At 35.5% G+C, this 72,089-nt stretch overlaps 2 pseudogenes; both read left to right on the top strand.

Annotated features, from left to right (window-relative positions):
• The first annotated feature begins 38,890 nt into the window (after window positions 1-38,890).
• LOC149220447 (cullin-1 pseudogene) lies at window positions 38,891-45,909 on the top strand (annotated as a pseudogene).
• A 434-nt stretch (window positions 45,910-46,343) lies between these two features.
• Window positions 46,344-46,814, top strand: LOC149220446 (putative cullin-like protein 1 pseudogene; annotated as a pseudogene).
• The last annotated feature ends 25,275 nt before the right edge of the window (window positions 46,815-72,089 follow it).

Raw genomic sequence — 72,089 nt, 5'->3', positions numbered from 1 at the left:
ACTATAAGTATTTCTTTCATGCAAGGAAATCTAGTACTTGATCAACGAAGGCTATAGGGAAATGTCTTTCTTGGTAGTCTTATTTAACAACCTTTTATTCTACAAAGAAAAACCCTCCATTTTCTATTTCTCTTAGCAATGGTAACTAAGGGTGAGATCCAATACTTTTAGAGACAGGATAGATTAATTATGAGTAAAAAAAGCTTTAAGGTTCAAGCGAGTGATAATTTTTATGGTTTTGGATGGACATATTTCTACTATTTTCACTATTTTTTGGTCAATTTGTATTGTGCGTAATTTTCTCCATGTTGGTATCCTAAATTGCCCTATTTTCTATCCCATTTCCATCAATATTAACCTTTGTTTTATCTTAATAAAAGACCCTTCTTTCTTGCACTAGTACAAGATGGTTACCATTTTCCTACACATGCTCATATTTTATACTAAGTTTTACAACACTTTATTAATCTTTTTATATAGATTTCGTGCCTATTTACATATTTCTTGTAACTTCTATTGATTTACTAAAGTAATCATGGAACTTAGTATTAATGGTGAATGACTTGACTAGTGCAGGTAGATTCCTGCACTGCTACTATTCGAGATTTCCAAGAAGTTATCTTCCACGAGGATGGATCTCAATCTTCGACTCCGATTCTAACTATTGATAAACTAAAGTAGGATAATAGGTGGCACAAATTTAGGGATTTTTCTCCAAAGTTAGATTATGCCCAAGCAAAGTTATAACCACTGGCCAAAGTTGTAATTTCAATTTTCTAAGTTTGTTCGGCTGAAAGGCTTGAACAAGAATTATCTGTAACTGGTGTAAATGGCCTAGAGCCAAAAATATATATATGATGTAGGTTGTAGATAGGAAGCTAGCGAACCATTGACTATCATTTTGGTTTATGTAATCTGCTTATCGCCTTACTCTGCGACTGGATTGCTCTGTAATGTAATTTGACAAATTGAGTAATACAAGGAACCGTTATGATTTGCATGTGCAGTGTTTAAATTCAAATTTAATGTATCTTTGAAGTGTTGATCTCATTGAGGAACGAGGTGGTTGGCTATGGCCTAGCCAACCCAGCTCGTTTACCCCTCTCGCTTTCATTATTCAGAAAGACGATGTGGTTATTTCTTTTGCAGCTATGTGATGTAATGGTTTAATCGTTAATCTTTAAATTTTGAATTAAAATATCTTCTATTGCCTATGTGTGAAATGGATCCGTGGTTTGAAGAGTAGTTGTGCTTGTTTTACTTATGAAATATCTTTCTTGGATTTCCTTTACTCTTGTTTTTTGTTTTAATTCACTTTCAAACGGATTGAGCAAGGAACTCCTTCCTGCACCAGTGCAGGCTGTTACCTGCACCTTGTTTTAGTCATTTGTTGCAGCAAACATTAAAGAACTTACATGAATTTTAATTTCAATTATTTCGCAAGCGAATGAATCATTAATTGTGTAACTGTTTTGGTATTAAAATTTCACCTCTAAACGACTTGGAAGTAGTTACCACATTATACCTGCAAAGAATGTCATCATTGTGGGAAAAGTACCAACGTTCATTAACACATGCAAAGTACCTAGGCTATTATTCAATTATTTTCAAGTGCTTTTATTTCATGAAGTTCATTTCCTCTGCAAACTTCAATGAGTTGAAGCATTTCCTTTTTCACAGATAGTTTACTTCAGAATTTCATTTATAGTTGTAACTCTTTTCCAGTACATATTTTAGCTTTCGAAAGTAATTGGGGAACTAAGTAAAAGGAAATCTGTTTCGATGTAGGAGCAAGTCTCTTGACATAGAAATAGAGTGCTCTAAGCCTTGAAGCTTAGAGCACCTTCACTCAAACATAAATCTTCAGTAAGGATGGTAAAATATACTCTTACATAGAAATACTGTACCTGCAAGCAGATTGCAACGATGCAAGGACAGGTTGTTTGTGTGAGAGGAACATCAGAAGGAAGATAGGATTCTGCAAGGGCCCACTTGTTAGACTAATTACCATCCATCTGAAGATGAACATAGCATTTCATTCTAGCATTTAATATTGTCTCCGTCGTGTGGGGTTTCTTTACTTGATTTACTTGCAAATTGTCTTTTACATTCCAGCACTAGAGTTGCCTTGGTGTTAATTGCCTTTTCAATTATTTTCTATATGATCCTACAAATAATTTCCTTTAAGATGTATGATTAGAAATAGGAAAAGTTCATACCATTTATGGCATTACCTGTGCTTCATCTCTAAGTTTACGAAACCCCCGGGTTGACAATTAAGTGTTGAGGAGTTTTCTCTAGCACAATTCCTGCACCCAAAATTTTGGCACCGTTGTCAGGGAGATGATTTGAATTGGTAATAATTTTCCATTTTTTGCAATAGGGGTAAGTTTGATATTATCTTTTTTTGCAGGGTGCTTCTATTGATTGAACGAATTTATAGGTGCCAATTTAATTTTTAACTTGCAACTTTTATTTGAATTTCATTTTGTCATTTTTTGAAATGAATGCCTAAAAGAGGTAGGGGTCCGAAGCCCACTAGGGGCCAAAGAAAAATTGACAAATATGAAACCAAAACTCATATTGGGCCTTCTTTTGCAGGTAGAAAGTCCAAACAACTTCAGACTCGTCACGCAGGAATAGTCCACCTAATATCTAGTAGTAGCAGTTCCGGTGTGACACAACCCATAAAGGGGAATAAGGAGATTGTTGTAATCCATAGTCAGCCTTCTCAGCCTGTTAAGAGCAGTTCATGTGGAAGAACAACAATGGTAGATATGGAATACCATGCAGAAGGAAGTGGTGAAAATCAGGTAAATGAGGAACAATCTACTTTTGGATTCCCGATTGTGAATCCTAACATACAAGTGCAAATGAAAAATATTCCACCATCATCTCTTCCTCATTTCTATGGTAAGGTACATGAAGATCCAGACTCTTTCCTATTCAAGTTTGATATTTTGTGTAGAAGTTATGATTACTCATCTTATGCCCAAAAGTTAAAGTTGTTTCATGTAATTCTCAACGACGCAACACTCCGCTAGTTCATGGGACTAGGAGGAAACACTATAAATACTTGGGAGCAAATGAAGAGAGTGTTTTTATCAAAATATCAGGAATATTGTAAAACTAGGGATATTCAAGATGAAATCTTTACTATTGTGCAAAATGATGATGAGATGCTAGAAGACTAATTGGAGAGATTCCTGTACATCCTCCAAAGGTAAAAACACAAATTTGATCTAAGTACTATTAGAACATTGTTCTTATGTGGGCTTGTTGATGATGCTACGAATAATTTAAATCTATTGGGACAAGGGGATATTGCTCAAAAACCTTTTGATCAAATCTGTGACTCGTGCAAGAAATTCTCGAGCAACCAATATAGATATGGTAAAGGAATTCGGAATAAAAATAGGAAAACTGAATCTACTGATGCTATGATTATCAGATTAGAAAACAAAATGGATAATATGAAAACTGAAATATTGAATAATGTTAGTAAAAAAATAAACTCTTTGAAGTTTCAGCAAAAACTTGTAGAAGAGAAAGACATATTATCTATTTTTTGTCCTAAATGTAGAATAAATCATCCTTTAAGAGAATGTCCTCTAGATATTAAAGAAACTAATAAATGTGAAATTTGTGCAGATAACCATGCTACAGACAAATGTCCCTCCATACCTAGGCTGAAAGTTGTACACGAAGGGGGACAACCTAAAGATTAATCATTGCATGCTATGGGAGCATGAAGGAATTGGCCTCAAGTAAGTGCAGGTATGGTTCCTGAACCTCCACCACATTTTTATTGTTATAATCCACATTGGTTTTCGTATCCCAACTTTGGTCACTCTCAAGATTGGAAACATGGGAATGAATATCAATATGGACAACCCTCCCAATCTTGGCGACAAGGATGGAGAGGACCAAACCATTCACATCATTTACATAATTCCTAGCATGCACCTATTCAATCATATCCTCCTACATATGCACCTTACCCAATGCCTCAACTATAATTACCTAAGCTGAGTCAACCTATGCCACCATTACATTTACGTCCACTATTTTGAGCTTCTCAGCTGCATGTTCAACCTTTACCCAACCCCAATAATAAAGCAGTACAAATTATCCGTTTTATGACCCCGCTTTCTTCATCTAGATTTCAGACTATGCCAGTTGGAGTTAATGAACTTAATTGAGATAAAGGAAAGTGGTAAATTGATAAAATCAAAAGTAGCCCATGGTGATTATCGATGAGAAAGGAGAGGAGGAAACTCCTGACCATTCTGAAAAAGATGACACCATTCAACCTATCCTCGTACATTCTGAGCCCTTATGATATTTTCCCAACCAACCTCCCTATCTAGAGAGGTTAGTTGTGGAAAAGAAAGACCACATTCCTGAGTCTAGCATGGCTTCTACACTTAGAAACCTTTTCATAAGGGTACCTTTGCTCCAAGCTATTAATGAGATCCCCATTTATACAAAAATCATTAGGGAAATCTATCTCAAGAAGCCAGGAAGGAGAACATTGGAACCCCAAACCATTCAATTTGTTGGTAGAGCAACAACGTTGATGATAGGATGTATGCACCTGGAAAAATATACTAACCCAAGAAACCCTGTTGTCTCTGTTCAGATAGGTGATGTCCTTGTCTCCAATGTACTTATAGGCCTAGCGGCAGCCATTAATGTTATGACCAAGCAAACCATGGATCAACCTGGATTGGTCCATATTTGTCCTACTCCCATTGTGCTTGAATTGACAGATAGATCCAAAATCAAGCCGGAAGGAGTATTGGATGATGTGGTCATTTCCCTAAATTCTTCGGAATATCCTACATATTTCATTGTTCTTTAGCCAAAGAATCCTGTGGGAGGTCATCCCTTGATCTTGGGGAAACCATGGGTTGCTACGGCCGATGCTTATATCATATGTCGTTCTGGTGATATGTATATTTTCCATAGAGATTCCAAAAAGAAAGACACCTTATGTCCACCTGCTAGATCCATTCAGGAGCTGCAAGACACTTTATGGTTAGACTATAGTAGTGATGAGGAGACCTAGCATTTTTCCTTGATACATCAGAATGTTGAGTCCTCAGAGGAGGGTGAGATTCAAGACTTCCTAAATAATCTAGAAACCATGCCCAATTTTGAATCATTGAGTCATATTTTTAGTCTAGATTTTCAGGAAGGATATGACTATCTACCTCCATCATCACCATCTCTAGCGACACCTTTGTGTGCTCTTGAACCTGACACTACACTTGTTGAGATTAGTCTAGGTAAATCCTTGTATATCAGTTTATAGTTGGATCCTTCTCAAAGAGAGTAGCTTGTGAATTTGTTGCGGAACCATCTTGATGCCTTTGCATGGGGTTATGAATATATGAATGGCATCCCTCCTGAAACTTGTACACACCAAATCTATATTCAGGATGGAGCATGACCTATTTGACAAACCCAAAGGCGAGTGAACCCAACTCTAAGAGATATTTTAAAGGAAGAATTGCAAAAACTCTTAGACGTTGATTTTATCTATCCCATTTCTGACAGCGAGTGGGTCTCTCAATTAGTGTTAGTCCCAAAGAAATATGGGAGATGGCACATTTGTATTGATTATAGAGAATTGAATAAATCCACTCTCAAAGATTACTTCCCCCTTCCTTTCATCGACCAGGTACTCGATACCCTTGCTGATAAGAAGTACTTTTCTTTTCTAGATCGCTTTAGCGGATACAACCAGATAAAGATAACACCCAAGGATCAAGACAAAACTACTTCTACATGTACATGGGGTACATTTTCTTATCGATTGCTTCCATTTGGGCTATGTAATGCCCCATATACCTTCCAAAGGGAAGTCTTGGCTATCTTTGCTGACCTTGAATGCGTAGAAATCTATATGGATGATTTCTCTGTTTTTGTTATTCATTTCAGGAAGCCCTCAAGAATATAGAAAAAGTGCTTCTGAGCTACCAAGAAGCCCATCTTGCCTTGAGTGACAATAAATGTAGATTAATTTGCATGGCGGGAGTAATTCTTGGACATCTTATTTCTAAAAAAGGTATCCATGTTGACCTTGCAAAAATAGAAGTCATTTCGAGTCTTCCTATACCCAAAACTGAAAGGGAAGTGAGAGGTTTTCTAGGACATGTGGGCTAGTATAGGAGATTCGTTGAGAATTATCAAGGATAGGTACCCCCATTTTCCAACTTTTGGCTAAAGATAGTGAGTTTTCTTGGTCTATAGCTTGCCAACAGTCGTTTGAGGCATGGAAGGAAAAGTTAGCTCAGGCACTAGTTTTGAGATGATCAAGGTGGTCCCTGCCATTCCATATTTCCTCAGATGCCTCATATACTTTTATTGGTGTAGCTTTTGGACAAAAAGAAGACAAACAATCTTATGCTATTTATTTCATTAGCAAAAACTTGTCACCTGTTGAACTCAATTATACTATTACTGGGAAATAGTTTTTAGCTATAATTTTTCTATTCATAAATTCAGGCATTATATTATAGGATATGAAGTTTTTGTACATACTGACCAATCTACTATAAGATATTTAATGAATAAACCATTAACTAGTAGTAGGGTAACTAGGTTGGTACTATTATTATAGGAATTTAACATTACTATTGTTGATAGACCATGGAAATCCAATGTAGTAGAAAATTATCTTTCAAGATTAAATAATCCTAGTGAAGCAATTCCTGTTGATGATGATTTTCTTGACGAACATCTTTTTGCTGTGTCAACAAAATCTCCGTGGTTTTCTAACATAGCTAACTATTTAGTCATTGGAAAATTACCACTGCACTTATCCGCTCGTGAAAAGCGGAATATCATTCAGAGAATTGCTGCATATTCTTCGATCCAAGGGCACCTCTTTTACATCAGAGAAGATCTCATTATCCGTAGATGTGTAATAGAGGAAGAGGTGTTTGTTATCTTAAAATTTGCCCATGATGAACCTTGTGGAGTTCACTTCCTCGATAAGAAGACTGCATACAAAGTGTTATGAGTTGGCTATTTTTGGCCTTCCTTGTTCAAGGATGCCAAACAATATGTCAAGTGGTGTGATAGCTGTCAGTGAATTGGCCAGCTTAATCAAACCAATGAAATTCCTTTATGCGTGGGTTATGATTAAGCCTTTTGAAAAATGGGTTATTGATTTTGTAGGACCAATAAATTCCTCATCATCAAATAAAAAGCATATTTGGTTTGTACAAATTTTGTTACAAATTGGGTAGAAGCTAAAGATGTTCCTTTTGCTACTGAAAGAATGGTTGTTGATTTTCTTTTTGCTGAAATCTTTACTAGATTTGGTGTGCCTAGAGAAATTGTCTCTAACAATGGATCAAATTTTATTTCTAATATGGTACAGGGTGTGATGGGGCAGTATAAAATACGGCATAGAAGATCTACACCATATTACCTACAAGCCCATGGTTAGTTGGAGTCCACAAACAAGGTAATTGAGTCCATCCTCACAAAGACATTAAACATGTATAGAAAGGATTGGGCTGACAAATTACCAGAAGGATTGTGGGCTTATAGAACCACTTGGATAAATAGCACAGGACACACACCATATGAGCTGATGTATGGGAAACAAGTTCTCTTACTGATAGAATTCCAAATCAATACTTTTAGGATTGCAGTCCAATTGGGGCTAGATCTCTCTGAAGCACACAAAAACTCCTTCTATAATTAAACGAGTTAGATGAAATCTGAAGGGATGTTGTCCAGCATAACATCTTGGTTCAACAACAGAATAAGAAGTGGCATGACAAGTCCATTCAGAAAAATCAGTTCAAACTAGGTGATTGGGTACTCCTTTACGATTCAAGATTCAAACATTTTAAAGGAAAATTCCATACACGCTAGATGGGACCCTATGAGGTGGTCAAAGTGTTTGAAAATGGAGCAGTAGAAATCAAAACTATTGATGAATGGAATTCTATGTTCCTGGTAAATGCGCATAGATTGAAGGTATATTTTCAGCCACTTACTAAAGGAGACTTTATGAAGCAAGTCCAACAACCATTTGAAAAGGAGTTGGTAGGTGATAATACCGACCTGTTGAACAATTGATTCCTTCTTGTCCTTATTGAAAGAAATTAATGAAAGAAAAATAAAAAGAAAAAAATTACAAAAATAAAAATTATAAAAAAAGTAAAAATTCCTATAATTGTGAAAATCAGTTGATTGACATGATTGCAGAAGAATCAACCTAAAAACCAACATGCTGGTAGAAAGATCAAAATTCTAATCAAAAGGGAATTATTACTTGATTTTTATATATGCTGGCTGCCACCAAGAAGAAGCAAGTTCACGAACCCAAGCACTTACCCAAGTTTGGGGTAACTAACATGGACATTTTTATCCAAGTAAACGCTTACTTCCCGTTGCAGTTATTTTTTTCTTGCACCAGTGCGGGTAGATTTCAAGGTAAAAATATTGTCTTTCTTGTATTTTCCATTTCAAAAATTCCCACTAAGTTTCTTTTCTAAATTCCCTATGAATTACCTTCCTTTTCTTCCAAGAAACTACCCTTATCTGATTTCGTAGAATCCCTCTTTTCCCTTGATTTTTTTCCCACATCCTATTTTGTTTATCCCTCTTGGTGATATTGTTTCTGAAGTCCCTGCTATAATATTCCTTGTCATTCTAAAACTTTTACCCCCTCTACCACTTCTTTATTCCCTCATAAGTTAATTGCAGAATTTGATGCAGTCATTCAGAAGGCATGTCAACAAGCACGAAGGGATGGAAAATATTTGTTTCTTGTATAATGAGGAATTTTTTTTAAAAGAATGTCCAGCTACAGAAGTATGTCCTATCATATTCTTGTTTGGTAAAATTCTTTGGTGCAAGCACAACAATGCAAGCAGGTCTGATGCAGAAATTTAGTTGACTGTGAAAGGAATTTACATAGTCCTGAAATGGTTTATCAAAGATTTATGGGCCTATATTTTTTTTTTGCACATGTGTTGATATGTTATCTCATTCCATGTTGATGCTTTGTTTCACTAATTACTAATCTATGAAAAAATATTTAAAGTGCAAGATGTATAAGGTTGAAATCTAATCTTTTTTTAATAAATGTTGAAATATGTCTGATTGAATTATGATGCTGACTACAGAAGGGCACTACTGTCCGATAAACTGCACTCACCCTCCTTGCAATTATTTCGCATTACCTGACCATCATTAACCTACCCGTAATCCGATCATTCTAGTCATTGCATTACTACCACCTATACCGCCATTGCATCTAATCATCATGATTCACCTATAACAAGATGACATGAATCTACAACCAATGTGGAGAGGATTATTCCATCATAGCCGGGTGAGTGGGTCTAAAAATACGGAGGGTGAGGAACCTCCAACATAAAATTCTCGGTGAACGTTGGAGTTACCCTGAAATTATTTCAAGGGTGTGATCAGTGAAGTGGAGGAGGTTCAAAATGGCACCTGTGAGCAGTGAACTTGAACAAACCGCTGAGTACAGGAACAATCTTGCACTATTGCAAGAATTGGGGTTCCTGCCATTCCTTCAAAAATTTGACGGGTTCAACATGGCCATAGAGCTAGAATTTGCAAGGACGTTCAAAGAAGGCCGAGACAAGGTTGAGTCCTTAAAGTTTAAAGTTATTGAAGAGTTCATTTCATAAGACACAGGCCGACCACTTACAGGGGAGTGTTGGTTTAAAAAGGAGTGGTTGGCGATGAAGCATCGGCACTGGTTTTTGGTCGATAAGAAGATTAGGGTAGACTAGAAAAGATGACTTCCACAAACTGCCATGGTTAGGAAATGGCGATATTTATTGTTTATATTACAGAATTTTGTCACAGGAGAATGATGCTATACCATAGCATTCTTATACCACCTTCGATTGCTGTCACATCTCGAGGCAGGGAAACTGATTAATTTCCTTCACTTCTTTCTCAAGAGCCTTGAAAAGATGGCGAAAAATGTGTAGAGAGGAAGTGCAAGCCAGGTTGCAAAAAACCTCTGCCATCATGGATTCATTACAATGCTAGTCAAGAAGAAATTAGAGAAGAAGGGAATAACGTGTGAGGCATTTCTGAAAGAATTTTGAGCAAGGGGTGTAGAAGAGCCTGCTAGCACAAGTACAAGTAAGAAGAGAAAGGTGGAGACATTGTCTCCTAGCAAGTGGCAAAGTAAAGGTTCACTAGTGCAAGAAGAGAAGAGGGCCATTGAAAACAATCCACCTGCAACAAAGAAAAGGAAAACTAGGACGTCAGTGAGGAGGAAAATTGTCAGCCAAGGATCAAACCAATTGAGTTCTCCCATTGTAATTGACGAGTTGCACCAAGTCTCCCCCACAATTCATAATCTCTCGGTGCTCACAGACATACTGGCACACACTGTGGAGGATGAGGAGAATGTAGAAGATGGCATTTCGTTGTCAACATTTATCAACAAGCTAGGGAGCAAAAAGACAACGTTAACACCGAACACTGACGAAGTCCAATCAGAGGAGGATGAAGAGGAACAACATGAAGATCCTCTTGACAATTTCAGCGAACTAGATGTGGAGACCCTCAATGATTTCGAGGAGCAGAGCACTGAATACCTTGATATTTTTGAAGAGCAAGGTACTGAAGACCTTGCGGTTTTTGAAGGTCAGGGCATTGAAGACCCTATGATTTCTAAAGATTCGAACATCGAAGACCCTGTGGTTTTAAAATGGAAAGATATTAAATACCTTGTGATGTTCAAAGGGCAGGGTGCTAAAGTCCCGACAATGGTAGAAGAACAGGGAACTGAAACCCCTATTTATTTGGAAGGATAGGGCGTTGAATCCCCTGAGAAACTAGGAAAACAAGGTGTTAAGAGCCCAAAGAAATTAGGTGCATAGGGTACTGAAACCCCTTGCACAGAGATTGGTGAGGGCATCCAAACCCTCAATGACAACAAAACCTCGAGCATAGAAACCCCCGACAACGTCATAAGGGAGACTTTTGATAGCCTTGACCTTGATGAAAAATTCATGGCATAAAAGGCGTTCACACCCAAAGACCTTAGCATGACATCGTCCACTCTCTTCCTCAATAACAAAATAGTGGACCTGAAACAACAAGTCCATAACCTAGAAGCTTTGAACCAGGTCATGAAAGAGCAGAGTTGGAAGAAACAGAGTGAGGTGGAGTTACTGGTAGAAGTAAAAAGGCAGAAGCAGCGGGTAAAGGTATGGAAAAACTGGGCTTCCAGATGCTATAGACGCCTGAAGAAGGTGACTAAGTAGTTGCAAAAAGCCCGAGACAAGAAGCCAAGGATATTAAAGACATGAATAAACATTCAAGTGTAGAACTAAAGAGCTGGCCATTCATTTTTGAAGATTTTTTGAAGAGGTAAAATGTTGTGTGAGGACACACAACAAATAAGGGATGGGAGGATGTTGGTATCCTAAATTGCCCTATTTTATATCCCATTTCCATCAATATCAACCTCTATTTTGTCTTAATAAAAGACCCTTCTTTCTTGAACTAGTACAAGATGGTTACGCTTTCCCTGCACATGCTCATATTTTATATTAAGATTTATTACATCACTTTATTAATATTTTTATATAGATTTTGTGCCTATCTACATATTTCTTGTAACTCATATTGATTTCCTAGAGTAGCCATGGAACTTAGTATTAATGATGAATGAGTTGACTAGTGCAGGTAGATTCCTACACCACAACTATCTGAGATTTCCGAGAAGTTATCTTCCACAAGGATGGATCTCAATCTTCGACTTCGTGTCTAACAACTGATGAATTCAAGTAGGATAATAGGTGGTGCACATTTAGGGATTTTTCTCTAAAGTTAGGTTACGATCAAGCATATTTATAACCACTGGCCAAAGTTGTAATTTCGGTTTTCTAAGCCTGTTCAGCCAAGAGACCTGAACTACAATTATATGTAATTAGTGTAAATGGCCTGGAGACAAAAGGATATATATGGTGTAGATCATAGATAGGAAGCTAGTGAACCATTGACTACATTTTTGTTTATGTAATCTGTTTATCACCTCGCTCTGGGGCTGGACTGCTCTGTAATTCAATTTCGAAATCGAGTAATACAAGGAACCATTATGATTTGCATGCGCAACATTTATATTCATTTTTGATGTATTTTTGAAGTGTTGATCACTTTCGTTCCTTAGAAGGGGAACGAGGTGGTTGGCTAGGGCCCAACCAACCCAGCTTGTTTACCTTTCTCGCTTTCGTTATTCAGAAAGAAAGTGTGGTTATTTCTTTTGCAGTTGTGTGATGTAATAGTTTAATTGTTAATCTTTAAGTTCTGAATTAAACTATCTTCTGTTGCCTATGTGTGAAACAGATCCATGGTTTGAAGAGTAGTTGTTCTTGTTTTAATTATGAAATATCTTTCTTTCATTTCCTTTACTCTTGTTTTTTGTTGTAATTCACATTCAAATGGATTGTGCAAGGAACTCCTTCCTGCACCACTGCAAGCTATTACTTGCACCCTAGTTTAGTCATTCGTTGAAGCAAACTTACTTTCATTTTACTTTAAGTTATTTCACAAGAAATGAGCCATTAATTGTGTAACTATTTTTGGTATTAAAATTTCATCTCTAAAAGATCTGGAAGTAGTTACCACATTATACTTGCAAAGAATATCATCATTGTGGGAAAAGTACCAACATTGATTAACACATGCAAAGTACTTAAGCTACTATTCAATTCTTTTAAAGCGCTTTTATTTCATGAAGTTTATTTCCTCTGCAATGTTCAATGAGTTGAAGCATTTCCTTTTTAATAGATAGTTTACTTCAAAATTTCGTTTACAATTACAACTATTTTCCATCACATCTTTCATCTTTCAAAAGCAATTTTGGAACTGAGTAAAGGGAACTCTGTTTCGGTGTAAGAGAAAGTACCTTGACACAGAAACAGTGTGCTCTAAGGCTTGAAGCTTAGAGCACCTTCACTCAGAGATAAGTCTTCAGTAAGGAAGGTCAAATATACTCTTACACAGAAATACTGTACCTGCACTAGTGAAATCAGATCGCAACAGTGCACAGGTTGTTTGTGTGAGATGAAGATCAGATGGAAGACAAGATTCTACAAGGGCCCACTTTTCAAACTATTTACAATCCATTTGAAGATTAACAAAGAATTTCATTCTAGCATTTCAGATTGTTTCCATCGTGTGGGATTTCTTTACTTGATTTACTTGCAAATTGTCTTTTCCATTCCAGCACTAGAGTTGTGTTATGAAACCAGCTCACAAAAATATAGAAAAGATAGATCAACACCTTAGAAATAATCCTCTTCGAGGGGGAAACCTCCTTTACATTACACAAATGAAATGATAAGACCTCGTTTCTATATATAGGAGTCTAAGGGGTCGTAATATAATCAGAGTCGACATAACAATAATAAAGTAAGGGCACAATAATAACAATAGTGGGCTTCTATGGGGCATAATAATAACAATATGGCGACTAAATGGGTACAACAATATAATAAGGGGGTTGTAATAATAACAATAAGGGGTTACACTAGTAGTATAGGGGCCTAACATGCCCCTCTCCTTCAAAAACTATTGTCCTCAATACTTGAGTAGTTCTTGATGCTTCTGTATAAAATTCTTGTCCTCCCATGTGGAATATTCAGTGGGTAAGTTCTTCCACTTGATGAGATATTCTAAAATTGATCGATTTCATCACTATCAGGTTCTTGTTTCTATGACTGCTCCATGTTCCAATATGATTTTTCCTTTCTCTTCAATTTTTGGCATTATTGTTTGAATTGGGATATTCTGCAACTTTTGAATGAGTGGCCTCACTCCTTTTTCATTCTTACATTCATCCCTTGCTTTTTTTATCCAATCTGGTTGGATAATAGAAATATCACAAAATAGTGCTTCCACATCCTCATCGTTTCTTGACAGTGCATTTGCAACAAAAAATTTCTTCCCTTTTCTATAGATGATGTCAAAGTCATAATCCAACATATTTGTGACCCATTTTTTCTATTCTTCTAAAGATAATATTCGTTCTAAAATGTATTTAAGACTATCACGATCCCTTTTTACCTTGAAGTGTCTTCCCATTGGGTAAGGTCACCATTTCTTAAGTGCATGTAGTATTGCCAACATTTCCTTCTCATAAATAACTTGCTTGAGATGAAGCCGTAAAAATACCCAACCACTTACATCAAAACTTTTTTCACTGCGATGTTGATATACATGTTATTTCATTCAATTCTGCACCAAAGTGGCATTATCCTTTAAAAGTTGGAGAACTTGTTGTTGATGCTCTATGTGATATTTCACTGCTTGAACCTTTTTCTTCTTGATATGTCCTTTTATCTTGAGAATTTGAGGAGTGGTAGTTTCCTCCAATGCTTTACAAGATATGGTCGAATTCATTTCTTGATACTCGATGTGATCTTTCACTTCTTGAATATTTTTCTTCTTGATATGTATGTCTATCTTGATAGTTTGAGGAGTGGTAATTCCAGCCAATGCATTACAAGATATGGTTGGATTCATTTCTTCTTTCTCGATGTGATATTTCACTTCTTAAACCTTTTTATTCTTGATATTTCCTTCTACCTTAAGAGTTTGAGGAGTGGTAATTCTTGCCAATGCTTTACAAGATATGGTCGGATTCATTTCTTCTTTCTCTAGGGTTGGGTCCTAGAGTATATCCTCTTCTTTTAATGTTTCTTGATCCTTTTCTTCCTCCTCTTCATACTCTATGTAAAATAATTTCTTCTCAACACACTTATGACCTTTAGTGCATTTGCTATCGCAATTGTAACAAAGCCTTTTTTCTCTTTTTTCTTCCAATTGTCGTCGTGTAAACCTTGTAGGTTGTGGAAGGCTAGGAGAAGAAACACTTCCATAATTATAGTCGTGAGTGGTGGGATTCCTTATTTCCATAATTTCACTTTCAATTTTTCTTGCCCACTTGAATGCCTTCTCTAATGAATCAGTTTCCCAAAGACAAACCTCATGTTGAATGTTATCCTTTAACGTACCTATGAAGGCATCAATCCTTTGGTTCTCTAGAATATCATTTACCCTTATATTCAATTTTTGAAAGTCATCAATGTGCTCTTCCATTGAACACTTTTGTTTGAGATTTATCAATTGGCTAAAGAAGGTGTTTCTTTTGTATCCTCATAATGTGCTATCATTTCCTCCATGAAAATTGACCACATAACAAGTGGTTTATGAGAACAAAGCCCTTTATACCATAAAAATTGATCCGGTTCTAAATATGGAGATGCAATACATACCTTTGTAATAGTTGTACCTCATGTAGATCAAAATATTACTCCATCTGTAATATCTAATTTACCGGATCCTTGCCATCAACTTCCTCATATCACCTTTTCTTGATTTTAGTAGCTCGATCTTGAAATGACTATAACTTTGCAATTTCAGCTCTTCCAGTTCTGAAATTGCAACCTACAGTAGCTCTCTGTGTCCTCTTTCTAATGCCACCAATCTGATCAAAATTGGATTCTCCAAGAAAGTGTTATGCACACTCTCCCAAGCTGACCTGATTATCTACCTTTTCAGAATAACGAACTTGTATGAAGTTCCACGTGTCACTGTTTTCACCTCTGGTTTTGAAAATATAAACAAGAAACTACACTCTGTCCTCCTTTTGTAACTCCTTATGAAATTGCAATCTGATGCTCAGAGAGATAGTTATGATGATCTTCCCAAGGTTACCTATTTGGAAGGTAATTTGGGGGCTGCAAAAACCCTAACTTCCTCAGACTATATCTCTGAAACTATAGTGAGATAGGATCTAAAATTCAAAGCCGAGCTTTAGAAGGATTTCTTCTCAAATGAGTTTTTGTTTTAGATTTTTCAAATTTGTAGCGAAAGAGTTATAGTGAAAATCCCACGATGACCTATTTTAGTTGAAATTCTGGAGCTTGCAAAAACCCTAACTTCCTCAGATCATATATCCAAAAATATAGTGAGAAAATATCTGAAAATCGAACTCTAGATTCAACGTGAGTTCATCTCAAATGGGTTTTTTTCGCTTCTGAAACATCGTAGAAAAGACGTTATAGTGAAAATTCCACGATGACCGTTTTGTAGCAGGAAAACCCTAGAATCCAAAGCTCTCATAAAAAATGTTATGAATCCATCTCACAAAAAGATAGAAAATATAGACCAATGCCTTAGAAATAAGCCTCTTCGAGGGGCAAACTCCTTTACATTACACAAATGAACAATTCATGGATGATACAAATGACAAGACCTCCTTTCTATGTATAGGAGTCTAAGGGGTCATAATATAATTAGAGCCGATATAACAATAATAATGTAAGGGAAAAATAATAACAATAGTGGGCTTCTATGGGGCACAATAATAACAATATGGTGACTACATTGGTAGAAAAATATAATAAGGGGGTTGTACTAATAACAATATGGGGTTACACTAGTAGTATAGGGGTTTAACAAGTTGCCTTGGTGTTAATTGCCTTTTCAATCACTTTCTATCTGATTCTACAAAGAATTTCCTTAAAGAAGTAGTATTAGAAATTAGAAAAGTTCATACCATTTTTGGAATTACCTGTGCTTCGTCTCTAAGTTTACGAAACCCCCGGGTTGATAATTAAGTGTTGAGGAGTTTGCTCCACTGCAATTCCTCCACCCAACACTCCATAAACCCCTTTCTTCATTAGAAAGATATCCTAACTAAGGTAGCTATTCAAATTAAAAAAACCTAAAGTTTTATTATATAAGGATACATGTATTGTACAAAACTGGAAACAAAGGTGTATTCAATATACCTTTTTCTAGCCAAAATTGTCTTAATACTAGCGAGAGGATAAATAAATGTCTCTATTGACTCTTATTCATATTCCACTTATATGGGTAATTTTCCCATAATTGATTGCTAATTATGGGGATATACGAAAAAATATTTTTAGTATTGACCATTGGTAATGGTCACACTTCCTACTCCACATCTAATGTGTATTAATTAATTATTTCCAACCATGGTATTTCCTAGGACAAGAGGGTACCCATTCATTTTATATGTGGGTTCTAAGACAATGAAATCAACAGTATATTTATAGGAATCAAAAGATATTTACACATACTCCAATACTCCCTTAATATTCATTATTGATCTATATACAAATAAGACTATAGTGGATTTATCTTTCATCAATCGTGAGAGTCATAATCTAACCATGGTATTCTTGGTCAAGATACAATGGATTCCCCTATGTTTATCAGTGCATTATAGACCATAATTTTTATGATCTATACATTTACTACATTGTTCCTAGATCCAAATACCTTGGGATAAAAAACTTGCCAAGCGTATGGTTTGCAATTTTTCCTATTATGTTGACTACATGGGAGTTTCTCTTCATCCTTTCATACCTCTTTAGGCATTCTTCCTTGATGAACTACTTATAAATGGAATTATCCTTGATTTCTCATACCTCTTTAGGTATTCTTCCTTGATGAACTACTTATAAATGGAAATATCCTTGATTTCCCATAGGATAGGTATCTTGACACATAGCCACTACAAGTTCATTTTCCATAGAGGTGTAACATTTATTAAGGTTTATTCTTTCGAGATATGATGAGTTTGGTTGACAAATTGTTTTTTGTGGGATGGTATCTTCCATTTTAGAAAATGAATGTTATATTGGATTGGTAGCAATAACCCAATTCATGTGCTAAGGATGGTTTCTTGAAGATATATGGAATTAGATTCATATGTTGGTTAATTCTTATATGCTAGTTGCACTTGCATACCATTCAAATTAGGGGCTCATTGTGTATATAGTTATGGTTGACTTCGAGAATATCATATAATGCCTATATGGGTTTTCTGGTGGAGGAGGAGGAAGTAATGTTTGTTTTTGTTGGTTTGGAGATATCTACAATCTTGGAGGATTGGTATATTGAGGATTTTACACAAAAGGAATGTTTTGGAGTGTTGGATGAGCGAGGTTGATAGGTTGACTTGGATATTTCCACTAACCTTGCCTAGTTGAAATAAGTGGACAAGATTGGTAGGAAGATTGAGAAGATAATTTTATGTTATAAAAACCAAATACTAAGGAGGATTGTAGTTCATATCCTTCTAAAATGATCTAGGTGCTCTTGGTTTCCTTTAATATATGAATCAGAGTGAGTCCACATTCTCCTAAGCTCCTTGATACGCTTCCTTCAATCTTAGAAAAGAAGGAAATTTCTTAGTTTTATTTGATTCATGAAACATTACAAAATTATATACAACATTTTTTCAATAAATTTCTTGGAATCCTCATGGTACACTTGGGGTAAAATATAGCCAAGGCTCTCTCTACTTAAGGTTTCTTCCTTAGCTACAAGGTGTCCATGTACATGGCTAGTCAGCGTAGAATATTGATTTTTATATCTTATAATAATCCTTCTAACACTGGTTCAATAAGGTTTGTAGGTATGGTCAATGAATTATGGTTTAAATTATGTCACATTAAATTATCAATCTTGTAAAGTTATGACCTATACGACAAACTATAGGCTATGATTTTAGCTTCTAATTCTATTGGAAGTAAATCAACATGAAATAAATATCACTCTATGAAAGAAATAGACATATTAGTCTAAGAAGATAAGTTCTTATTCTAATAGATCATTAAAATATATCTAGGAAAGAAGATAAATATATTCTATGAAAGCATATAAATCTTATCTATGAAAGGATGGAAATTTAATCTAAGAAAGCATATAAGTCTATTCTAAGAAATCATGTAAAATTAATCTATGAAATCATGCACTCTTAATCTAGGAAATTATTCAAAATTCATATATGAAAACATTCAAATTTACTCTAAGAAAGAAGGTAAATTTAGTTTATGAAAGTGTTGAGATGTACCTTTTGTGAAAGCATTCAAACTTATTCTATAAATTCTTTGTAAATTTTATCTTGAAAATCATGTGGATGAGCATGAAATGAGATCTAATTTTAGTGAATGATTATGAAAATCTAAATTTTTCAATGAATCAATAGAGATGATCTAAATTTGATTTTTTTTGTTTTTTAATTTTTTTTTCAAGGACTTGTTTATGGTCTACAAAGAAACTGAGCAACAATTGCAAAAAAAGGCAATCAAAACAAAGCTTGAAACATAGTACTTAGTGTGAAAATAGAGAATCAAAATTTATATGGAAATGAATGAATTACGAGACAATAAGAAATTTATACTACAAAGTAGTTGTTAGGTCCCTATACTACTAGTGTAACCCTTACTGTTATTAGTACAACCCCCTTATTATGTTTTTGTGCCTATGTAGCCCCCATATTGTTATTATTGTGCCCTTACATTATTAGTGTTATGTTGGCTCTGATTATATTATGACCCCTTAGGCTCCTATATATAGAAAGGAGATCTTCTCATTTGTATCATCAAAGAATTGTTCATTTGTGTAATGTAAAGGAGGTTTCCCCCTCAAAGAGGCTTATTTCTAAGGCGCTTATCTATCTTTTCTATCTTTTTGTGAGCTGGTTTCATAACATTTGGTATGAGAGCTTTGAATTCTAGGGTTTCGCTGCTCCAAACAAGTCATTGTGGAATTTTTGGTATAATGTTTTGTCTACGACATTTCAGAAGCTAGAAAAAACCCCATTTGTGACGAAATCATGTTGAACCTCAAGTCCTAATTTCATATCTTGTCTCGCTATATTTTCGGATTTATGATCTGAGGAAGTTAGCATTTTTGCAAGCTCTAGAATTTCATCTAAAATAGGTCATCGTGGAAGTTTCATTATAACGCTTTGGCTACGAATTTTTAGAAGCCAAAACAAAAACCAATTTGAGAAGAAATCGGTTTGAACCTTGGGTCTAAATTCTAGATCTCGTCTCACATTTTTTCAGATATATGATCTGAGGAAGTTAGGGTTTTTGTAGACTCTCAAATTACATCCTAAACAGGTGACCTTGGGAAAATCGTCATAACTTTCTCTCTGTGCATCAGATTGCAATTTAGTAAAAATTTACAGAAAGAGGATGGATTGTATTGTGTTTGGGTATAATTTTTAGAACCTAAGGTTGAAACTGTGACACGTGGAATGTCTTACAAGTTCACTCTACTGAACTAGTCTATAATTAGGTCATCACAGGAGATTGGGAATAAATATTTCTTCGGGAACCCAATTAGGATCAAACTTGTGGAGTTAGAAAGAGGACTCAGAGGGATATTTTAGGCCAAACCTTCAAAACTTAAAGATCCAAAATTACAGAGTTACAATCTTTTCAATATAGATATACTAAAATCAAGAAAAGGCGAGATGAGGAAGTTTTTTGGCAAGGATCCGGTAAATTGGATACTATAGATGGAGAAATATTTTGATCTACATGGTGTACCACTGTTACAAAAGGTATGTATTGCATCTAATTATTTAGAACTGAATCAATTTTTATGGTATAAAGGGCTTTGTTCTCGTAAACCACTTGTTACATGGTCAATTTTCATAGAGAAAATGTTAGCACATTATGAAGATACAAAGAGCAACACCTTCTTTAGCCAATTGCTAAATATCAAACAAAATTGTTCAATGACAGAGCACATTGAGGACTTTGAAAAATTGAATATAAGGAAAAATGATATTCCAGAGAAGTAGAGGATTGTTGTTTCTATAGGGACTTTAAAGGATAACATTCAACATGAGGTTCATCTTTGGGAACCTGATTCATTGGAAAAGGCATTCAGGTTGGAAAGAAAAGTGGAAAGCAAAATTATGGAAACAAGGAAGTCTACCCGTCACAACTATAAAGATGGAAGTGTTGTTTCTCCTAGCCTTCCACAACCTACAAGGTTGACACCACAACAATTGGAAGAAAAAGGAGCAAAAGGGGCTTTGTTATAATTGTGATAGCAAATACACTAAAGATCATAAGTGTGCTAAGAAGAAATTATTTTACATAGATTATGAATAGGAGGAAGAAAATGATCAAGAAACATCAAAAGAAGAGGATATACACTAGGAACCAACCCCAATGAAATAAGAAATGAATCCGACTATATCTTGTAAAGCATTGGCAAGAATTACCACTCCTAAAACTCGCAAGATAGATGGACATATCAAGAAGAAAAACGTTCAAGAAGTGAAAGATCACATCGAGAAAGAAGTAATGAATCCAACAATATCTTGTAGTGCATTGGCCGGAATTACGGCTCCTCAAACTATCAAAATAGAAGGACATGTCAAGAAGAAAAATGTTCAAGAAGTGAAAGATCACATCGAACATCAAGAAATGAATCCAACCATATCTTGCAATGCATTGGAAGGAATTACAACTCCTCAAACACTCAATATAGAAGGACATATCAAGAAGAAAAAGATTCATGCAGTGAAAGATCACATTGAGCATCGACAACAAGTTCTCAAACTTTTAAAGGATAACACTACTTTGGTACAGAATTGAATGAAACAACAGGGAAATCAACATCATAGTGAAAGAAGTTTTGATATAAGCGATTGGGTATTTTTACGGCTACATCTCAAGAAAGCTATTTATGAGAAGGAAATGTTGGCAATACTACATGCAGTTAAGGAATGGTGACCTTACCTAATGGGAAGATACTTCAAGGTAAAAATGGATCATGATAGTCCTAAATAATTTTTAGAACAAAGATTATCCTTAGAAGAATAGAAAAAATGGGTCATAAATATGTTGGGTTATGACTTTGAAATGATCTACAAAAAAGGGAAGCAAAATGTTGTTGTAGATGCACTCTCAAGAGAGGATGAGGATGTGGAAGCATTGTGTTGTGCTATTTATATTATCCAACTAGATTGGATAAACGAAGCAAGGGATGAATGGAAGAAGGACGAAGAAGTGTGGCCACTCATTCAAAAGTTGCAGAAGATCCTAGTTCAAACAATATTGCCAGAACCTGACAAGGAAGGAAAAATCATATGGGAGCCTGGAGCAGTCACAAAAACAAGAACCCAACGTCTAAAAAATCGATCATTAGAGTATCTCATCAACTGGAAGGACTTACTAGCTGAAGATTCCACATGGGAGGACAAGAATTTTATACAAAAGCATCAAGAACTACCCAAGCATTGTGGACAACACTTTTTGAAGGAGAGGGGCATGTTAGGTCCCTATACTACTAGTGTAACCCTTATTGTTATTAGTACAATCCCCTTATTATATCGTTGTGCCTATGTAGTCCCCACATTGTTATTATTGTGCCCCATAGAAGCCCACTATTGTTATTATTGTGCCCTTACATTATTATTGTTATGCCGGCTCTGATTATATTATGACCCCTTAGACTCCTACATATAGAAAGGAGATGTTGTCATTTGTATCATCCAAGAATTGTTCATTTGTGTAATGTAAAGGAGGTTCCCCATTGAAGAGGCTTATTTCTAAGGCGTTTATCTATCTTTTCTATCTTTTCGTGAGCTGGTTTCATAACAGTAGCATTGTGCATCCAAAAATGGGGGTCTCTAGATGATCTCCTAAGCCTTAAGAAAACATAGGAACCTACTCTCTTAACTACCTCAATTACTCATGAATGCACAATGGAAGAAAATGATCAACTATCTGAGATTATATTGAAGAAAATAGTTTATATATTAATTGAAAACTAATGTATATATGTGTCCCCTACTCTTCCCAGTGAGACCCAAATATAGTGATTTTTAAATAACATCTTTTAGAATTAATGCTACAAATTAGAAGAAAGATGATGACTAAGTGTTCTACTACTAATTTTCAGTACATTTCAGATTTAATTCCTATGCCTCGCTTATGAATTATTGAGTAAATATGAACATGTAACCTATTGATGTGTTATTATTCAAGACTATTTGATTCTATGAAAATTTCACGCTCACCTAATCCTAGTTGTTCTGCCATGTAATAGTGTTGATATACTCTATCTTTGCGCTTAGTCACACAATAAGTTGATCTTGACTTTGACATTGGCATAGTGATGACTTAGTTACTTCTTTGATGATATAGATAGGTGATTCACCATGCTTTCCACTTTTTCCACCCACATATATGACTCGTTTGATTTCGTTGACCCAGAATATGTGCTGACCATTGAATTTGCTACAATTTTAAAAGAGAGGTACAAAATCTGTTAATTTATGCAATGTTCACAGATTAACCTGTTTTTACAAAGAAAATCACACAAAATTGTAGAAAAATGGAATCATTGCCTATGTTTAACCTTTTGTAGCTCAAATGGAAAATGTACATATGGAATGTGATAAAATTATGTAGAAAGGATGATTATGAAGGTTCATATAACATAAATATAGTAAAAAAATAAAGTAGCGAGTTGGCAAAAATATGTTAGTTCCTCGGCCCATCAGTAGGATGTGAGGATCATATTGTAATTTCATTACCACTTATATCTTTATTCTAGTGTATCTAGAGTGTTTTTTAATATTTCCATAATTTCCATTAATATAATTGGAAGATATCGCCATTTCAAAGGAGTTTGAGTATGTCCATGAGTTCTCTTATTCCCCTTAGTAAGACATATCTGACTAAGTTTCCATGCACAGTGTAGTTGTGTTGTCTCTTCTAGTAATATTAAACATTTTGTCATATTATTCCATGGAATTATTGATCTTTGATTGGGCCATTTAGAAGGCATCTTTTATTCCTCTTACTTTGAAACAATATTTGTACTTGTGGAAGAATGTTCATTTCATCCCAACTAGTGATGTTATTTTATTTTATGCTCATCAATCATCTGAATTTTATTTCCTTTAATGTGGAATGGAATAGCTTGAGCTTCTACTTATCTCAAGTGTAATCATAGGTCATGCACATGACTAAAAACTCAAACAAGAAAATGTTGTTATTCTCTATAGTTAGGACATGGAAGTGAGGGAGTGAAAATGGATTGATGTTTCTCATTTTTGTATATCCATTAATTTCTTGGATAGGGAACTCAAAGACCTCTATTTCGTCCCAATAATAAAATATTGTATAGTGATATGGGGCTCCTTATTTCTCTAACATATTCTCAAAACAGATTGCTTCTCTTTATGAGAAGTACTCAAAAGTTTTTTCCCTTCCTGAAGAGCAAGGTTCACAAACATTTTTTTTGTTATTTATTGGAAAGTATTGGTTTGTAGTTACAGGTTTTGGGTGAAAATTTTGTTTATTTGTCCCTAATTTAACATATATATGCTTAAGAAACTTCAAACATTTGCAATCTATTCTAAATTCTCTTTAGACCTATATTTTTTTTTTCTTCTTCTTGTGTTCTACTAAAATGTTAAATATGAAAAAATGATATGCAATATTTAACACCTCCTAGGAAATGACACTAAATTGTGGTGGTGGGATTTAAAATGGTAGTAATAATGCTTACACTCGCTAGCTATCTACCTTAAATGTCAAACTAGGCTTTGTAAAAACATAAAAGCCATTGTGTAGTATATATGTCAACTACACACAAGCACTTATTTATAGTAGATATTGAGAGTCCTATATATTCTATGACCACCTTATATTACTCAATGAGGGAGAGTGATACTCAACTAATCATAGAAAATATAAAATCTAAGTTCTACTAAATTTGTAAATTGATTAAAGAAAATAAGAACCAAAGAAAATCTTATAGGGACAAAAGGAAATGATGTTGTAAATTTAGTTGCAACTATATTTGTAAGATATAGAAAATAAATATTATTTATATGGAAAAAAATCCCTTACGAAGAAAATATGAAGTAGCTCATGGTCCAACGCACTCCTTATAATGCCCACTAATGTTTACAAGTGCAATAAAATAAAGTTGGAAACAATGTTATAGCAATTGTGCATTGTTTTAGGAAATCCTACAAGAAATAGAGAGTGTTATAGGAAAACATATAGGGAATTACAAAATTCTATAGAAAAATGAAGAATTCCATCATAGCCACGCAACACAAGTGAAATCTATTAGAGCAAGCTAGATGTGAAATTTTTTTCCATAAAAGAAGTAACTATGCCATGAAAATGTTTTTTCATGGATGGTACGATGAACAAATAGCTAGCTATGTATTATTTCTTACAAATAATCATTAGAATGACTACAATAACATAAACACAAGCATATTCCATAATTTTTGGGTGTCATGGTGTGGGTCGTACCTAATGTCCTCACAACAAACCTAAGAACAACTAATAATAACAAGTTGAGAAATAACACTTCACCATGAACATATCATTGAAACTAAGTTACAAAAGTTGAGAAAAAAATTTCTCTAAGAATCAACATTAATTAACCACTTATAATCATTCAAGAATTAATTGCAACAACAATACTTAGTATTGTTTAGGTAAAAATGATGAGTTTTCTAAGCACAAAGAGAGATCAACCCTATTTTTGGATGGGCCTTATAATATACATTATGGGGGCCCATAAACAAATTCATAAGAGAACGGGGAAAGGAGGGATAAAGCTACAAAAGTTCTAACAAATTTCCAATATATCCACACAATTCTTGTACCAGCTCTAGTGATAATTCTCAACATGGTTACCTATATGACAATTAGACAAGAAGAAACTTCCTCATGCCCTTATAACATCACAAATGGAATTTAGTATGAATTTATCTCTAACCTATGATTTTAAGCTACTTAGTTTGGCAAAAAAAAACTCAACATGCATAACAAATCCATGAACACAGGGTTGTCTTTTTTTAGTGATGGAGGGTGGGGGAAAGGGTGAAAGTGTAGATCCATATTAAATAAAATGTATTTATAGGAATAGATTATATACCTTGATATATGTCGCAATACTCCTAGTGTTAGGATCTAGACCCCTTGTCCTTAGCCTCAATATCTTCTTGTTAAGGAAGTATGACCTACCATTTTATCATGGTAAGGAAGCAATTCTAGCTCTTACCTAGAATCTAATTACACCAATGTTGATGTTTTACACTCAACAATATGTAGCAAAATCTAAGCCAAATATTTTGTCCCTCCAATTCACTTGCATATGGATGTTTTGATCTCGTGCTTATTTATAGCTTGGATCCTTCTTATTGAATGTTTGAGGATCTTGATGATAAGATTCATGGCATGTGAACTACAGAATTATAAGTTGTAGAAAATCCTATAGATTCACAAGCTCATGCAATTTACTAAAGTACAAGTTGAGAATTTACTCCTACTTTCAACCAGTGGAAGCCAATAGATTGATGAATACAACATGAATAAGAAGAAGATAAATCAATGGAACATGACACAAGATGTATTTGGGAAAATACACTACTCAAAAGCTCTCTATCTATTTGCATATATCATAAATATGAGTGCAGATACAAAGCTTGTTCTCACTAGAATAATTCTGCACAAGTATGCTCAACTCTCTCAACTCAAAATCTAGCTCAAGACAAATCCTTAGCCTATTCAGTAGCTCTCCAAGCACTTAATCACTTGCATAATTCGTAGGATGAATAGCCTGTATTTAAAGGGTATTCATGCTTCCAAAATTGCACAATCCAAACACAGGTTCTTCTCTAATTACATGCATGATCTATATAACTCAGTAAATCACACAACTAATACTACATTGTCCCTGCACTCTAGTCTAAATTGGGTCTTTCTCAGAATCGACATGCATGAGTTTCTGATGATGGAATCTTCAGTTAACTAGAGTGACACTTATGGTTGCACTAGCGCACCAACTAATTGTTAACTCCCTATTAGTTCCACAAACAATTTGGAACTAATTTAACTAAACATAACTTGTTAAACTCAGTTATCTAATTTACAATACAATTTAAACTCATTCTGGACCCCCAAAACTTAGGGATAACACATACATGACTCCACAAAGAATTCCAACTTGAAATTCGTAAGCTAATTAAGTTAATTAAACTTAATTAACCATTGAAAAGTTTTTATGAGAATAGAATATGATTTTAATTCTCAGTTCAATTCAAGTACAAATTAAATTGGAATTTCTTGTTTCCATTTCTCAACATTCCTTCTCAACAAGAAAAGGATTATCAGCTAACCGATCCTATCTCTGTGAAACTTGAATTTACATATTGACAATGCCTTTGTCAAAATATTAGCATATTTCTTATTCGTGGGAATGTACTCTAAAAACATAATCCACCTCAATACACAATCTCTGAGATGATGATATCAGATATCAATATGCATGGACCAATCATAGCAAATTATATTTTTAGGAAGTTTGATACAACTCTAATTATCACAATAAATCACAATTGGATCCATCTTCTCACCAAATAAACCATCCAGGATCTTCCTCATCAAGATGGATTCACATGCTGCCTAACTCGCACCCATGTACTATTCCTCTACCGAATTGACTGCAACCGATCTTTGTTTCTTGTTGTACCAAGAGATTTTCGCTGACCCAATACTGAATATCCCTCTTAATGTGCTCTTCAGGTCCGATGGAATCCTTGCCCAATATACATCGGTGAAGCCTTGAAACCTCACTCCCTCTATCCATTTGTACCATAATTCATACTGAGAAGTGACCCTGTGGTATCACTTCGTATAAATTTGACCTTATTTCCTGACTCTTTCTCCACCAATTCTTTAAACTCACAAAACATTGTGAAAGTTTTATCCTTTTTCTGCATGAAAAATATCGAGCATTTTCGAGAAAATTCATCAAAAAATATAACATAATACCTGTGTTTGGTCGTGGATGTTGCTGAGAATGGTCCACACACATCTTAATGGACTCGCTCTAGAATATCCTCTGCTCGACTGTCTCTATTTCTCGTACAAAGTATTTCTCGTACAGAGATTGAATGTATGGGCATTCACCGTATATCTCACCTTGCAAAAGAAGGATGAATCCAGAGGCTACCTGACCCAATTACAAACTCTGCCTGAAGAAATAAAATGTAATCACTTTCTGAATAATAGATCTGATGACCAATCCTCGCTTTGATATCATGTAGAACTTTTTCTACAAATCAAAGATCTCAGATACCATGTAGAAATTTTGAATAATAAACATTTATTCACATAGATTATCATGATTATACACTATTGCAGAATACATGCATAATACATAACCTCCTCTACGTTGATCATCAATTTAGCAGCATTAAAACAATGAAACATCAATCTCATGCACACATTAACACAATATGTAACCCGAGGAAAGCATACAGCCGAGAACCCCACACTATCTGTATATTATAATGATTGAGAACATGTAACAATACATAGTACAACACTCCTCACAAGTACTGAGTATTATCTCCACCTGTTACAAACAAAACTAGCTCAGACGCGAACAAGTCACAGGTTCAAATCTTCTTCGCTGTCTGCCTGCCTCCACTGCACAATCCTGCAAGAGAATCACGTGAGCACAAGCTACAATTGCCTTGATATTGGCCCACATTGCGCAATCCTCATTGGCATAACTCAATCCATGCATGTGCAAAATATCATGCACAACTATAGTCACATCTATAGTCACAACTGATAGCAATCTCAACCTCTAACACCTATCTCTGTTGAACTGTCCATGCACTGAGTTAACTGATGTATTCTTTAGTTTCTTTATGAGTTAATAATTAGTGAATTAATTAACAATCAATTCACACAACTCATCACTAGTGTATTCTTTAGTTAGACTAAATACAACTAGTTCAACTAAGTCAAACTGAACACAACTCCACAGAACTCACATGCATGAGTTCTAACTAAAGTCCTCCATGCAATAGCTCAACTAACACATAAGAAACCATGTGATTCCTTTTTTCAGCTGCATGTGCCACATCCATAGCTCGAACTAAAGTGCTCCAAGAGAATAAGATAATGTTTAGAGTCCAAATATTACTAAGGGCTAATAATATTTGACTGTTTCTATTTTTATCCTAGCAGTCTAAAAATAGACTCTGATCACTCCACTGTGAACCAAAAATAGAAGTCCATCTATTTTTCTCAACATGACCAATCATCCATAAACAACATACTGCAACTCATAGACCATGATCCATATGTCTAAAAATAGACATAGTCTAAAAATAGACTTTGCGCCAAAAATAGCCTGCGGGCCCACTTAGTGAAGGTGACTCCTTTCCACTAAGCTCCATCATCTTCTTGCATTTTCAACAACACTCTCAAGAGAGGATGAGGATGTGGAAGCATTGTTTTTTGCTATTTATATTATCCAGCTAGATTGGATAAATAAAGTAAGGGATGAATGGAAGAAGGACGAAGAAGTGTGGCCACTCATTCAGAAGTTGTAGAAGATCCCAGTTCAAACAATATTGCCAGAACCTGACAAGGAAGGAAAAATCATATGGGATCCTGGAGAAGTCACAAAAACAAGAACCCAACATCTACAAAATCGATCATTAGAGTATCTCATCAAGTGGAAGGACTTACCGGCTAAAGATTCCACATGGGAGGACAAGAATTTTATACAAAAGCATCAAGAACTATCCAAGCGTTGAGGAAAACACTTTTTGAAGGAGAGGGGCATGTTAGGTCCCTATACGACTAGTGTAACCCTTATTGTTATTAGTACAACCCCATTATTATATCGTTGTGCCTATGTAGTCCCCATATTGTTATTATTGTGCCCCATAGAAGGCCACTATTGTTATTATTGTGCCCTTACATTATTATTGTTATGTCGGCTCTGATTATATTATGACCCCTTAGACTCCTATATATAGAAAGGAGATATTGTCATTTGTATCATCCAAGAATTGTCCATTTGTGTAATGTAAAGGAGGTTTCCCCCTTGAAGAGGTTTATTTCTAAGGCATTTATCTATCTTTTCTATCTTTTTGTGAGCTGGTTTCATAACAGTAGCATTCGCATCCAAAAATGGGGGTCTCTAGATGATCTCCCAAGCCTTAAGAAAACACAGGAACCTACTCTCTTAACTACCTCAATTACTCATAAATGCACAATGGAAGAAAAGGATCAATTATCTGAGATTATATTGAAGAAAATAGTTTATATATTAATTGAAAACTCATGTATATATGTGTCCCCTACTCTTCCCAGTGAGACCCAAATATAGTGATTGTTAAATAACATCTTTTAGAATTAATGCTACAAATTAGAGGAAAGATGATGACTAAGTGTTCTACTACTAATTTTCAGTACATTTCAGATTTAATTCCTATGCCTTTCTTATGACTTACTGAGTACATATGAACATGTAACCTATTGATGTGTTATTATTCAAGACTATTTGATTCTATGAAAATTTCATGCTCACCTAATCCTAGTTGTTCTGCCATGTAATAGTGTTGATATACTCTATCTTTGCGCTCGGTCACACAATAAGTTGATCTTGACTTTGACATTGGCATAGTGATGACTTAGTTACTTCTTTGATGAGCCAGATAGGTGATTCACCATGCTTTCCACTTTTTCCACCCACATATACGACTCGTTTGATTTCGTTGACCCAGAATATGTGTTGACGATTGAATCTGCTACAGTTTGAAAAGTGAGGTACAAAATTTGTCAATTTATGCAATGTTCATAGACTAACCTGTTTTTACAAAGAAAATCACACACAATTGTAGAACAATGGAATCATTGCCTATGTTTAACCTTTTGTAGCTCAAATGGAAAATGTACATATGGAATGTGATAAAATTATGTAGAAAGGATGATTATGAAGGTTCATATAAGATAAATATAGTAAAAAATAAAGTAGCGAGTTGACAAAACTATGTTAGTTCCTAGGCCCATCAGTAGGATGTGAGGATTATATTGTAATTTCATTACCACTTATATCTTTATTCAAGTGTATCTAGAGTGTTTTTTAATATTTCCATAATTTCCATTAATATAATTGGAAGATATCTCCATTTCATAGGAGTTTGAGTATCTCCATGAGTTCTCTTATTCCCCTTAGTAAGACATGTCTAAATAAGTTTCCATGCACAATGTAGTTGTGTTGTCTCTTCTAGTAATATTAAACATTTCGTCATATTATTCCATGGAATTATTGATCTCTGCTTGGGCCATTTAGAAGGCATCTCTTATTCCTCTTACTTTGAAACAATATTTGTACTTGTGGAAGAATGTTAATTTCATCCCAACTGGTGATGTTATTTTATTTTAAGCTCATCAATCATCTGAATTATATTTCCTTTAATGTGGGAATAGCTTGAGCTTCTACTTATCTCAAGTGTAATCATAGGTCATGCATATGACTAAAACCTCAAACAAGAAAATGTTGTTATTCTCTATAGTTAGGACATGGAAGTGAGGGAGTGAAAATGGATTGGTGTTTCTCATTTTTGTATCTCCATTAATTTCTTGGATAGGGAACTCAAAGACCTCTATTTGGTCCTGATAATAAAATATTGTATATTGATATGGGGCTCCTTATTTCTCTAACATATTCTCAAAACAGATTGCTTCTCTTTATGAGAAGTACTCAAAAGTTTTTTCCCTTCCTCAAGAGAAAGGTTCACAAACATTTTTGTTGTTATTTATTGGAAAGTATTGGTTCGTAGTTAGTGGTTTTGGGTGAAAATTTTGTTTATTTGTCCCTAATTTAACATATATATGCTTAAGAAACTTCAAAAAATTGCAATCTATTCTAAATTCTCTTTAGAGCTATATTTTTTTTGTATTTTTCTTGTGTTCCACTAAAATGTTAAATATGAAAAAATAATATGCAATATTTAACACCTCCTAGGAAATGACACTAAATTGTGGTGGTGGGATTTAAAATGGTAGTAATAATGCTTACACTCACTAGCTATCTACCTTAAATGTCAAACTAGGCTTTGTAAAAACATAAAAGCCATTGTGTAGTATATATGTCAACTACACACAAGCACTTATTTATAGTAGATATTGAGAGTCCTAAATATTTTATGACCACCTTATATTACTCAATGAGGGAGAGTGATACTCAACTAATCATAGAAAATATAAAATCTAAGTTCTACTAAATTTGTAAATTGATTAAAGAAAATAAGAACCAAAGCAAATCTTATAGGGCCAAAAGGAAATGATGTTGTAAATTTAGTTGCAACTATATTTTTAAGATATGGAAAATAAATATTATTTATATTGAAAAAAATCCCTTATGAAGAAAATATGAAGTAGCTCATGGTCCAACACACTCCCTATAATGCCCACTAATGTTTACAAGTGCAATAAAATAAAGTCGGAAACAATGTTATAGCAATTGTGCATTGTTTTAGGAAATGCTACAAGAAATAGAAAGTGTTATAGGAAAACATATAGGGAATTACAAAATGCTATAAAAAAATGAAGAATTCCATCGTAGCCATGCAACACAAGTGAAATCTATTAGAGCAAGCTAGATGTGAATTTTTTTTGCCATAAAAGAAGTAACTATGCCATGAAAATGTTTTTGCATGGATGGTACGATGAACAAATAGCAAGCTATGTATTATTTCTTAAAAATAATCATTAGAATGACTACAATAACATAAACACAAGCATATTCCATACTTTTAGGGTGTCATTGTGTGGGTCGTACATAATGTCCTCACAACAAACCTAAGAACAACTAATACTAACAAGTTGAGAAATAACACTTCACTATGAATATATCATTGAAACTAAGTTACAAAAGTTGAGAAAAAAAATTCTCTAAGAATCAACATTAATTAACCACTTATAATCATTCAAGAATTAATTGCAACAACAATACTTAGTATTGTTTAGGTAAAAATGATGAGTTTTCTAAGCAGAAAGAGAGACCAACCTTAGTTTTGGATGGGCTTTATAATATACATTATGGGGGCCCATAAACAAATTCATAAGAGAACAGGGAAAGGAGGAATAAAACTACAAAAGTTCTAACAAATTTCCAATATATCCACACAATTCTTGTACTAGCTCTAGTGATAATTCTCAACATGGTTACCTACATGACAATTAGAGAAGAAGCAACTTCCTCATGCCTTTATAACATCACAAATGGAATTTAGTATGACTTTATCTCTAACCTACGATTTTAAGCTACTTAGTTTGGCAAAACAAAACTCAACATGCATAACAAATCCATGAACACAGGGTTGCCTTTTTCTTTAGTGATGGAGGGTGGGGGGAAGGGTGAAAGTGTAGATCTATATTAAATAAAATATATTTATAGGAATAGATTATATACCTTGATATATGTTGCAATACTCCTAGTTTTAGGATCTAGACCCCTTGTCCTTAGCCCCAATATCTTCTTGTTGAGCAAGTATGACCTACCATTTTATCATGGTAAGGAAGCAATTCTAGCTCTTACTTAGAATCTAATTACACCAATGTTGATGTTTTACACTCAACAATATGTAGAGAAATCTAAGCCAAATATTTTGTCCCTCCAATTCACTTGCATATGGATGTTTTGATCTCGTGCTTATTTATAGCTTGGATCCTTCTTATTGAATGTTTGAGGATCTTGATGATAAGATTCATGGCATGTGAACTACATAATTATAAGTTGTAGGAAATCCTATAGATTCACAAGCTCATGCAATTTACTAAAGCACAGGTTGAGAATTTACTCCTACTTTCAACCAGTGGAAGCCAATATATTGATGAATACAATATGAATAAGAAGAAGATAAATCAATGGAACATGAAACAAGATGTATTTGGGAAAATCCACTACTCAGAAGCTCTCTATCTGTTTGCATATATCAGAAATATGAGTGCAGATACAAAGCTTGTTCTCACTAGAATAATTCTGCACAAGTATGCTCAACTCTCTCAACTCAAAATCTAGCTCAAGACAAATCCTTAGCCTATTCAGTAGCTCTCCAAGCACTTAATCACTTGCATAATTCGTGGGATGAATAACCTGTATTTAAAGGGTATTCATGCTTCCAAAACTGCACAATCCAGACATAGGTTCTTATCTAATTACATGCATGATCTATATAACTCAGTAAATCACACGACTAATACTACATTGTCCCTGCACTCTAGTCTCAATTGGGTCTTTCTCAGAATCGACATGCATGAGTTTCTGACGATGGAATCTTCAGTTAACTAGAGTGACACTTATGGTTGCACTAGTGCACCAAATAATTGTTAACTCCCTATTAGTTCCACAAACAATTTGGAACTAATTTAACTAAACATAACTTGTTAAACTCAGTTATCTAATTTACAATACAATTTAAACTCATTCTGGACCCCCAAAACTTAGGGATAACACATACATGACTCCAGAAAGACTTCCAACTTGAAATTCATAAGCTAATTAAGTTAATTAAACTTAATTAACTATTTACAAGTTGCTATGAGAATAGAATTTGATTTTAATTCTCAGTTCAATTCAAATACAAATTAAATTGGAATTTCTTGTTTCCATTTCTCAACATTCCTTCTCAACAAGAAAAGGATTATCAGCTACCCGATCCTATCTCTGTGAAACTTGAATTTACATATTGACAATGCCTTTGTCAAAATATTAGCATATTTCTTATTCGTGGGAATGTACTCTAAAAACATAATCCACCTCAATACACAATCTCTGAGATGATGATATCAGATATCAATATGCATGGACCAATCATAGCAAACTATATTTTTAGGAAGTTTGATACAACTCTAATTATCACAATAAATCACAATTGGATCCATCTTCTCACCAAATAAACCATCCGGGATCTTCCTCATCAAGATGGCCTCACATGCTGCCTAACTCGCACCCATGTACTCTTCCTCTGCCAAATTGACTGCAACCGATCTTTGTTTCTTGTTGTACCAAGAGATTGTCGCTGACCCAATACTAAATATCCCTCTTAATGTGCTCTTCAGGTCCGATGGAATCCTTGCCCAATATACATCGGTGAAGCCTTGAAACCTCACTCCCTCTATCCATTTGTACCATAATTCATACTGAGAAGTGCCCCTATGGTATCACTTCATATAAATTTGACCTTATTTCCTAACTCTTTCTCCACCAATTCTTTAAACTCACAAAACATTGTTAAAGTTTGATCCTTTTTCTGCATGAAAAATATCGAGCATTTTCGAGAAAATTCGTCAACAAATATAACATAATACCTGTGTTTGGTCGTGGATGTTGCTGAGAATGGTCCACACACATCTTAATGGACTCGCTCTAGGATATCCTCTGCTCGACTGTCTCTGTAATTAAAGGAAGACTTGGTGTATTTTCCCAAAGTAAACCCCTTGCATATATCAACTAGCTCAAGTGTACCTTTGGGAAGACTGATAGAGATATGTTGTAATATATTCAAAGCCCCATGATGCAGGTGGCCTAATTGCCTGTGCCAAAACTCGCCAACGTCTCGGCTCTCCACCCTATCTGCTTTTGTTCTCAAAGAAGCACTCTCCTTTACCTCCAACTTATAAATATTCTTCATCTCAATCCCTATTTTCTTTACTTGACCCGAGACTATGTGTTGAATGAACAACTTTCCTTTCGAGAAGATCACATGAAAGCCTCTATCCTCAAGGATGGAAATAGATACCAAGTTCTTCTTCTGCCCGAGCACATACATAACATTATTCAAGGTGAGTGGAGCCCCATGACTCCTCTGAAAAGTAATCGTTCCCAACTCAGTAACAATATACTTCCCATCATCACCCATCTCGATATGCATCTTGAGATATTTCTCCTCCACGTCATTAAATAACTCCATTTCACCAGTCATGTGGAATGAAGCTCCACTGTATAAGTAACATACACTCTGCATATTTTTTGATACCATGCATGCAATGAGGGAAAACTCTAATTCGAATTGAGACACCAAAGCCTCACCCATTGCTCCTCCTTAGGACTTCTTCTTGGACTTCTTGAGTCGACAAGTTGCATCAAAATGGCCCAGCTTGTGACAATGAAACCACTTAAATTTCATCATGTATTTCATCTTACCTCCATGATAAAAATCCAATTTTGAATGAAAAGCTTTCCTTTTCCCCTTCTTCGACTTAACCGTTAAGGCATGATTCTCTTCATCATCCATCTTTGTTGAAGAGCCATGTATAGTGTTCCGCGTGATCTCCTCCTACATCAAATCCCACCACAGTCGTTCCTAATCTAACATCTTCTCTCAACCATTGACAGAGTCCTGACAATTATTCCAACTCTTTGGGAGCCCTAGAAGAGTAAGAATCACTAGATCATCCTCGACAACCATGATTCCAACACTTCCGAGTTCATCACGACATTGAGTGAACTTGGTCAAGTATTTTTGAATAGTGTCTCCTTTCTCCATTTTGATTTTTCGCAGTTTGTCCTTCAATGCCAATTTCCTTTGGTCATGGTTGTCCTAATACAAGGCCATCAATGTTTTCCACATAACGTATGGAGTTTCCTTGCCATCCAGACTCAAGATAATGTGGTCTCAAACTCCCTCAAGGATTATCTGCCTCGCTTTCCGCACACACTTCTTCCATTCGGCCAAATTCTATGCATCTAATGTTCTTGGCTTAGGAATTTCTTGATCAACAAATCATTTCAATCCATTATCCTCTAGCACAGCCTCTATCGTGTCCCTCCAGGCTATAAAATTCAAGTTTCCTTCCAAGACATACTCGAGCCACAAACTGTAGAAGGCCATGAGCCGATCTAGAAGTATGTATTGAAAATTCAAATTTCACCTGTAACCCAAAAATAAAAACTTCGAAATCTCATCTAGCATATTATTCTTAGCTCTGATATCATGTAGAAAATCCTATAGATTCACAAGATCATGCAATTTACTGAAGAACAGGACAAGAATCTACTTCTACTTTCAACTAGCGAAAGCCAATAGATCGATGAAAAGAATATGAACAAGAAGAAGACACAACATGTATCTAGGGAAAGCCAATGCTCAAAACCCCTCTATCTGTCTTGCATATCAGAAATATGAGTGAAAATACAAAGCTTGTTTTCACCAAAGCAATTCCATACAAGTATGCTCAACTCTCTCAGCTCAAAAGCTAGCTCAAGCCAAATCCTTAGCCTATTTAGCAGCTCTCAAAGCCTCGAATCTCTTGCATAATTCCTAGGATGAATAGCCTGTATTTAAAGGGAATTCATCCTTCCAAAACCGTGTAATCTAAAGATATGTTCTTCTCTAATTACATGCATGATCTATACAACTCAGTAAATCACACAACTCATAGTATATTGTCCTTGCACTCTAGTCTCAACTCGGTCTTTCTAAGAATTGACATGCATGAATTTCTGATGAGGGAATCTTCAGTTAACTACAGTGACACTTGTGGATGCACTAGTTCACCAATTGACTGTTAACTCTTTATTAGTTCCACAAACAATTTGGAACTAATTTAACTGAACATAACTCAGTACTCTCAGTTATCTAATTTACAACTCAATTTAGACTCATATTGGACCCCTAAAACTTACAGATAACACATACATGCCTCCAGAAAGAATTCCAACTCGAAATTCTTATGCTAATTAAGTTAATTAAACTTAATTAAGTATTTACAAGTTGCTATGAGAATAGAATTCGATTTTAATTCTCAGTTTAATTCAAGGACAAACTAAATTGCAATTTCTTGTTGCCATTTCTCAACATAAGTTGTGTATGAGGTCAATGCTATTATGAATTTTTGACAACACATTATGAGATTTTTCTCAAGTTCCATGCTTAATAGTGAGCTTTTGGCAATGCATTATGAGTTTTTTGCTTAATTATGTAATTTTATCCCAATAACATCTCATAAAAAACTTGCAAAGTGTATCTTTGAAAATACAAACATACCACATACTCATCATGTATCCAATCAACCATTATGTTACAAGGAGAGGCCATATCCTTGTGGGTGCCTTCATTTTCATCAAATCATGCCCAATATGTTAGTGGGAAGCACCACTTCCTTGCGGATGCCCACTATGTTAGTGGGAGGCATCACTCCTTTTTGGATGCCCCTTATTGCAAATCAATAAATCAATTATTGTTTTAATATAATGATTCACTCCCTTACAAATACCCCATTTCAATAACTATAGAGATCTAGGTGGAGGTGGAGTAAGCAACCATTATAACATATGAATAACCAACCATTATATTAGTAAGAGAAAATCTCACTCCATTATGGATTCATGCATTTTATTGACCATAAACATCATGCCATATTATAGCTAGAACAAACACATAATTCCTTGTCAATCCCCACTATTTATGAGCACCATTGTAGATGCCCTTTAATAAGGTGTGACTTTCCATTATATATACTCCCATTTATATAAACATAAAAATCATGGTATATTGGAGAAAAAGGCCCTACTAATCTGCGGAGACTCTAATTTACAAAAAAAGATAATATATTAAAAATAGAACAAACGCATATTCTCAAGATAATATGAAAAATTACTTAAAATAATCTTTAAAAAAATAAAATATATATATATATATATAGAGTTTAAAAATAGCACCATATGGTTTACTTCTCTATTATTATTATTATTGTAATTTTAAATTTTATTTTTAATGGGCATAATCAAATGAAATTAAAATAAATATCATGAACACGCGAGGGAACCTGCCGACGGGACGGGACATTCACATGCCGGGCCCACATAACCCAGCCTTAACGATATTATAAATACAAAGTTGCAATCACTCGTTTACCACAAACAGATTCTCAACCTTCTCAGCCTTCTCTAGAGTGGAGCGCGTACTCTGCTATCATACCTTCTGATAACCAAGTATTCTCTCCCTGAGAAAACAGTGTCAGTTAGCTTTGGTTTCGAAATGACGAGGAGCAGTGGAAGTATCATAAACGTGCAGGAAGGATGGGCTATTGTCAACAGGGCCGTGAAAGACAAGAGGTTTCATCTGGAAGAAGGTTGGGCTTTTATTTACAAAGCTATCCTACAGCTGAGTAGCCGGTTGGAATAAGATGTCAACTTTGAGGTGCCTGTGGACGACAAAATGGCTATTTACACTGTCGTTTACTATATTCGCGAGAAACCGGAACTCTATAATAGATACAGGGATTCCATTAAAGAGTACATAACCTTAACGGTTTCACCGGCTTTGAGGGAACAGACTGATGACCAATTGTTGCCGAGAGAACTTATCAAACGCTGGAAAATTTTCAAGGCCATGCTCCGTTCCATGTTCACTTTCTTCCAACATTTGGATGTCTGGTATCCCTCCCTTCTTTCAGTCAGAGAAGTTGGAATCGAGTACTTCCGAGACCTTGTTTTTCGGGAAATCCGAATTAATGTGAAGAATGCGGCGATTGTTCTTATTGATGAAGAGCGCGAAGGAGAGCCAAGAGATGAGACCCTTTTGAAAGATATTGTCGCCATTTTTCTGGAGGTTGACATGGATTTCTATACAAATGATTTTGAAGTGGCCATGTTGGAACATACTGCAGATTTCTACTCTCGGAAGGCTTCTTCATGGATTTTAGAAGATTCCTATACGGAGTATATGTCAAGGGTGGATGAAGCTTTCATACTCGAGAAGGACAGAGTTGCAAGATATTTGCATAAGAGCAGCGAGCAAAAGGTATTAGAGAATGTAACGAATGTATTGTTTTCCCATTTGATGGCATATCTTCTTGAGGATGAACATTCAAGATGCGCTTCCTTGCTAAGGGAACATAGATATAAAGATATTTTGAGGATGGGGAGGCTATTTGATAGTGTACCTAATGGATGGGAATCAATTGAAAATATTTTTAAGTAGCATGTTATTAGTGAAGTAACATCACCTGTTAAACAAGCTGAAGATGCTGTGCTAAAGCAGAATGCAGGCAGAAGGGATAAAAGTTTATTGTTGCGGGAAGTGTTTGCGTTTGTGAGGAAGGTTATAGAATTACGGGACGAGTATACGAAATATGATGATGATGTCTTTCAGGGGAATAATATTTTTTCCAGGGTTTTGAAACAAGTATTTGAGGTGTTCTGTAATAAAGGAATCGCAGGAAGTAGCAGTGCTGAGTGGCTGGCTACACTTTGTGATACTGTACTTGAAGAGGATAGCAGCAATGAAACGTTGAGCAGAGACGATATAATTGAAAATGTGGTGGAATTTGTAGAGTATATCTGGGATAAAGATTGGTTTGTTGAATCCTACGGAGAAAAACTAACTTGTAGAATTCTGCTCGGCAAACGTACAAATTGTTGGAAATTTGTGAAAATTCCATAATAGACAGACAAAAAAAATGCTCTGTTCCTATACTCTGTTTTAACACAGAAAACCCAGAAAATCACTTGCTGGAAACAGTGTTTCAGCAACACAGTTTTTTTTAGTTGTTGTAACTGGTGTTTCAGCAATGCTGATCGTGGTGTTTCAGCAACGTAAATTTTGACGTCAGGTATTTTTTTTTGTTACGGTGTAACAGCAACAGGAAAAATTAACTTGTATTCATAAACAGTAAACCAACTGATACAAATTCGCCTTCCTCACATAGAGGGATTTCTACAAGGCTACTTTAAAGACAATTCAAAAAACATAAAAAAAACTTCATGCTGTAAACAGAAAATACATTACTGTGTCTGCACTGCTGTACATTACAGAAAACCAAAATACTCTGTCTCCTCACAAAAATCAACAGGCTGTTTTTCACTGCTGTGTCTGCACTCTGCATTGTTGTGACTGCACTCATGTGCATATACAAAACATGTTGCTGTAACACTCTGTTTCAGCTCAGAACGTTGCTGTAACACATTGCTGTAACACGCTGCTGCGTACAAAAAAAACTTCTGCACTGCTGTGCATTACAAAGAGAGCTCTGTCTCTGTTCCTCAAAAACTTACACACTGCTGTGTCTACTTTTCTGCACTGATGTGCCTTCGTTGTTGCTTCTACTCTTCTCTGCAGCACACAATCACATTCAAGCGCTGTTGCGCTTCTCTCTTACATTTCATTTACAGTCCCTGCACTGCTGTGCATGAAAGCTTCATTCATCTGAGCTCGTGCTGCTGCACATTCTTTTTCAAAACACAGAAATTACATTCGAGCGCTGCTGCGCTGTATTGCTTAGAGATTAACACTACTGTCGCTCTGCTTCTATGCTGCTTAAAATTATTATGAGAAGACTGGAAATTAAGACAAGCTATGGAGCAGCAGACAAATAAATCTAATTCCTGAGATTTCTGGATGTTGCGGTACATTCTCCATGTTTGCAATAAAACCTGTTGTTTACCATTTTTACCAACTCTGTCAACCGCATTAAATTTCATTTATCGCTTGACTGATAAATCTGGTTGTCAATGAAGATTTAACTTCACGTCAAATTCATTACTGCAGGCCCTGTACATTCAATCGGACATCTTCCCATCCATATCGCACGGCTCTATCTGCTCCAGGGAAAATTGCTTTGGCAAAACTGCTGTCTAGATGTCTGTTGTTTTAATTTGTGCTGGGAAGCGTACTGGTTTTCTGGAAACAGTACGCAGCAGGGGAAATTAATATTTCAACACTCCCCTTTAATTTCAACTACTGGGCATTCTATCGTACCCAAACACTTCCTCACATAGAGGAATTCACCAACTGCTTCTGATGCAGTTCCACAACCAATTAAAATTGTCTTCCTCTTAATAGAGGGGTTTACCTGAGACTGTGCTTAAGAGCACCTTCCTCATGACAGAGGGATTCACCATAACAATGTGCTGAAGAGCACCTTCCTCTTGAGAGAGGGATTCACCTGTGACTATGCTGAAAAGCATCTTCCTCTCAACAGAGGGATTCACCAAGGAACGCTTCTGTTCCACACAAATAACATCTACCTCTTAACAGAGGGATTCCAACATGCCTGCTTCAGAGGCACTTCAATCTGTCCAAATTGACACTACTGTGTCTGCCTGATATTTTACACTGCTGTGTGTGAAAATATCTTCATTTGCATTGCTCTTCACAATGGCACTCAGGCTGCAATATGGCCTACACTGCTATTCATTACAGACTCTGTCTTCTCCTGAAAAACATTACACTGCTATGTGTAAAATTTTCAATACATTTATGCTGCTGCATATTCCATTACAAAACTTTATCTCAGCAACTCTATCTCAGCACTGCTATTTCAACACTCTATCTCAGCACTCTGTTTCAGCACTGCTGTTTCAGCACTGTTGTTTCAGCACTGTTTTTCAGCACTGCTGTTTCAGCACTGTTTTTCAGCACTGTTGTTTCAGCACTCTATTTCAGCACTCTGTTTCAGCACTGTTGTGCATAAAATAACTTCTCAAATTGTTCTTGCGTTGCTGCGCATTCCTTTCACATTTAACAACAAAAATACGCACTGCGTGCTCCCCTTCATTGATTACACTCGCACTGCTCCTGTGCCATTACCTTTCATTTCTTCAACAAAAAATTTCATGCTGCTGCATTTTCTTATTTGCATTGCTGTGTAAAAACACATTTCTTCATTCTCTCTTAGTTCTGGTTTCATTTTCTTCGCACTATTGTGCTTCTCCTTCTTGCCATCACGCTGCTGCCTTTTCTCATGCACCCTTGCTTCACACAATCTTAGTATTCATTTTTTTACACAATGCACTACTGTGCAATTCCTTTGGCTTTCTGCTGCCACACACATTCTTATACATCCAGTGTGCATTAAAAATCTGCTGTCCCTGTTTTTCTTTATGCATTCCTTTGCATGCTGCATTGCATATGAAGAAAAACATTACATTTTTTTACTGCTGTGTATTGTACTCACTCTGCTGTGAGTATGTTCTCTCACATTACATAGAAGGAAAATACCTTCCATTTCTATGCATTTCAATGCATGTGCTCCATAACAAAAATTTCCAAACTGCTGTTTTATGTTCTGTCTTCCCACTGCTGTGAGGGTCTTCTTGCTTTGCATACTTTTCTTCTCTGCTTCTATGGCAGATTTAACTTCATATCTTTCCCTTATAAAAAGGTCTTCATCAAAGAGTAACTGTTAAGACAGTTCAACAACAAAAAATTACAAGCTCCCCTTTAGTGTATGCTTTATCTTCTTTCAGCAGAATCTTCTCAAAAGAAACTTAGATCGGCTGGAGAGCTCAAGAGACTTTCTGACTGTATTTCCTTCCTTCTCCATACTTGTGTAACTTTCTTCTTTTGCATGGGTCTAGCTTGTGTAAGAGCCCATGTTAAGTTACAGTCACATGCCATATGCCCAATGTTATGACACTTGAAGCATTCAACTTTTTTCATGAATAAGAATTCATGATTTCTTCTTGTGAAATTATTTCTTGGAGATTGTCGGGGACCACAACATCTATCTCCATGAAATGCTCTACAGTCTTTTGCCATATGACCAAAGTTTGAACAAGCATAACAATAACCAAAAAATGAACTTTGGTACCTGGGAGATGGAGGTTTCCTTGATGTACTTCTGAAGCCTTGCTGCCTTGAGATCCTTTGATGATAACCATTGCCTTTTGCCTCTTTTACATCAGCTACATTTCTTCTTGGAGCTGGTTTTATGCTTGGAGCAGGATTTCTTCTATTGCAGCCTTCATTTTTCTCCTTGCCTTTGCTGGAACTAGGAGCATCACCATGTCTTTCTGGCTTCTTCACATCTCCTTTGCTTAAAGCATCTTCATCCTTGTTTGAGGGTTCACCTACATACCCAAGTCCTGATTTATCATATGGAGATCTGTGATAGCTGAGCATATCATCCAAGGCTTGAGAGCTCTTCATGATCTTGTTCATCCCTTCAACCTTCTTCCTGAGGAGGACAATCTCTTCTTCTAACTTTTCACATTCATTATTTTTCTTTGCTAGTTGTCCCTCAGTTTCTTCCTTGCTACGAGTAGCTTCAGCTGCTACTATTTTAAGGGAGATAATATCAGACTTCATTTTGGAGATTTCTGCTTGACTGCTCTCCATTTCCTTTTCAGCTCCTTCTGCCTGCTTTCTGGCTTCTTGTAGTTCAGACTTAAGGGAGGAAACCTCTGCCTTGTACTGTCCAATCTCTTCTACAAGCTTGTTTACTCTCTTGTGCCTTTGTTCAAGTTGACTTGACAAGACATCTGTCTGCTTCTTTGCTTCATTCAGCTGATTTGTCATGGATATGACTTCTTCATGATGTTTCTTCTTGCTTTCATCAAGTTCCTTCTTAAGCTTGGCAAGCTCTTCATCCCTTTCTTTTACTTGAAGCTTGATGAGGTCAAGCTTTTCATTCTCAGCTTCTATGATGGGTTCTTCTTGACTCATTGTCATGGTCAGTGCTCCCTTTGCATGAAGTTCATGCAGTCTGTCCCATATATCCTTTGCTGATGTATATTTTCCAAGATTCTTCTTCACTGAATCAGGGAGACCATCCAAGATAGTCTTTGCTGCTTGTGCATCATACTCCATGGATTCTTTATCCATCTTGCTGTCATCAATCACTGACTCCCACACTTCAATCCCTTCAAACATTAGGAAAGCCCTCATATTTATTTCCCATACATCAAAGTTTCCATCAAACTTTGGAACCTCAAATACAATGCTTTCAAACAGATTGCCTTCTAGTTTAGTAGAGAAGGGAGACACATTTTTAATAGGCTTGGAAGCTTTCTTCTTTGACCTTGCCATTCTTAACTAGTCTTCAAATACTTGACTGTGTTTTTTTAAAAGAATCACTGTCTGTCTTCAACAACAACACAGAAAATTAATCTGAGAAATACCTGGATCCTTTCTTGGCTGAGTCTTCACTCTGCTGGTGAAGCTGCTACCGCAATAAATCCTTCCTTCAGCTTCTTTGACACTTCAAAGAGCCTAGACTAGCTTTGATACCATGTTGGAAATTTGTGAAAATTCCATAATAGAAAGACAAAAAAAATGCTCTGTTTCTATACTCTGTTTTAACACAGAAAACCCAGAAAATCACTTGCTGGAAACGGTGTTTCAGCAACACAGTTTTTTTTAGTTGCTGTAACTGGTGTTTCAGCAACGCTGATCGTGGTGTTTCAGCAACGTAAATTTTGACGTCAGGTATTTTTTTTTGTTACGGTGTAACAGCAACAGGAAAAATTAACTTGTATTCATAAACAGTAAACCAACTGATACAAATTCGCCTTCCTCACATAGAGGGATTTCTACAAGGCTAATTTAAAGACAATTCAAAAAACATAAAAAAAACTTCATGCTGTAAACAGAAAATACATTACTGTGTCTGCACTGATGTACATTACAGAAAACCAAAATACTCTGTCTCCTCACAAAAATCAACAGGCTGTTTTTCACTGCTGTGTCTGCACTCTGCATTGCTGTGACTGCACTCCTGTGCATATACAAAACATGTTGCTGTAACACTCTGTTTCAGCTCAGAACGTTGCTGTAACACGCTGCTGCGTACAAAAGCAACTTCTGCACTGCTGTGCATTACAAAGAGAGCTCTGTCTATGTTCCTCAAAAACTTACACACTGTTGTGTCTACTTTTCTGCACTGATGTGCCTTCGTTGTTGCTTCTACTCTTCTCTGCAGCACATAATCACATTCAAGCGCTGTTGCGCTTCTCTCTTACATTTCATTTACAGTCCCTGCACTGCTGTGCATGAAAGCTTCATTCATCTGAGCTCGTGTTGCTACACATTCTTTTTCAAAACACAGAAATTACATTCGAGCACTGCTGCGCTGTATTGCTTAGAGATTAACACTACTGTCGCTCTGCTTCTATGCTTCTTAAAATTATTATGAGAAGACTGGAAATTAAGACAAGGTATGGAGCAGCAGACAAATAAATCTAATTCCTGAGATTTCTGGATGTTGCGGTACACTCTCCATGTTTGCAATAAAACCTGTTGTTTACCATTTTTACCAACTCTGTCAACCGCATTAAATTTCATTTATCGCTTGACTGATAAATCTGGCTGTCAATGAAGATTTAACTTCACGTCAAATTCATTGCTGCAGGCCCTGTACATTCAATCGGACAGCTGCCCATCCATATCGCACGGCTCTATCTGCTCCAGGGAAAATTGCTTTGGCAAAACTGCTGTCCAGATGTCTACTGTTTTAATTTGTGCTGGGAAGCGTACTGGTTTTCTGGAAACAGTACGCAGCAGGGGAAATTAATATTTCAACACAAATATTGGTTATGTGCAGAGCATATTGTCAAAGCTAAAACAGAAATATGGCCATCAATTAATGTCAAAGGTTGCTGGCATGCTTACGGATTCGACAAGATCCCAAGAGAGACAGAGTAATTTCGAAAACTATCTAGACAAGAATAGAAATCTCCATCTTGGAATAGAGTTTACTGTTACAGTGTTGACACCAAGATTTTGGCCAACATACAAGTGTCCCCAGATTAATTTACCTCCAGAGATGGTTAAATGTGTTGAAGTATTTAAAGAGTACTATTCTATAGAAGCCCAACAGCGGAAACTTAAATGGATATATTCCTTGGGATCCTGTAATATAATTGGTAAGTTTCAGAGAAGATCAATAAAAATGATAGCAACAACTTGCCAAACAGCCATATTATTGTTGTTCAATGCATCTGAAAGGTTGAGTTATTTTGACATCAAAAGGAAGTTGAATTTGGAGGAGGAAGAAATTGATGGACTTCTATATTCACTAGCCTGTGACAAGTACAAAATTCTTCAGAAGATTCCAGATGCAACCACCTTAACTACATCAGATAATTTTAAAATCAATTTTAATTTTACAGATAGAACAGGGAAGATAAAACTGCCAATGCCACTGCTGAATGAGAAGAAAAAATCATCCCAGGATATTCAACAAGACAGACGTTTTCTTATTGATGCATCCATAGTACGGATTATGAAGGCAAAAAAGGTTTTACAATACCAAAGACTTGTGAGTGAATGTGCTCAGGAACTTGAAGGGCTATTCAAGTTAGATTTCACGGAATTTGAAAGGCGGATTGAAGATTTGATTGAGAGGGAGTTCTTAGAATGAGACAAAAAAGAAGTGGATTTGTTAAGATATATACCTTGAAGAAGCCTATGAAGATAGCACGGAAAGGTATTGAATGCGTTGGTTTTACGTTGTCACTTTGTTGTTCTTTATTTTCGTATCATTTAAACTAGATTGGATATCTTTTCTATGAGTCATATTTATCATTCAGGAAGAAAAGAAGTGGTATCAATGACCATTCTTGGGTTGAGAGAAATTTTTTTGTTCCATTTTATTTTTCATATTTTATTTTGGAGGATGTGTACAAGGAAATTCAAAATGGTTGTAAATAGGTATTTGGGAAGTTTCATGGAAGCTATAATAATTTGAGAATATGAATTTTGTGGAACATTTTTGTGGTATCATATTTATTATTCTATGTAGTGTATTGTACTAAGAATAGTGTCATTAGAGATATTGTGGTATTTTATATGTTTTGTTATAATAGCTATTTCTAGAACTATTGTAGAAGTTATATACACTTCAATTTCAGCCCACAATCATTATTATATTTTTTGTGGACATTTTTTTCTATGTATATTATTTCCAAATTTGGGTTGTAGCATTGTATATGACTAATATTGATAAATTTATGTCATTCTAATGTCATAACCTCAAAACTATAGTTAAGCAAGGGACTTCTATTAAACATAATATTCTCAAGTTTCTATTTTGAAATCCTAGATTTATGGTGGAAGATAACATTCAAAATGGATATGTTATCTAAGTTCATTGAAGTGTACATAGGTTTAAGTTTTCATGAATTTTAAGTATGAAGAAAATCACAAGAGATTGTTACTTCAAGTTCAAGGCTTTGTAATGCTCATTAATGTGATTCAATTGTTGAAGTAGTCTAGTGTGGATATTTTCAATTGTCCCTTTAAATATGGATTTAGAGGATGTTACTCGATTACACGTTCATGGTGATTAGTACAAGTAGGTTAAATCACAGTGATAGGAGAAGCAAATGAGGATTTCAGAGTATGAAGGATATACATTAGATAGTGATGGTTTACTACAATTTCATGGAAGGATTTACGTGCCATTGAATGAAGAAGTACTTCAATTGATTTTCAGTGAAGCTCATCGAGCCATATACATGTCACATCCTAGTGTAAGAAGATGTGTGTAGACTTGAAATAAATATTTTTTTGGAAAGGTATGAAAAAGGATATCATGAATTTTATGAGAAGGTGAATATAGTGTTACCAAGTAAATGTTGAACATAGACATCTTCCATGACTATTGCAAGTTCATGCAATACCATGATCAAAATGGGAGGTAATTTTGTTGGACATCATTATGGGGCTACTAATGAAAACAAAGAACCATTATTCTATTTTTTGGTGAGGGATAGATTGACCAAAAGTGCTAAATCACACTAGAATATTTTGTATTGGTTCCCTTGAGGCCTTGTAGACCCCACTAAAGTTTAGCACAACTTATTATCCCAAGATAAATGGAAAAATGGAGAGACTAAGAAAACCATAGAAGAAATGTTCGACATGTATGTAATGGATTAAAAAAGAATATGGAAATAGTTTTTAGCAATGGTGGAATTGGTATACAACAAAAACTATCATGGTCCCATTAAAATGGTTTCATTTGAGGTCCTCCATGGAATATATAATGCTCCCTCTCATCACCTTGGAATTCTCCAAGCTCATGGAAGGTGTTACTTTTAGCTAACCTAAACTCCATGGTCTCATTATGGAAATGGGATTACGCAATTTCTTATTTTATAAACTTGTTGGAATTAACTTTAGATAACAACATTGCATAGTGCTCATTAACTTTCTAGTGATATTATTCTTATCTCAATGTGACCTTTGGATGGAGAGATATGCCCCCTAAAAGTATAACTAATTAGGTGATGCCATGTAGCACCCGCGTGGCCATTGAGCCCTTCATAGCTTGAATCCCTCATGCAATTGACCAATGGTTAAGCCCTTCATAGCTTGAATCCCCTCCATGTGGCCACCTACTTACATTGAAGACCTATATTAATAATGGCTCCCATTTCCTTCTCCATAGAAAATCAGGGTGTAGGTCCATTATTTTTCATTTATGTGACCATGGTCCTTAGCAAAATCGTGTATATGTCATACACAACCCCACCTTAGCATTAATGTGGCGTCCACATTTCTTAATCTCAATGTCATCATTTTTTCCCCATCATGTTGACATCATATTGATGTCATGATGATGTCACCTTACCCCGTGACATCCTTTCATGGTTCCATTTATCATCAAAAAATCCTCCCCATGACCACCCCAAATGGCCATTTCTACTTATTGTGTAGCACACTAATAAGATGCTACGTTAGATGATTCATGTCCCTCTGGAATCCTCAGGTGGTGTCCATGTAGCCTCACTAATCCCTTGTGGCACCTACAACCTCAGTCTAGTTAGTGGGTCCTGGTAGGCCTTACGCCCTCAACGAAAATCATGGATTTTCTTATATTTAGTTTAAGTGATATTTGATGGTGCAATATATTTGGACATGGACCAACTTCTTAGACCCCTGAATCCCTATAATACCTCCTACATGAAAATACATTCGCACATGGGCCACATCTTGGCTTCACAATCTTGCATCTTGGTTGGGATAAGGATTGTATGGACCTTTCATCCTCCACTACAAGCTTTTCATTCCCTACTAGTAGACCATAAATTCATCAGGGAGATTGTTGAAAAAATAAATGCAATGGCTTGTATTTACAAGAAACTCTTGTTCATACCTCTGAATTTGTGTCCACACCTCCAACCTAGTCGTTGTGTTACATTTCCATAACATCTACATGATTTACAGTTCATGGTGACATTTAAAAGAGGGGTAGGAAAAAGGGTTGTCACATATGCTACCCCCTTAGAGGAATACCATTCTCGATATTCTATTCCCCAACAAAAATTTTATATTGATATTATATATGAAGCTATTTTTACATTGACTTATATAGTAAACAAAAATGGGTACAATAACCTCATTTCATCAGCCATTTCCTAAGTGGCCTCATCTAGTCCAAATTGCTTCCGTTGCACCTTGACCTACTCAATTTATCAATTTTGAAGTACGATATGCCTCTGATCTAGAATTCATTGTGGTTTTTGTTGAAATTCACCCCCATATTCCACTTATAGCACAAACTAATAAACAACATGACTGACATCCATGGAAAATTTTAGGGATAAATTTTAGCCCTGGGGTCAAATTAAAGGGTTTTATATTTTTATTGGGCGAATATTTTGTATCACACTACATTGTTACAAATCGCCTCAAATTTATTTTATAAAAAAATTAGGTATGGAGGTTAGCCCACCTTATTTTAAGGGAGAGAGTAAAAACAATAAATTTAGCCCTTGAAATTAGGAGTTACAACCTTTGATTCGCCCTTGTTCTCAAAAATAGGTATTTATGATAGTTATTTCACCCTCCACATTCGGTGTAAAAAAAGTTTTTTCTTTCATTTTCCCGTATTTCATGGTATTGGGTTTAATTTTGAGAAAATGACCTTATTTATTGGAACAAATGGTCACAAACGAATAATGGAAAACATTTTTTTATATTTACCCCATAAGTCACCTTATATTTACGTGTAAATAAATAAAAATATAAATAAAGTGGAGTATGGTAAATAAATAAAACCTCTTTTTATACTTACCCCAAGGTATGGTAAATAAACATAAATATAAATAAACTAGAGGTATGGTAAATAAATAAAACCTCCTTTTATATTAAGTCCATAACCCTATTTCTATTTAAGAAGGCTCAAAAAAGAGGTTTTATTTAAGTGAATCCTATGGGCCAAATACCATATTTATAAAAGAGGTATGGTAAATTCATAAAAATATAAATAAACCAGAGGTATGGTGAATAAATAAAATAATTTTTTATATTTACTCCATAAGTCACATTATATTTAAGAACACTCAAAAAATGTGTTATATTTAGGTGAAGCCTATGGGCCAAATACCGTGGGCAAAATTATTATTAATACCATGGAAAAAAACATTATTAACCCTAATATGAGTATTAATAAAAAAAGATGGCACATGGTATTGACCCATGGCATTCACATGGAATGTAGGCTATTTAAAGTGGGAATTAAACTAGCATAGGTCCATCTTTACTCTGGATCTACTAAGCCCCAGGAGGGATCAAATATTGTGATATGAAAACTACATAGAGTGAAAAATATTTGATCCTCAAGCTTGGTAGATCAAGGGTAAAAATGGATCTTGTAATTTAATGTCACCTAAACATTTTAATTTGGTTAAAATAAAAGAATAAAATAAAAATCGATTATTAATTTTATTAATTTCTATAAATTACTAATAGTAGTTTTTAAGCTCCAGGTTTATGATAACCCATGGTATTGACCGATGGTAATATCATTATATTCATGTGAGCATAGACTATTTAAAGCAGAAGTAGAAATTCTATCAGATTAGTTCCATCTTAATTCCGAGTCTACCAAGTGCTGAGAGGGATAAATAGATTTCATCCCTCCAAGAGTGGTAGAAGTGGAGTTAAGATGGATATAGATTGGGTTTTATGATAATGAAGATATTAAATAGACTTAGGAAATTATATTATAAAAAAACATCTTAAGCTGAATGGTTAAAGCTACATTTAGTCACTTCACAAAATTTAGTAAAAATTACCAATATCTCCATTAATATTAGTTTTTATGATTTAACAAAAAAAATCAAAACAGTGAAATCTTATCACTCTTTCCGCATCACATTTGAAAAAGAGAGATAGTCAGTGCCCATATTTCCCACCATTTTTCAAACTTTCTTAATATGATATCTTCATGAAAAAGTTAAGGTACCAATGTTAGATTTGTTGTTTGAAAAATATGTTGGTTTGTATAACCTTTCATCTTCTCTGTTATTCTTAATTTGTCGTAATGATCTGTAGGGGTTGGGATAGTGCTTGAAAAATATGTTGGTTTGTACAACCTTTCATCTTCTCTGTTTTTCTTAATTTGTCGTAATGATTTGTAGGTGTTGGGCTAGTGCACCATATTGTCCTAAAAGGCGGAGATTGTGCACCAAAAAGGAAATTAATCCACATGTTACAACATTGTTAAAAAATGCAAGATGTATGAAGGTAGTGAATTATGCTAATAAGCAATTTAGATTGGGAGAAACGGAATTAAATTTTATTATTTAATTGAAGATTTCCAATTAAAATAATAATAAATCTATATGTATATATTAATAAATTGATTGCAAGGCCTCTGACAATGGTCACTTCTTTCCGTTAGATCCCCTTTAGGCCTTTGGGATACCTACTACTTTCTTATATTATATAGTTGGGGATTGCTACTTGTTGGCGTGTTGGGGTAAACAAAATGTGTTTTTTTTTTATCTTGCAGTTGGAGTCTATGAAATAAGAAAGAAATTTGATAGCTTGACAAAAGCGGTAGAGAAAAGATTAATCTCTCCTACCTTCACAGAACTGGTGGTCAAGATCAACACCTACAAGAACATTGTTGTGGAATTATATCAAAACTAATAGAAGGATATGAAAGAGTGTACAGTGAGAACCTTGACAAACATGGCCACTGAAACTTGCAACATTGTTTGTAGGAAGAGAAAATTATGTTTCTTTTTTCCAAACATGTATGTTAGTATATTACAATTTAATGAGTATGTTTTCCTATTATCATATATGGTCTCATACTTTAACAAAATATTCGCCAAGACTTCACTTTTTATTATTCAGTGAAAGATTTGCCAAGATCTTACAAGATTTTATAATTCAGTGATAGATTCGCCATGACTTTAGAAGATAATATAATCCGGTGAGAGATTCGCCAAAAAAATTATATATAAATATTATATTATTGGTAAAATCGCCTCCCATTTTTCCGATGTATCATAGGGATTCACCCATTTATTATACATATAAATTTAGGGTGTCCTTAAAATTTTCCCTATTGGCATCCTCCACATACTTGTTAAGAAATCAAATATGGATAACATCATATGCTTTCACTATGGGCGGTAAGGCTAGTCTATAATCCATAACGGTGACTATCGATGCAAAACCAGGAAAACCGATGTGACACTTCTAAAAGGAAAATGAAAAATTAAAACAACACTTGTACAAGTTAAAATAATTTTAAACACGAGAAACTATGAGGAGAAATATGTAAAACAACACTCGCACAACTGAAATGACAAAATGCGACAAAAAAGTAGGAAAAGGTGAAAAAATGAAACTCACTTGGAAAGGCGACAACAACTCCACCAAAGGTTCCTTGAACTCCTCAGGAATGATAGAGCTCCAAGATTGAATGTGAAAATGAGTTCTAGAGGTGTCAATTAAATGGATTTTAGCAAATGAGGGTTTATGACACACATGCCTAAAATTAAGAAAAAGTGGAACTTGGTAGAAACTTCTAAAAGTAGCAATGTGCCAACTTTAGGAAACTAATAATGGATCACTAATCCCTAGGGATGCTCTTTTCCCTTTAGCTTTCTTTCTCTTCCAGGAAAGATTTTCATGCATGCTGTCGAGAAAGATTACACAATTCTGGGGAATTGGAGAAATTTCCTGCTTAGTGCACTACACAATTTCTGAGCTCATTGAGGATTGCATAGTTTCTAAAGAAGACCACATAATTGTTGTTTGACTAAGTCAGGAGGTCATTTTATGAGTTATAAAGATCAAGTAAGTATGGAAAAAAAAGAAAATATTAAAAATATAAGCCTTAGCCGAAGCATGAATACCTGGATCAGTGCAAGATAAGCTCTCGTGGATAGGAAGGAAGGCTCTAAAATTACCACATAGGAAAAGTTTTGGAGGGTGGTTAGATCTGCTACAACAATGATGATATATTGGTAGAAATCTAGATCTCTGTATGGATCTTGTCTCATGCAAAACAAGTCTAACTCTTCTGGAAGTATTGTTTAGTTCATTTATTGTCACACCTTCTTTACTTAGATGGAGTTAAAGATATAGTCCCTACTATTCTCTTCATCATAAGCACACATACCAAGCCAAGTCAGACCCATTTGTTTCGATTGGGGATGAGGAGTATATAAATGCACAAGTAAAAGAAACTGTTAGAGTTTTAGTTTTCATCTCTATTGTTGCTTTGCTTCTAGAAGGCCTAGATAGTACCCTGGTGGAGTCACTTTAGGAACATAAACATTTCTTTGTTGCCAGCAAGCTTGGACAGTACCCCAAAAGAGTTTCTTGCTTCACTTCTCTGCACAGGAATTATTTCTCTTCTTTTTCCCTTTATTTCATTTTTCATTGTTTTCATTTTTATTTGTTCAAAGAACTGTGCATAAGCACTTATTTATTTCATGGGGAAAAAGAGGGATATCGACTTATTGAGAGTAGAAGACGTTGTCCCTTAAGAGAATGATATTTTTATACACCTCTCACATACTTGTTAAGGTTTTCCTCCCCTCCTTAATCTATTAGAATTATTTGATAGGGATTAACTGAAAATAGAAGACCAATTATAGTATGCGGTACTAATTAAAAGTCTAGGCATCGTTATTTCAATTGTGACTTTCTCCTAAAGGAACGTATTTTCCATCACAGTATCCTTGACTAAAAGAAACTTAAGATTCACATAAAGAGGTGAATAGACAGAGAACCAACCATCGATAGTAGTACAACTTCCTCTTGGACTTTGCCTTGCTTGTTTGAGAATCGAAACATAGTGTCATGTGGAAGCTACCCAATGATTAAAAAAAAAATGAAAGAAATGGAGTGAAAAAAAATAAATGTAAATAAAATCAAAGGAAACAATAGAGAAAAGAAAAACAACTCCTACTCCTAAACTAAACGTAGCATAATCTAGAATGACGTGAAGTGATACCTCCAATTTAGCCACTGCCGCATCGGCTGACCTATGTGGCTGAGGGAATGCATGTCAAGAAAGATATACAAGAAAAATAGTAAACAAGAAAGACAGGACAATGCAAACCAAAACGTTCTAAGTTTGAATATACACGTAGAAAAGTAAAAGTGAAAAGTGCATGGAATACATTTTGTGATTATATAATGGTTTCTCGATACACTGCGAGTTAAACACATACAAGCACAAAATTTCAAACTACAAAAGTTAGTTAAAATAAAAGAAGATAATTTCTAATTTGCGACAGTGCTCTCTAAGTACGACTCCTCCAACGACTAAGTGATAGGATTGTGCAATACACATGGAGGATGTGACAATTGAAAGACAAACTAATTTTCAATAGGTGTGATAGGGTGATGAGGGGCCTCGAAAGATTCAAAACTATTATGATTAGAAGTAGAACTATCCTCGAGACTACGAGAATTTGACATAACCATCATCTTGGGCTTAAGTGCCTTGATAGCTTTGGGAAGTTCCAACTCATAAAAATGTATATTTTCATAGATCAATGGCTAGGAAAGATCAACAACATAAAAATAGAAATCATGATTGAATGAATCAATGAAAAGGTCACGACAGCCATGATCAAAAATTTCAAGATTACAAATAGAGGTACCCTCATGAGCTAATGAATCTCGACAAGGGGAATATTGAAAACAAGGAATTTCACCCTCTAAGTTTTCAAAAGGATGAGATGAGAGATTAGGAAGATTTAATATAGAATATTGTTCCTCTCCACATCTCAATGAAAAATTGGCATCCCATGTGTTCCGGGAATGATAAGAAGTAGTAACAATATCAGAAACTAAACTTTCACAAGATTCAACGGAATTGATAGAATTGAGGGAAATGCAAGGATGATGAAGGATAGGTGCGGAAGGAAGAGAATCATCTTTCATCACATATTATTGTTCAGCTCTAACACCGAGGTGTGTTGGGCGTGGTTCAAAAGATTCTAACTCATGTAGATTTTCTAAAATGTGAACAATATATTCAAATCTTCTTGACAAGAAATTCTAATCAGCTTCATATTTCAAAAATTCAAAGAAAATATGCATGATAAAATTGTGAAAATGATGTAGTGATTCATTAGGTGATTTTCACAGTTCTAAAATTTTCTAGCACAAATTTTTACGATCATACATATAAAAAGTGAAAAACAGTACTCTGACAAGGTGTTCAAAAGAGTGTATGAAGGCATCAGTCAATGTGTGACACCCTTGTCTTACACGCCCTTCGAATGTGAGGATGAACAACCTACAACCAACATCCTCACAATGGATGTTGTGCTTTGTGCATAATTTAAGAAAATGAGCAATATTCTCAAACAAGGTTGTCTCACCCTTGCCATTGAATTTGAGAGTTGACAAGTCATCTATGATACTTTTTGACACTAGTTGACTTACATTTTTGGAAAAAAATGTCGGCGTTATGGTTGTGGAAGAAGTCATTAAATGTGTGTAGAAATTCAAAATAGACTTCAAGGGCTCAACTTGTCATTTGGACCTCCTTCTAGTGCTAGAAATGTTGATGGTGCTGGACCCCCCAACATTCAAAGGATATCCTTGATATGAAATCCCAACTAGACATCACACTGTTTGGAGTAGGAGTCCCACTAATGGGTGGTAATGTTATGCCTTGAATGCAAAAACACAAAAACTGAAGCATGGCATGTTTTAGAAGTGTTCATCATATTCACCAAAATGCAATGTTAATAGTGATATTGGAGGAGATATGGAAAAGGAATTCCAAAATTGTTTTAAATAGATTTTTGGGAAGAATCCTTGAAGTTATAAAAAATTGAGACTATAAATCTTGTCAAAAATTCTTGTGGCATCATATTTAATATTCTATGTAATAGATTGTACTAGGATTAGTGCCATAAGCAGAGATATTGTGGTATTTTATATTTTTTGCTATAACAGTGATCTTGAGAAGTATTGTCAAAGCTATACACATTTTAATATCAGCCTAAAACCTTTATTAGAAATTCTTGTGGACATTTTCTTTTGTGTAGACCATTTCCAAATTATGGTTGTAGCATTGTAGGAATACAAATCTTGGAGCTTTTGGAACATATTGAACAATAGTATAAAATAAACGTAAAGGATTGTTGTGATTTATATTATGCTTATGATCTAGATATTAGGGAATGTGATCCAGAAGGATGGAATGCTAATAGAGGAGGAGAGAACATATATATATGCCATGAAACTAATCACAAGAAAATTGATAAAAACAAAAATAAAATAGAATACATCACAAAAATATGAAAATAGAGAGAGAAATTTGAGAAGGATTCCATTAACAACATTTACATTCAGTGTGGCCAATTTTGAAAAATCTCCTTCCAAACCTTCACTCTCTTCCTATTGCCTTATTATAAGGCATGTTGTTAACATAGTCAACTTTAATTAGGTTTGACTTCATCACTTACATATCTACCCGGTTTTATTTTACATAAAATATGACTTTTTGATTTATTGATTTAAAATTAAGTTATAAATCCCCTATGATTTAGATCAATCCTCTCTCTCTTAGAAAATGATGGTCCCCATAAATCAATGAAAGTTTATCATTTTGCATGGAAGAAAATTTGAATGAAAGACATAAAGGGTGGTAAAAATTAATTAGAAAATGCCATTTTCATATTACATATATAAAGGAAAATTATATACGGTTGTAGATTCTTTATGCCAAATGACGTGGATATCTTCAATTGTCCCTTTAAAGACGAATTAAGAAGAGGCTACTTGGATTATGAGTTGATGATGATTATTTTGAGTAGGTTATAATGAGGATTTCATAGTACAAATGATGTACATTAGATAGTGATGGTTTTCTAAAATTTCATGGAAGGATCTACATGTCATTGAATGAAGAATTACTTCAATTGATTCTAAGTGAAGCTCATCGAGACATACACATGGAACATCCTAGTGTCAAGAAGATGTGTTTAAACTTGAAAGTAATATTTTTCTGGAAAGGGATGAAAAAGGATATCATGAACTTTGTGGCAAGGTGAATATAGTGTTAGAAAGTAAGTGTTGAACATAGACATTTTCCAGGATTATTGCAAGCTCATGAAATACCATAATCAAAATGGGAGGTTATCTTGTTGGACATTCTTGTGGGGCTACCAATGACAACAAAGAACCATGATTCTAATTTTTTGGTGGGGGAAAGATTGACCAAAAGTGCTAAATCAAACTAATCAAGGCTACATATATGGTTCCCAATATAGCTCAAGTATTCATTGGTTACAAAGTGATATTGCATAGAGTGTCAAATATAATCTTAAATAGGGGAATTCTATTTGCTAGAATATTTTGGACTAGCTCCCAAGAGGCCTTGTGGACCTTGCTAAACTTTAGCACAACTTATAATCCCAAGATAGACGAAAAAATGGAGGGACTAACAAAATCCTAGAAGATATGTTGGACATGTATGTAATGAATCAACAAAGAATATGGAAATATTTTCTACCATAGGTAGAATTTGTATACAATAACAACTACCATAGTCCCATTAAAATTTTATCGTTTAAGGTCTTAAATGGAATATGTAATACTCCCTCTCATCCCCTTTGAATTTTCCAATTTGATGGCAGGTGTTACTTTTATCTAACCCAAACTCCATGGTCTCATTATGGAAATGGAATTACACAATTTATTCCTTAGCAAATTTAAAGGAAATAATTTTATATAAAACGATTGCATCCAACTCATTAATAGTTTTGAGTGATATGATTCTTATCTCAATCTGACCTTTGGATGAAGAGATATGTCCCCTTAAAGTATAACCAATTAGGCGATGTCATGTGGCACCTACATGGCCAATGGTTAAACCATTCATCACTTGAATCTCTCATGTAATTGGCCTTAATATATTAATGACCTGTATTAATTACTTCCCTCTATAACCTTTGGAAAATTAAGAAGGCTCAGGGGTCCACAAATTTGTTGCTTCTGTGACTAAGCCCCTCACAATTCTTCCCTGACCTATTTCCTCCATATGTCCACCTATTTACATCGACGACCTATATTAATAACAGGAACCACTTTCCTTCTCCATAGATAATTAGAGGGGTGAGGTAGGTTTACTATTTTTCATTTATGCAACCATGGCCCCTACCACAATCAGGGAAATTTCATAGGTGGCTCCACCTTAGCAGTAATGTGACGTCGAAATCTCTTAATCTCCATGTCGTCATATTTCCCCATCTTCTTGACATCATATCGATGTCATGATGATGTTACCTTACAATGTCACATCATTTGATGGTGCCACATATCATCCAAAAATCATCCCCATGACCACCTCGAATGGAAATTTCTACTTGTGTGGGACACTAATAACATGCCTTATTAGTAGAATTCTCACGTTAGATGATTCATCTCCCTTTTGAATCCTCACAAGGTGTCCAGATAGCATCACTAAGCCCTTGTGGCACCTACCACCTGATTCTAGCTAGTGGGTCTCACCAGGCCTAATGCCCTTAATGTAAATCATAGATTTTCTTATATTAGGTTATCAGTGATATTTGATGGTGCAGGATATTTGAACATAGTCCAACTTCCCAAACCCCTGAATTCCTATAATTCCTCCTACCTAAAAATACAATCATGCCTGGGCCACATCTGAGCTTTCCAGTTTTGCATCTTGGTTGTCACCCTCAAATGTTATAGATTCTTAGATATATCTGCTTCTTGAGAGAACATATAGTTTGATGTCAAGCTATCAGCAAAGGTCCCCACCTTGGATTTCACTTGAAATCTAGCCTATGTGCATATTCATCTACCCATCTTTGGGCTCCAAAAATGGGCCTCCTCCTATATATTCCTTGTACCACACTTTCCTTAGACATGTCTAGATCAATTTGAGTATGGTACCTTCAAGTAAATGCATATCACTAACCTATTAAATGCCCAAACTTCTAAGTACATCCATGGAGCCTATAATATATCTGACCTAGATATAAATTGGTTCTAAATTCTGATATCACCTTGAATACAAGTCTACATCTCTACAATACATTGACTTAGAAATTTTGAAGACATCAAAGACTTTTCCTAGGATTCACGTGAAGCCTAGTGTTTCTCAAAACACTAATTGTTCATAGGAATGAATTCATCATGCTAGTGCTAACCTTCCATTTATTATACATAGCCATAACACAATAAATGAAGCTATCAACATAACCACTAGCACACTCTAAAACAAGCCAAGCCATGGATAATATTTCTTTTTAAATTCAAGTATCATATCATCATACTAGTCCATTAATGGACCCCAAATAGACTCCATCAAATTCACTGATGTAACATGCCACACACAACATGAATCAAGGACTCTCAATAGTCGGCAAGATATACATATCTATGATATTCATAATATATCAGTTAGAGTCAATTAAACACATTAGAACATCGTTTGTAACCATTTAAATATCACTACAATACAAGAACATATGACCAACATATAGTGCTCAAACCCCTCATAACCATGAGAAAATTTACATGAACATCTCATTGTCAATATACATCAATACCATACTCCGCTAATTCTAATACATTCCCTAAAACTGCATATATCAAACAATATTCATCATTAGTGGCGTGACATGAATGTATACAAACACACCAATCTCTATAGCTTAGTAACTAGAAACTGAAGGAGGGACTTCAACTTTCCACCCAACCAAAGCCAAATACATTGCAATCTTTTTATAGTTGACCACCCTCGAGCTTGATCCAACATCTGAGGAGTCGACTGCTCAAGGATTTTACACAAATACTAGTAATCTAAATCACACAAGACTCCCTAGGTCATGATGTCTCCACATACTAAATAACACATATATTTAAAAATACATAGAGTCTCCATTTTGTTAAAAATGAATATGGAGTACACAATGTTTCTGCCTACTCCACCACACAAGCATACAAAATACATAATGTCTCCACCTTTTCTTCTCTTTCCTTCCCTTCAAACCACACTTCTCAACATTCTCTTGCTCTTGCACTATGTTACTCCCTATCATCTTCCTCCAACAAGCTCTCTTGTCATTCCAGTATGCACATCCTTCGCATAGTCACTCCCAAAATTCCTATTTGTACCATGTTGCAGATCCATTTGGGAAAATCAAATCCCAACATCGAGATCACTGTTTTAGGGCTCATCAAACCCTAATTTTAGTTGCTTCATGCCCTAAATAAGTCACCCATTTGAATTCCTCCATCAAAGAAAGTTTCATGACTTGAAGACATCTAGAAATAGTCTCTAGAGGGACGAGCATAGGTAAGCCCTTGTAAAGGTGCATTTCAAACCAGTTTAGTCCACTACGAGGGTGCTCTGCAAAGCACTTAGGCTTCCTTTCACCTACACTGGGTGAGATTGAGCGATATTCACATAGGGTTTGGCGAATATTCTTATCTTTTGGAGTCATATAGAAGGTTACCTCACTTCTCAACTCCTATGAGCTCGAAAATGGATGAGGAATGAGTTAAGGTGCATCCTATCCTCTCATACCTTCCTCCATGGAACTAATTCTAAGTATGGAAGGCCATTCAATGCCACCATTTATGACGGAACCTCCTTCATCTTCCTATAAATTAACCACTCATATAAGTGATCATGGGCTGGATTATCTTGAATTGTAAGGAGATAATGCCGCTATGAGATTTGGCTTTGAAACAAGTATTGTAATGCTACAATTTTGTCATGCTTTTGATGTGATGTGGATGGGATCCAAGCTAGAGGAATGAATTTGAATCAAACACCAATGGTTGTAATTCCTTCTTCTATCTAATAATGTGTTTGAACCTTTTTCCCATATGTTTGTATTGCTTCATAATACTTACATGTGTGAATTGTATCTGATTCCTTTCACGTATATTCAATAGATCATATGCTTTGATCGATTCTTTGTTTTCTATTGTGTTTATTGGGTACTTCTCAAGCATATTAAGTATGGGAAGGAGTGACATGATCAATACAAGGGAGACAGGAGGAAGGCAGAACGACAAGTAGGTCTTCTTATCTTCTCACCATATCTATTGCTTATAGGAAAAGTCTAAAACACTTTAAATTGTTGTTCTAGATACATCTAATTATCTGGTGAATTAGTATTTATCCATAGATACCAAATTCTCCCAAACAAAATGGTGACTCCGTTGGGGAAAGATCCTCTTTCCTAGTAGCTTATCCACCTCCTAAGACATCCTTGTAGACCTTATTTGTGTTCATAGATTGTATTTCAGCTAATTACATTGAAAAATTGGTCAAATTTGTGTCAAATTACCTCTTGAAATGGCTTGCTGTCACCAGCGCAGGCTTTTGAGGGACACACTGCGCTGCAGAGCACCCTTGGCTTAGGGACAGTGCTCTAAAGCACAATGTCTCCCACTCTCGGCTATGTTGATCCTCCTAGGATTAGTTTCCCACCTTTGGAAAGTGTTTTTCTAACTTTTCTATGTTTGTTTGTTTGTTAATTGATCAATGAATGTTTATGTCTGAGAAAATAAGTTTCTATCTCCTGGTCTAGCCCAACATTGATTGGATTGATTAATGTTTCTTAATGTTTTATTTGTCATTATCGATAAATATTCAAAGTTAGAATATAGTTTATTAATCTTCATTTGAAAGAAAGAGTCATAAAGTATTCTCTTCCTTCGAATTAGAACTGTCATAAAAGTCTTCACTCTTATGAAAGATTGATTGATTGTATGTGCATATTTCATTTTGTTCATATTCACATTAAGGAAATCGAAAACAAATACATGCATGTTGCATTGAAAAAGTTTATGTGTGTTCATAGGAATAGTGTACGGAAATTGCATTTAGATTATGCTCTTTGCTGTTTGATGGAAACAAATATGATTGCTCTATCCCTAAGTAGCTAGGATTTTCATCATTAAATTTAATGGAAAGAAAGCTTATCATGATAGTTGTATTACTAGGAATTTCATAATGCATCACGTGGTGAACTTGAAAGGCAAATTCCTAAGCAAGATCAACTTAAAATTAACATCAATTTACCTAATGGTGCATTGTCATTAACAAGAACATTTAGTGGTTCTAGGCTAGAGACGTGTTCTGATGTCATAAAACAAAGTGGATGTCGCTAACTTGTCTGCAATACATCACGAGTGTGATACCTCATTTCACATATGTGAGTATATCGTAGCTCGTCCACGTACCTTTGGGTATATAGGATGGTGTTACGGTACGTAAAGTATATGGGAATGCTCACTGTGTGGTTTTGCATTAGACAATGCTTATATGGATTGGGCCTCCACGTACCTTCGGGTATATATGGGAGGACAAATTTAGGTTGCTATCCATCCTTAAGTAACCGAGTGGACCACCTTGTACACTGTGATACACCAAACACAACATTCATGGAGATTTCCTACCCACACTTCTTGGTTCACCAAGAGGTGTTCTACAGTTCACAGTTGCTTGGTAACCCTTTTTCCTAGTATACCCCTTTTTGTTTTTATTTTGTAAATGAAATTAATTAGCAATCGTGGAGGAAAATCAACCCTTATGCCATCGTTCACGGAGAATAGCAAGAAAACTACCTTTATCGCCCGAAGCTACACCTATTCCATCAAAGCAGTCTCCCTTAACCAAGTCTAGTACATCAAGAACTCCTAGTTCTTCATCTGAATTGCCTGAATCATCTAGTTCGGCAAGTATTGAGACTCCAGTTACTCCAACCATTTCTAGTACATCTGTTCCTGAAGGAGAAACTTCACAATTACCTAAGGACATTAGCACTGATCCTAGTGAAACAGTAACTGAGGTTGTTCAACAACAAGCTGATCCTCAACTTGAAGTTTCTCAACAATAAATTACTTCTGAACTTGAATCAGTTCAACCAGAAGTTAATCTAGAACCTATCTGAGTTCAAACAGAAGTTACATCTGAAACTAAAGTTGTTCAGGAACCTCTTTCTTAAAATTTTGTTCATTTACCTGAACATCTGGACTTCGAATTTGAACATTTCGAAGTGGTTACTTTACTAGAAGATGATCAACTGGTTACCCCTCAGACATCAGTAACTACTTAAACTTCAAATTTATCAACACAAAAAATCTTTTGCAGACCAGATGATGAAGTTATTCCACCAGGTTTAATTTCTATAGAGGAAGAATTGGAAGAAGATTCTACACCTAGGACCCCATTCCAATTTGGAGCTGGGCTTTATCTTTACAATCATACTCCTCATTTTATCACTCCATTTGGTTCTTCTTGTTTTCAAGTATTCTTTAGGACAACTTTGGCTTAGTTAACTATGGCTGAACAACCATCAACATCTGAGACTATATCATCTGATGCAGGTGTGGCAGAATCTTCTGTTGCAACCTCTTAGATGTTTTCTACCACACCTGAGTTGCACCTATATGGTGAATCGTCTATCCTGGTTGGTTACTAATCTTTATTTGGAACCCACTCAGGGGTTGCTTCTACACCATGGTCATCACCCATGTCCTCAACTGGAATTATACCTGGTTCTTCTCTAATGGGAACTCAACAGTTTGATCCTGCATATCAATATCATGCTGGGCAATCTGGTCAACAAAGACCTACGTGTCCATTAAATACTGGATTTCCACCATATGGAGAGAAATATGTTTATTCACCGTATCCTCCTTATTCAGAAGGATTGTCATATGGCAATATCTCGAAGTATTCAGGTCAACCTGGAATTAGAATTTGTCAATGGCAACCAATAGTAGTTCAACCAAGTCTTGTGTATCCAACACAACCAATGCAAACAGTGTCAATTATTCCTACTACACCTGTTGTTACTACTATACCACAGTCACAAGTTCAAACTATTTTATCTCAACCAGTACAAATTGGTCCTTCTACCTCACAACCACAATTTTCAGGTCAAGAAGTTCAAGTTTCTCAAGTTGTTGTACAACAACCACTTGTTTTTGGGGTTCAACAACAACCTTATGTTAGTATACCCTTATCTGTACTGACCCCAGCTTACACTGGTATAGTTTATTCACATCCTGGCCAACAACAACCGTCAAATCAACAACGATTGTACCAACAACAACAACAATTGATTCAACAACTGTGGCAACTCAATTTCAACAACGTCAATTCCAACAATTCCAACCCCAATTTGGACTTGCCCAATAGGCTCAACCTAGGTTTGGACAATATCAAGCTTACCAAGGTCCTAGTCAACAAGGCTTTGCTGGTTATGGACAACCACAAATTCAAACTTGTTATCAACAACCACCTTATGCTAGGTTTGTTCAACAACAACCCTACCAAGGTTATCAAATGCAGATGCCCTATGTTGGTATGCAAAGACCTATTACTCAGGCAATTCCATCATATCTTGGGTATGCTCAACTTGACTTGAATCGATAGTTGCCATTTATAGCAACTTTAGAATTGCCATATTTAAATCAGCTTACTAATGATCCAATCTTATATGCACCTTGGTGGTCAATAATTCTGTATAATTTACCTTCTAATATTCCAAAATTCAATGGAAATCTCAGAGAAGACCCATCAAATCATGTCATGATCTTCCCTTTGTGGTGTTCATCAAACTCCTTAAATGACAATTCGGTTAGACTCTATCTTTTCCAAAGAACACTTACTGGTCCGACTGCTAAATGGTACATCGAGTTACCAAGATCTTATTTTGACAATTTTACGACTTTAGCCACTACATTTCTGACCCACTTCTAGTTACCTTTTAGATACGAGACTAGAACGAAACTCCTAACCAACTTTAAACAGAATACTGTTACCCATTTATCAGATCATATTCATGAGTGGCGACGTCATCGTCGAATGGTTAAGGCATCTGTTCCCTATCAAATTTCAGCTGAGTGGTTCATCAAATCCTTGTTTCCATCAATCACCGAGGATGTGGCAAAAGGTGGAGTTGTCACAGAAGAGCAAGTAATTACTGATTCCCAATACTTGGATTTGATTTACACACAATCTGGCATGCTCTATGACAAAATTCCCAATGTACCTTGACCAACTTTCATTGTTCCTCCTCCTCCACAATCGAGTAAGGAATCTCATGCTGGTGATGGTGTGATCGGTCTTCGAGCGCGCAAATAGTAGGAAGACCATCTGGTCAAACTCTTGCCATTACCAATAAAACTACCAATGCATTAGAAAATATACTTGCTTCCGAAATTAATGCCGTGTCATCTAAGAAAGCCAAGAATCATAAGCAAACAGGAGGCAAGAAAAATGGGAAAAACAAAAATAAACAAGATAATTCCCCTCAAGAGAAATCATCTGATTCCTCTACATCGGCAAGGAAACCTTATTATCCATGTCTAATCTGTAATGTGGTATCAATATGGTTTTACGTAGGTGCCTCACGCATGAGGAATCCGAGAAAGCATTGAATGATTGCCATTAAGGGGCCTTTGGTGGACACTTATCTGGATATGTAACCGCACAGAGAATTCTTCGTGTTGGTTAATTCTGGCCAACTATATTCAAAGAGTGTATTATTATTATCAGAAGCTGTCATGCATGCTAGACCGAAAAACTAGATTACCACCTACACCATTGCATCTAGTCGTTGTTGTTGGTTCATTCGCCAAATGGGGAATTTACTTTATGACATGTAACCCCACCTTGGCCAAGGGGCATGGGTATATTATAGTCGCCATTGACTATTTTACCAAATGGACCGAGGCAATTCCGACATTGAACAACAGTGGCGAAACAACTACTCTTTTCTTTTTTAACCATGTGGTTGCCCAATTTGGTGTACCACAATCCATAGTTACAAATCATGGGTCACATTTTTGCAATCACATGATGGTTGAGTTGATTGCTAAGTTAGGACTATCACATGATAGTTCTACCTTGTATTACTTGCAAGCAAATGGAAAAGTTGAGGCTATCAACAAAGTGTTGAAGTGAATGTTCCAGAGAATGATAGGGTTCATAAGTGAAACTGGAACTTAATCCTATACTCTACCTTATGGGCATATCGAACCACAGTGAGAAATGCAACTGGATTCACACCCTTTCAACTGGTGTATGGTTTGGAAGCAATATTAACAATACAATGTGAAATTTCATCACTCAAACTCACGATTGACCTGTTATCCGAGACTTTTAAAGAAGAAGCATGTTTCTTGGAATTAATCCATATGGATGAAACCCGTCGTGATGCCGCATTGGCTAATGAAGCGAATAAGAAATGTATTAAGGCGCAATATGATAGAAATGTCAAGAGTCGTATCTTCTAAGAAGGAGACCTGGTCTTGCTTTACGATCAAGAAGTTGATAAACTTGGAGTAGGGAAATTCGAACCAATGTGGATGGGTCCTTACCTTGTCAAGTGTGTTCTAGCAAAAGGTGCCTACGATTTAGTATATTATGATGGGATTCCATTGTCATAGCCCGAAACGGGTTGTACCTCAAATGTTACTATGTTTGAATTAGTGTAGTAAAACTCGTTGTATATATGCTTTCATTGCATGTGTGTGTATGTATCTTTTAGAGATTTTTATCTGGTTAGTAATCCACTTTGAATTTGTTGCATATGTCGGTGTCCTTAGAACCTTTTGTTGGGTACGTTGATGGTGCTAGTCATAGTACGCAGAACTTGTCTTCTGTAGCATGGGCTATTTTCACTCCAAGTGGCAAGTTAGTGAGCTTGCAAGGGATTTGTATCGGTCAATTGATGAACAACATCACTCGTTATAATGTGTTGATTGAACTACACTCTGATGCCATTTCACTTGGAATTCGCTGAATCATCATTAGGCTGGACTCACAACTTGTTGTACTACAACTAACAAACATCTAACTGTCCGAAATCCAACAATTGTTCGTATGTTCCTTAAATTTCGTATTTTGGAAAGGAATTTTGAACACATTCAATATCAACATATTTCTAGAAATCTTAACACATTAACTGACTCTCTAGCAAATTATGTGTTAAATAAACATTTGCGACACATGTAAAAGTAATATTTTCAATTCACATCATCAGTTGAACAAGATTGCATATAACCATAGAAAAATCTGAAAGTAAAATAGATAGGTGTTTTAAAAGTCTTTACAAAATTTATGTCCAAGACACATTTGGTCATTTGACCCAAAAACTCAAAATGTATGCAAAACATCCTAAGTAGATCTAGTGGTGCTCATGGTAACATGTCACAGCCTATGCTATCATGCACAAAAGCCTTGCCCAACAGCTAGGAACACCAATAGTGTGGTGTTGCAGCCTCATAGGTAACTCCTAGATTTGGACATCGGGAATACCAAGGGTTAATCCCTTTATGTGATCCTACAACTCTGCTAAGGTCTCGGCAAAATCTAAGTCCTAGAGAACTGCTCTCTCAATGTTTCTCCACGCTGGCCCACCTATAACCTGTTGCTGTCCCATAGGTTGAATAGTACCCACATCTACATGCATAAGAGTAATTTTAGTTTAGTCTTGGAAACATTTAAAAAGCATAAAAAACATGTAGAAACTTGAAAAATAAAAAAACACTTTGGTCAAGCAACTTACCCATAACACCCCATTGTGCTCCAACTGGTAGAATCAAATATGGATCTCCACGGAAATCCATCCCTGAGTATAGATGCTCGTCAATGACAAGATGTTGTTTCTCAAGCCAACTGAAGAATTTAGTGGAACAAATGATTGTTGACTGACCCACATGTCTAGCCATCAACTCAACCCAACTCTACATACGTGGATCTCTAGGACCAGCTACACTCAGAAATACATGCTGTGGTTGCATCAATGGGATTCTCTCTAAGGTAAAAGCGATTAAGATTAAACCATAACAGAAATTCTTCATCTTACCACGTTTTACCTTAGTGAGTTGTTCTTTCAGTGAAGAAATCACAACCTTGCACCAGTTGAAAACTTTTGTCTCTAGACACTCCAGTGCATACTGCATATAAGATCTGTTCGCTAGATGTAGTGTCACACTACAAGCCAATTTTGTGATTGTGAAGAGGATCTTCTCAAATGAAAATCACCTACATCCCTGATTTTTATTTTCACAGTCTTTATCATCTTTGTACCTGGCCGACAAAACTGTCTAATATAATCTCTAACCGATTCACCTCCACGGGCAAATGCAAAGAGTGGTATGGGGCACCTCGCCTCGACAGTCCAGTAAGAAAGTAAATATCATCAATGGTAATTGGGACCATCTTGTCCCTAATGTGAAAAGTCTAATCTGTCGGATCCCATGCACAAACAAGGAACTACAGTAGTTCTATTTGTTGCCTCAATCTGGACAACTTAAAGTATTTGAGTAACCCGCAGTTTTTGAGGGCCTCAACATTATCTGGATTATTTAGGGCAACCATGTCTTTTTCTTCATCCTCTCTTTATCGCCATGTAATTGACATTCTGATCCGATGAAAGCCTGAAACACAATCATAAGCTTAATTAAGATCCTTTCCATGCAAAAAATAGGACAAATTTTGGAGAAAGTAGCTAAACAAATCTTGGGAAACTCGCCCAATGCAACTCATGCATAGAGACATTGCATTACAAAGCACGCAACCCTCTATCTGGGTGTTTTTTAATGTAGTTTCTGATGTGAAAGCCTGAGCTGATCCAGGAAAATAAATTGAAACCCCAGGGGCCCCACAAAACCCTAAAACTTGCATGAAATGACAAAAGAATGAATTGAAAGGAAATTAGAGAGGTTTAGCTCCTACCTGGTCCAGATGGCTTAAGAAATGATCCACAGAATCTCTTGCAATCAGCTTGTGAAGGTCGAGGTAAAAATTAGGCTCAAAGCACAAAACTGAATGGTAAGTTCCAAATGGTAAAAATGTCATGGTAAAAACTTGTTTTATGTTTATTTCATGTTCATTAATGGAGTAAACATTTGTATTTACCTATTTTTTCCTATGAAACAAATATTTTTAATCCATTTGATGTTCTTTGAGCAGGTTTTGAAACTGACTCACAGAACTCAATGTGCTCGATTGTAAATTGTACCTTTGACCACAGAGCACACTTTTATCTCTTTTTCGAGATTTGTTAAAAATTAAAATGGAACCCCCAGCTCGTTAACTGATTGGAAATGATATCTCTCTTGCATTATTATATGCTTTTTCGGGCTTGAGAGATTAATTTATGAAAAAGAACTTGCAGAGTTTTATTTTTGTCCCTTTTAAAATTCTATAAACATGAAAAGGACCGAGTTATCATTGTCATTAAACTCGTTAAAACAAAAAATAGGGACAAACTTGTCCATCTAGACAAGATCGAGTTTCACCTTCGCTAGACTCGTTAAAACATTAAATAGCGATGGATTCACCTGAAGGGTGAAATTATACAACAAGCATATGTTATCCTCTTCGAGCTTAATAAAAATAAAGAGGTACTGGTTAGCAATGACTGGGGAAAATTGGAAAAAGGGGAAAACCACTTTATGGTAGTAGGTCGCTCTTAAACATGACACATTCATTCCATCATCGTGACTATCTAGATATGGTTATTAGCTTGATGGTTATCACACTGTTGGTCTATCATACGATCCATCATTTTGTTTTGGGTCAATGCTACCAATTCATTTCATTGTCGCCGACATGTTCAAGAGAAGTCATTCAATAAAAATTCATGCTTTGCAATACCATAAACCTTCATTTTCATGACCTCCATTCCTAAACCTTGTGTCGTTAGTCAAATTCCATCTCTAAAATCACTACACTCATTTTGTGTCGTTGATGTGGGATACATCAAGGCCCTCCTGCGATGAGTCACTTCTTGTCGACATCAACACATTATCCAAGAAGTTGACTTAGAAACACCTTTTTAGTACCTTGAGGCTTGAATACATGAATGGAAAGTTTCTCCCTTCCGACAATAGGCATACATCATTAGCCTTTGATCGAAAAGATTTGTATGGTGTTCAACATCAAATCATCCATTCACACCATGCAGAACATACTGCAATACCTTGAGGATCATTATCATTATCGGTGATTTCTCTCGCATCTGTTAACAACTTACATCATTGGCTTGTAACCATATGGTGTCTGTTGACACCTAATCATTAGGATTGGGTGAATAACTATACTTGATGTAAATAAATAATTGAAAATATGAAGAGTCACCAGGAGATGAAATCAGCAATCTCTCCCTCATGTATATAATAAAGACCAACCTGAATGAATATCATGAATTTTTTTGAGGACTTACCTCCTGGTCTGACATGGTATCAGAGCCAGTGCCATTTTTGGCTTCCCTCTGCTTTGTAACTCCCTAATCTGCCTATTTTCTGCCTATTTTTCAGAACTCACACCTTTGTCTTTGTTAGTACAATGTCACATGCATTTTCATAAAAGCGTTGCTCCTCCAGTTGTTTCCCGGAGTTTTTCTCTGCTTTACATAAACGTTGCATTTTTGTTGTGTGGTATCACCATTTTTTTTTCTGTGTGTAATGCTTGACTCTAATACCACTCAACACTTACACCATACGCACTAGTATCTAGCCTTGAATACGCTCCATACTCCACACCATACACATTGTTATTTGCTCTCAACACTCACACCATACATATTGTCATTTGCTTCCTTAATCACTAGCTAGGCCAGCTCTGCAAACCCTTTATGCCCTTGCTTCCTGTAGCATGGAAATCCATCCAATATTATCACCAGAGATCTCTAGTGCTGCAATTTTAAAATTCCCGAGGTTCATCTGGTAGTTTAATAAAGTTTCCAAAGACTTACCTTGGTTTTATTTAGCAGAAGTCATTCATTTTCTAGCTCTCAAGATTTGTAATGCTTCTAATTCATCTAATGGCAGAAAATCCAGTTCAAGACTACTGATCCACTTCTTAGAGTTACTTGGTTTCTAAAACTCTGAGACCAATAGCTGTCAGAAACTGTGCGAAGAGGGAATAGCCGTAACCTTGGCATAAGGAATATCAAGTTGGCTACTAATTTTAATTGCCCTTCTCGCATGGTATTTTTGGTTCAAAATAAGGGAAGATTGATATATCATTGTGGGATATATCGTTGTTTCTGCAATGTTGTGTTGTTGTTGCATTGTATATGTGTATGGCATTGAATGTTAGAGTCGGTGAATGGTGAATGTTGTTACATTGAATGATATTGCAGTGTATGATATTATATTTTGTACAGTGGTACCTCTGTCTCCATATATCAGAATCAAATCTTCTTTAGGAGTAAAATTTTGCCATCAGAAGTATTTTTACAACACTCAGACTTTACAATGCATTCAATCATATCTATTGTGGGAGTAGTTCTCACTGGCAAGGAGAACTATCCTGAATGGTCCTGGAAGATAAAACAAACCTTCATTTTAAATGAGTTGTGGAAAGGCGTTTGTGTTGGACATGGAGATAAAGAGCCAAAAGAGC

The sequence above is a fragment of the Pinus tabuliformis genome, chromosome Q (genome assembly GCF_031772625.1).
Source record: "Pinus tabuliformis cultivar Carrire ecotype Pingquan chromosome Q, CPIR1, whole genome shotgun sequence".
Taxonomy (NCBI): Eukaryota; Viridiplantae; Streptophyta; class Pinopsida; order Pinales; family Pinaceae; genus Pinus; species Pinus tabuliformis.
The sequence above is the reverse complement of the archived record's forward strand: the minus strand, read 5'-3'. Positions and strand labels throughout refer to the sequence as shown.